The sequence below is a fragment of the Phyllobates terribilis genome, unplaced genomic scaffold (genome assembly GCF_046119375.1).
Source record: "Phyllobates terribilis strain yellow unplaced genomic scaffold, ASM4611937v1 Scaffold_57__1_contigs__length_8443340, whole genome shotgun sequence".
Classification (NCBI taxonomy): domain Eukaryota; kingdom Metazoa; phylum Chordata; class Amphibia; order Anura; family Dendrobatidae; genus Phyllobates; species Phyllobates terribilis.
In genome coordinates this window covers 6906882-6978970 of record NW_027362817.1, presented here as the reverse complement: position 1 = coordinate 6978970, position 72089 = coordinate 6906882, and positions in this window count along the sequence as shown.

Below are 72089 nucleotides of genomic sequence, written 5' to 3'. Positions count from 1 at the left end.
ACTCCAAATACCACGATCCGCTCTGTAAGTCTGTATGAAATGCTTTCACCGACACTTCCCAAACAGACCAGCAGGCATTTGAAGGAGACTCACTACAGCAGCATTGATTGCAGCTGGGCGAGGCTGGACCTCGTCTAGCACAGAGAGAGAGAGAATTAACTCCCTCACTGCCGAAAACACAAAGCACCAAAAAGTCAGCTGCGAGAAGTCAGGCTGTGTAATCGTGACGATCTTCGTGGCGACACACCCGTGACAGCTGACTGCCTGCATGGCACAGGGATGGTGCTCCATTCCTATGCTGTGCAGGCGATCAGAATAAAAAAAGTGAATGTCCCAGAGTGGGACAAAGTAAAAAAGTGTAAAAACTCTCAGAAAGAGAAAAAAAAATAAAAAAAAAATTGTAAAAATATTTAAAAAAAAATAATCCACCAAAAATAAAAATATAATGTACCCATCAATAAATATTATTATGAAAAAAAGCAAACAAACAATAAAAGTACACATATTTGGTATCACCGCATCCGGAACGTCCTGACCTATAAAACTGTTGCACTAGTTAACCCCTTCAGTGAACACGGTAAAATAAATAATTAAAAAACGAATCAAAAAACAATGCTTTATCATCATACCGCCAAACAAAAAATGTAATAACACGCGATCAAAAAGACAAATATAAATAAAAATGGTACTGCTGAAAACTTCATCTTGTCCCGCAAAAAACAAGCTGCCATACAACTAAATCATCCGAAAAATCAAAAAGTTATAGCTCTCAGAATAAAGCAATGTTAAAAAATAATTTTTTCTACAAAATTGCTTTTATTATGTAAAAGCGCCAAAACATAGAAAAACGATATAAATGTAAATGTACTGACCCAAAGAATAAAGCTGCCTTATCAATTTTACCACACGTGGAACAGAATAAAAAAAAAAAAAAAAAAACAATTCCTGAATTGTTGGTTTTTGTTTATTCTGCCTCCCAAAAATTGGAATAGAAAGCGATCAAAAAATGTCACATGCCTGAAATTGGCACCAATAAAAACGTCAACTCATCCCGCAAAAAACACGCCATCACATGACTCTGTCTGCCAAAATATGAAAAAATTATAGCTCTCAAAATATGGCGATGCAAAAACTAGATTTTACAAAAAATGCGTCTTTTAGTGTGTGACAGCTGTCAATCATAAAAACCCCATATGATTCTGGTATCACTGTAATCGTACTGACCCGAAGAATAAAGTAATCTCATCACTTATACCGCATGAGGAACGGCGTCAAAAATAAACTCTCGGGTTAGGGTTGTGCTAGGGTTAGGGTTGTGCTAGGGTTAGGGTTGGGCTAGGGTTAGGGCTGGGCTAGGGTTAGGGCTGGGATTTTTTTCAAAAGTAAGAAAAAAAGATGACGATATGGCGACTAGTGTTGAGCGCAAGTGCTCGCTACTTGAGTTTGCATCGGGTGCTCTGGTATGCATTGAGTATCGTGGGTATTTGAGTGACATGCTCGAGTCTCCGCCCCATATGCTTCGCGGCCAAAAAAACTTTGCGGGGATTGCCTGCCATGCACGAGCGATCCCCGCATGTTTTTTTTTTTGGTGTCTAATAACCGTGAAACATGCAGGGCAGGGACTCGAGCATGTCACTCGAGAACACGCAGTACATGGTGCATATCTGAGTACGCGATGCAAACTCAAGTAGCAAGCACTTGCGCTCAAGACTAATGACAACTTATTCAATATGATGACCTAATGTTATCAAATTCTGTGGGTTCAAAATATTCACTATACCCCTTGATAAAAACCTTGAGGGGTCTAGTTTCCAAAATGGGGTCACTTGTGGGGGGTTTGCACTGCTTAGGCACACAGGGGCTCTCCAAACACGACATGGTGTCCGCTAACAAATTGAATGGAAAATCGGCTCAAATTGTTAGCGGACACCATGTTGCGTTTGGAGAGCCCCTGTGTGCCTAAACATTGGAGCTCCCCCACAAGTGACCCAATTTTGGAAACTAGACCCCCCAAGGCACCTATATAGATGCATAGTGAGCACTTGGAACCCCCAGGTGCTTCACAAATTGATTCGTAAAAATGAAAAAGTGGAAAAAAAATACTTTTTTAATTTTTACAAATCAATTGCCTTGGGGGGTCTAGTTTCCAAAATGGAGTCACTTATGGGGGAGATCTAATGTTTAGGCACACAGGGGCTCTCCAAACGCGACATGGTTCCAATATGTTAGCGGATACCATGTCACGTTTGGAGAGCCCCTGTGTGCCTAAACATTGGAGCTCCCCCACAAGTGACCGCATTTTGGAAACTAGACCCCCAAAGGCACCTATCTAGATGCATAGTGAGACTTGGAACCCCCAGGTGCTTCACAAATTGATTCGTAAAAATGAAAAAGTGGGAAAAAAAGCCACTTTTTTATTTTTACGGATTAATTTGTTTAGCACCTGGCGGTTCCAAGTGCTCACTTTGCATCTAGATAGGTGCCTTGGGGGGGTCTAGTTTCCAAAATGGGGTCACTTGTGGGGGAGCTCCAATGTTAAGGCACATAGGGGCTCTCCAAACGCAACATGGTGTCCGCTAACAATTTGAGCCGATTTTCCATTCAATTGTTAGCGGACACCAGATCGCTTTTGGAGAGCCCCTGTGTGCCTAAACATTGGAGCTCCCCCACAAGTGACCACATTTTGGAAACTAGGCCCCCAAAGGCACCTATCTAGATGCATAGTGAGCACTTGGAACCCCCAGGTGCTTCACAAATTGATTCGTAAAAATGAAAAACTGGAAAAAAAATACTTTTTCATTTTTACGGATTAATTTGTGAAGCACCTGGGGGTTCAAAATGCTCACCATCCATCTAGATAAGTTCCCAGGGGGGTCTAGTTTCCAAAATGGGGTCACTTATGGGGGGTTTCCACTGTTTAGGCACATCAGGGGCTTTCCAAACGCAAAATGGCGTCCGCTAATTATTCAAGCAAATTTTACAATCGAAAATTCAAATGGCGCTCCTTCCCTTCCGAGCCCTGCCGTGCGCCCAAACAGTGGTTTTTCCCCACATATGGGGTATCTGCGTGCCCAGGGGAAATTGCACAACTAATTTTGGGGTCCATTTTTTCCTGTTACCCCTGCGAAAATAAAAAAAAAATTTGGTCTAAATAACATTTTTGTGAAAAAAGTTAAATGTTCATTTTTTTCTTCCACATTCCAAAATTTCCTGTGAAGCACCTGAAGGGTTAATAAAGTTCTTGAATGTGGTTTTGAGCACCTTGAGGGGTTCAGTTTTAAGAATGGTGTCACTTTTGGGTATTTTCTGTCATAAAGACCTCTCAAAGTGACTTCAAATGTGATGTGGTCCCAAGAAAAATGGCTTTGTAAATTTTGTTGGAAAAATGAGAAATCGCTGGTCAACTTTTAACCCTTATAGCCCCATAACAAAAAAAATGTTGGTTCCAAAATTGTGCTGATGTAAAGTAAACATGTGGGAAATGTTATGTATTAACTATTTTGTGTGACATATCTCTCTGATTTAAGGGCATAAAAATTCAAATTTTGAAAATTGCAAAATTTTCAAAATTTTCGTCAAATTTCCATTTTTTTCACAAATAAACGCAAGTGATATCGAAGAAATTTTACCACAATCATGAAGAACAATATGTCTTGAAAAAACATTCTCAGAATCAGGGGGATCCGTTGAAGCATTCCAGAGTAAATACCTCATAAAGTGACAGTGGTCAGAATTGTAAAAATTGGCCTAGTCATTAACGTGCAAACCACCTTGGGTTGTAAAGGGGTTAAATTCTTAGTGGAGTTTTTCCTAAACATGGTCAGCCACTGTACTTACTGCATACCCTATAACTGTATAGCAGGCTCTTTCCTTTCTAATGGAAATTTGTCGTTACTGTGGCCCTGCTCTATGTGTCTTTAAATTCTTAGTGGGGTTTTTCCTAAAATTGGTCAGCCTTTGGACTTAGTGCATACCCTATAATTGTATAGCAGACTCTCTCCTTTCTAATGGGAATTTGTCGTTACTGTGTCCCTGCTCTATGTGTCTTTAAATTCTTAGTGAGGTTTTTCCTAAAATTGGTCAGCCGTTGGACTCACTGCATACCCTATAACTGTATAGCAGACTCTCTCCTTTCTAATGGGAATTTGTCGTTATTGTGGCCCTGCTCGATGTGTCTTTAAATTCTTAGTGGGGTTTTCTCTAAAAGTGGTAACTCGTTTGACTTACTGCATACCCTATAACTGTATAGCTGACCCTCTCATTTTTAATGGGAACATGTCGTACTTGTTACGGTGGCCCTGCTCTATTTGTCTTTAAATTCTTAGTAAAGTTTTTCCTAAATTTGGTCATCCTTTGGATTCACTGTATAACCTATAACTGCATAGCAAACTTTCTCCTTTCTAATGGGAATTTAGTCGTTACTGTGGCCCTGCTCTATGTGTCTTTAAATTCTTAGTGGGGTTTTTCCTAAAATTGGTCAGCCGTTGGACTCACTGCATACCCTATAACTGTATAGCAGACTCTTTCCTTTCTAATGGGAATTTGTCGTTACTGTGGCCCTGCTCTGTGTGTCTTTTAATTCTTAGTGGGGTTTTTCCTAAAATTGGTCAGCCGTTGGATTCACTGCATACCCTATATCTGTATAGTAGACCCTATCTTTTCTAATGGGAACATGTCGCACTTGTTACTGTGGCCCTGCTCTAAGTGTCTTTAAATTCTTAGTGGAGTTTTTCTTAAATTTGGTCAGCCGTTGGACTCACTGCATATGCTCTAACTGTATAGCAGACCCTCTCCATTCTAATGGGAATATGTCATACTTGTTACTCTGGCCCTGCTCTATGTGTCTTTAAATTCTTAGTGGAGTTTTTCAAAAGTTTGGTCAGCCGTTGGACTCACTGCATACCCTATAACTGTATAGAAGACTCTCTCCTTTCTAATGTGAGCATGTTGTACTTGTTACTGTGGCCCTGCTCTATGTGTCTTTAAATTCTTAATGGGGTTTTTCCTAAAATTGGTCAGCCATTGGACTCACTGCATAGACTAACTGTACAGCAGACTCTCTCCTTTCTAATGGGAATTTGTCGCTACTGTGTCTTTAAATTTTTAGTGGGGTTTTTCCTAAAATTGGTCAGCCGTTGGACTCACTGCATACCCTGTAACTGTATAGCAGACCCTCTCCTTTCTAATGGAACATGTCGTACTTGTTACTGTGACCATTCTCTATGTGTCTTTAAATTCTTAGTGGGTTTTTTCCTAAGATTGGTTATCTGTTGGACTCACTGCATACCCTATAACTCTATAGCAGACTCTCTCCTTTCTAATGGGAATTTGTTGTTACTGTGGCCCTGCTCTATGTGTCTTTAAATATGTAGTGGGTTTTTTCCTAAAATTGGTCATCCATGGGACTCACTGCATACCCTATAACTGTATAGCAGACCCTCTCCTTTCTAATGGGAACATGTCGTACTTGTTACTGTGGCCCTGCTCTATGTGTCTTTAAATTCTTAGTGCGTTTTTTTCCTAAACTTGGTCAGCCATTGGACTCACTGCATGCCCTATAACTGTATAGCAGACTCTTTCATATCTAATGGGAATTTGTCGTTACTGTGGCCCTGCTCTATATGTCTTTAAATTCTTAGTGGGGTTTTTCCTAAAATTGGTCATCCGTTGGACTCACTGCATACCCTATAACTGTTAGAACCCTCTTGTTAGTTTTTGCTACCTTGTGTTTTGCGGTCACATGACCATCTGCCTATATAGTCCAGCTCCGCCCTTCTGACTTTGCTGGACTGCAGTGTTGTTTGACTGTCTCTCTAGCCAGGTGCTTCGGTGTCTATCTCTGTCTAGTTCGCTTGGTCCTCTGGGACCTCTAGTACTTTTTGTCAGTTTGAGTTTTGTGCTCTGCAACAACTTCTGTTTAGGAGGTGTCCAATTTTTGTCCCAGTCCTTAGTTTTTTTAGGGACCCCTCCCTTAACTCTATAGGTATTCGTTCAGACTAGCCGAGGACTAAGGCGGGTCTGTTCACAGGGAACAGGCAGCCCGCTACATCGTAGGGATTCAGCTTACTGTAGGGACAGCTTTCCCCTATATTTCCTTAGTTTATGTTGCAGCTCATAACAGTAAGTCCAGCCAAAAAAAAAAAAACTAAAAGGAAAGAAATTCGGGGATCAGTATGGTTTCCGTCCAGTAGTTGGTTCAACGCCTGCAGGGATTGTCTCTGGAGGTGGCCGAGCTTCAGCAACACGTGAGTAGCTATCCTGGAGCTCATTTTGTCAAACCCAAGGTAGGACTGCCTGATGTTTTTTATGGTAAACAGCAAGATTTTTTTTCCTTTAAAAATGCTTGTTTGTTATATTTTCATTTGAGACCAAGGTCCTATGGGAATGAATCACAGCGCATTGGTTTTATTATGTCACTTTTGCGCAAAGAACCACAGAGTTGGGCCTTTTCTCTCCAACCTAATGATCCGTGTTTAAGTTTTGTTGACAAATTTTTTTCTGCTCTGGGGCTATTATATGACGATCCTGATCGAATCTCATCTGCTGAATCAGAACTTAGACGTTTGAATCAGGGGTCAGATGATGTTGAAAATTATTGCACACACTTTAGGAGATGGGCCTCAGAAGTTAAATGGAATGATTCTGCGCTGAGATGTTTATTTCTTGCTGGTCTGAGTGAAGGGTTAAGGATATGCTAATTGCATTCCCTGCACCTGAGACTCTGCAGGAAGCTATGCAGTTAGCTGTTCCTGTGGACAGGAGACTGAGGTCCAGGGTTAATGATGTAAAAACTCCTGTAACGTCAGGTCCTAGTTCCCAGAAAATCTGCTCTGACAGCGGAGAACCAATGGATGTTGAGGTGATGTCACTCCGCTCTTAGGAAAGAGATCGGAGATTCGCCGAAGGTTTGTGTCTTTATTGTGGTAAAGATGACCATTTGATTAAGTATTGTGAGCGTCGTTTAAGTAAAGAAAAAAAAAGGTCAGTTACGCCCGTATAGCTTGTTTACGCTCTGCAGGAGTGTTTCATTCTGAGAGTACTACTCTGCAGGGAGATTTGATTGAATTTCAGGTATTTGTGGATTGTGGTTCAACACTTAATGTGATTGATAAAGAGTTTTTGGAAAACCTTAAATTGAAATCCAAACCTTTGTCATCACCTATTTCTGTGGTTGCAATTGATAACACTCCTTTGAAATGAATTACTCACAAGACTGCTGCATTTCCTCTCACTATCAATGGAGATCAACAAGAAATTTTGGACTTGGTTGTTTTGGATAATTTGCCCTCTCCAGTTGTTCTAGGATTGCCTTGGTTAAAACTGCACAATCCTTTATTGGACTGGTCTACTAATGTGATTAAGTCTTGGAGTCCGAAGTGCTATGATAAATGTTGTAATGGTCGCATTGCGGCTGTGGAAAAAGGGGAATTACCGGTACGTATTCAAGATTTTTGGAGGGTTTTTTCGGAGGAGGAGTCGCAAGTTTTACCTCCTCATAGGGATTATGATTGCGCCCTTGAGTTTGTTCCGGGTGCTACTCTTCCCAAAAGTCGCTTGTTTAATCTGACTATCCCTGAAAGAAAGGCCTTGGAGGAGTACATACAGACTAGCTTGGCTGCTGGTCACATTAGACCTTCTAAGTCACCTGTGGCAGTTGAACTCTTCTTTGTTAAAAAAAAGGACAGCGGTTTATGTTCATGTCTGGATTTTCGTGAAATTAATAAGATTACCGTACGCAATTCCTACCCATTGCTGTTAATTCCTGACTTGTTTAACCAGTTAGTGGTAGCCAAGTGGTTCTCCAAGATTGATCTCCGGGGGGCATACAATTTGTTATGTGTGAAGGAGGGCGATGAATGGAAAACTGCTTTTAACACTCCGGTAGGTCATTTTGAGAATCTGGTGATGCCTTTTGGTCTTACCAATGCACCTGCATTTTTTCAGAACCTTATTAATGACATCCTGAGACCTATGGTAAGAATGTGGTTGTGTATTTGGATGACATTTTGATTTATTTGCCAGATCTGGAGTCCCATTGGCAGAGTGTACGTGAAGTTTTGCAGTTATTGAGTGATAATTCACTCTTTGCTAAGCTGGAGAAATGTGAGTTCGCTGTGCAGAAAATTAGTTTTTTGGGCTATATTGTCTCCAGCGAGGGCTTTGAGATGGACCCTGTGAAGGTTCAGTCTGTGCAGGAATGGCCTAGAACTATTGGTTTGAAATCTATACAGAGATTTTGGGGTTTTGCCAATTATTACAGGAAATTCATTAAGAATTTTTCTGTAATTGTTAAACCTCAAACCGATCTCACCAGGAAAGGTGCGAATACGGCCCAGTGGACTACTGAGGCCATTGAAGCGTTTAAGTATCTCAAAGAGAGGTTCAGTTCTGCCCCTATCCTTATGCAGCCTGATGAGACCAAGCCTTTTTTGGTCGAGGTCGATGCTTCATCAGTGGGGGTCAGAGCAGTTTTGTCTCAGGAGAACAAGGGTGGAGTACATCCTTATGCCTTCTTTTCGAAAAAAATTTCAGAAACCGAACTGAATTATGATGTTGGAAATTTGGAGTTGCTGGCTATTAAACTTGCGTTTGAACACTGGCGTCGTTTTTTGGAAGGCGCTAGATTTCCTATTCAGGTTTTCACAGATCATAAGAATTTGATCTATCTGGAAGCTGCCAAGCGCTTGAATGCCCGTCAAGCTAGGTGGGTATTTTTTTTTTCTCGGTTTCATTTTTCTGTTACCAATATCCCTGGTACTAAGAATGCTAAAGCCGATGCTTGATCTCTCAGCTTCTATCCTACGGTCGGTGACGAGGAGGAGGAGAGCATTTTGCAGAAAGGAGTTGTGGCGGCTTTGGACTCCGTTTTCGAGAATGGGATTCTGAATGCTCAAGATGATGCTCCATCTAACACTCCCCATGGGAGGTTGTTCGTGCCTAGCGCCTTTAGAAGAGATTTGTTTGTGGAGTGTCATGAGTCTCGGTTGGCAGGTCATCCAGGAGTTTCGGAGACTAAGAGACTTATCAGTCGCAGTTTTTGGTGGCCTGGATGGCAGAAGGAAGTCATCAAGTGGGTGCGTCAGTGTACTGTGTGTGCTAGGTCAAAGCCTTCACATACTCCTGCTGCGGGGTTGCTTTGCCCTCTGGAGGTTCCTAGTGCGCCTTGGACGCATCTCACTATGGATTTTATTACTGATCTTCCTGTGTTCGAGGGTTTTACTGTCATCTGGGTGGTCGTGGACCGTTTTAGTAAGATGTGTCATTTGGTTCCATTCATTAAGTTGCCCTGCGCCAAGACACTCGCTAAGGCGTTTGTTAAGGAGATTGTCAAGCTCCATGGTGTTCCCACGGATATTGTTTCTGATAGAGGACCTCAGTTTGTGGCTCGCTTTTGGCGTGCTTTTTGTGACATGTTAGGAGTCCATTTGTCATTTTAGTCTGGTTATCATCCTGAGTCTAATGGACAGACTGAAAGAAAGAACCAGGATATTGTACAGTTTTTGCTTTGTTTTGTGGACAATCAAGAGGTGTGGTCTGAGTTTCTGCCTCTCGCAGAATTCACTCTTAACAATACTACATCCTCCTCTGGTGGGTGTTCTCCTTTTTTTTGTTGTACTGGGAGACATCCGTCTTTTGGTTCGTTCTCCAAATTGGGGTCGGCGGTGCTGGAGGAGGAGAATTTTTCCAGTGATTTGGAGAGAGTTTGGACTAATGTACGTTGTAACCTGCAAGAGGCTAACAAGAAGTCCAATAAGTATTTTCACAGGAAACGTAAAGAGATTTTGTTTACTGTGTGGTGACATGGTTTGGTTGTCCTCGAAGAACCTGCGGTTGAGGTATCCCTCTAAAAAACTGGGTCCTAAGTTTGTGGGTCCATTTAAAGTGCTTCAGGTTGTTAACCCATCTGCTGTTAGGTTGGATGTCCCTACTTCCTGGAAGATTAATCCTGTGTTTCATGTTTCCTTGTTGAAAAAGGCTGACGTATCTAATACGGACGCCACTGTCACAGTTCCCCCTGTGGTGGAAGACGGCAAATATGAAATTTCTCGCATTTTGAATTCTATATGGCATAGAGGGAAATTACAGTATCTTGTCTCCTGGAAGGGTTTCGGTCCCGAAGACTACTCCTGGGTAAGGACGGATGATGTCTCTGCTCCTAGGCTACTTAAAGCAATCCACAGGAGGTTTCCGGATATGCCTAGGCCTGGAGGATCCAGAGGATCCTCATAAAAGAGGGGGTACTGTTAGAACCCTCCTGTTAGTTTTTGCTATCTTGTGTTTTGCGGTCACGTGACCATCTGCCTATATATTCCAGCTCCGCCCTTCTGGCTTTGCTGGACTGCAGTGTTGTTTGACTGTCTCTCTAGCAAGGAGCTTTGGTGCCTATCTCTGTCTAGTTCGCTTGGTCCTCTGGGACCTCTAGTACTTTTTGTCAGTTTATCTTTTGTGCTCTGCAACAACTTCTGTTTAGGAGGTGTCCCATTTTTGTCCCAGTCCTTTTAGGGACCCCTCCCTTAATTCTAAAGGTCTTCGTTCAGACTAGCCGAGGACTAAGGCGGGTCTGTTCACAAGGAACAGGCAGCCCGCTACATCGTAGGGATTCAGCTTAGTCTTGCTGTAGGAACAACTTTCCCCTATCTTTCCTTAGTTTATGTTGCAGATCATAACAATAACTGTATGGCAGACTCTCTCCTTTCTAATGGGAAGATGTCGCAATTGTTACTGAGGCCCTGCTCTATGTGTCTTTAAATTCTTAGCGGGGTATTTCCTAAAATTGGTCAGCCATTGGAGTCACTGCATACCCTATAACTGTATAGCAGACTCTCAACTTTCTAATGGGAATTTCTCGTTACTGTGGCCCTGCTCTATGTGTCTTTAAATTCTTAGTGGGGTTTATCCTAAAATTGTTCAGCCGTTGGACTCCTTGCATACCCTATAACTGTATAGCACACCCTCTCCATTCTAATGGGAACATGTCGTACTCGTTACTGTGGCCCTGCTCTATGTGTCTTTAAAATCTTAGTGGGGTTTCTCCTAAAATTGGTCAGCCGTTGGACTCACTGCATACCCTATAACTGTATAGCAGACTCTCTCCTTTCTAATAGAAATGTGTCATTACTGTGGCCCTGCTCTATGTGTCTTTAAATTCTTAGTGGTGTTTTACCTAATATTGGTCAGCCATTGGACTCACTGCATACCCTATAACTGTATAGCAGACCCTCTCCTTTCTAATGGGAACATGTTGTACTTGTTACTGTGGCCCTGCTCTATGTGTTTTTAAATACTTAGTAGAGTTTTTCCTAAGTTTGGTAATCCGTTGGACTCACTGCATACCCTATAACTGTATAGCAGACTTTCTCCTTTCTAATGGGAATTTATTTGTTACTGTGGTCCTGCTCTATGTGTCTTTAAATTGTTAGTGGGGTTTTCACTAAAATTTGTCAGCTGTTGGACTCACTGCATAGACTAACTGTACAGCAGACTCTCTCCTTTCTAATGGGAATTTGTCGTTACTGTGGCCCTGCTATATGTGTCTTTAAATTCTTAGTGGGGTATTTCCTAAAATTGGTCAGCCCTTGGACTCACTGCCTACCCTATAACTGTATAGCAGACTCTCTCCTTTCTAATAGAAATTTGTCATTACTGTGGCCCTGCTCTATGAGTCTTCAAATTCTTAGTGGTGTTTTACTTAAAATTGGTCATCCGTTGGACTCACTGCATACTCTATAACTGTATAGCAGACCCTCTCCTTTCCAATGGGAACATGTCGTACTTGTTACTGTGGCCCTGCTCTATGTGTCTTTAAATTGTTAGTGAAGTTTTTCCTAAGTTTGGTCATCCGTTGGACTCACTACGTACCCTATAACTGTATAGCAGACTCTCTCCTTTCTAATGGGAATTTGTCATTACTGTGGCCCTGCTCTGTGTCTTTAAATTCTTAGTGGGGTTTTTCCTAAACTTGGTCAGCCGTTGGACTCACTGTATACCCTATAAATGTAAAGCAGACCCTCTCTTTTCTAATGGGATTATGTCGTACACGTTACTGTGGCCCTGCTCTATGTATCTTTAAATTTTTAGTGGGGTTTTTCCTAAAATTGGTCAGCCGTTGGATTCACTGCATACCCTATAACTGTATAGCAGACCCTCTCCTTTCTAATGGGAACATGTCGTACTTTTTACTGTGGCCATGCTCTATGTGTAGTTAAAATCTTAATGGTGTTTTACCTAAAATTGGTCAGCCGTTGGACTTTCTGCATACCCTATAACTGTATATCAGGCCCTCTCCTATCTAATGGGAACATGTCGTTCTTTTTACTGTGGCCCTGCTCTATGTGTAGTTAAATTCTTACTGGGGTTTTTAATAAAATTGCTTAGCCTTTTGGACACACTGCTTACCCGATAACTGTATAGTAGACCCTTTCCTTTCTAATGGGAATTTGTTGTTACTGTGGCCCTGCTCTATGTGTCTTTAAATTCTTTGTGGGGTTTTTCCTAAAATTGGTCAGCCCTTGGACTCACTGCCTACCCTATAACTGTATAGCAGACTCTCTCCTTTCTAATAGAAATTTGTCATTACTGTGGCCCTGCTCTATGAGTCTTCAAATTCTTAGTGGTGTTTTACTTAAAATTGGTCATCCGTTGGACTCACTGCATACCCTATAACTGTATAGCAGACCCTCTCCTTTCCAATGGGAACATGTCGTACTTGTTACTGTGGTCCTGCTCTATGTGTCTTTAAATATTTAGTGGAGTTTTTCCTAAGTTTGGTAATACGTTGGACTCACTGCATACCCTATAACTGTATAGCAGACCCTCTCCATTCTAATGGGAACACGTCATACTTGTTACTGTGGCCCTGCTCTATGTGTCTTTAAATTCTTAGTGAAGTTTTTACTAAATTTGGTCACCAGTTTGACTCACTGCATAGCCTAAAACTGTATAGCAGACTTGCTCCTTTCAAATGGGAATTTAGTCGTTACTGTGGCCCTGCTCTATATGTCTTTAAATTCTTAGTGGTGTTTTACTTAAAATTGGTCATCCGTTGGACTCACTGCATACCCTATAACTGTATAGCAGACCCTCTCCTTTCCAATGGGAACATGTCGTACTTGTTACTGTGGTCCTGCTCTATGTGTCTTTAAATACTTAGTGGACTTTTTCCTAAGTTTGGTAATCCGTTGGACTCACTGCATACACTATAACTGTATAGCAGACCCTCTCCATTCTAATGGGAACATGTCGTACTTGTTACTGTCGCCCTGCTCTATGTGTTTTTAAATTCTTAGTGCAGTTTTTCCTAAACTTGGTCAGCCATTGGACTCACTGCATACCCTATAAATGTATAGCAGACCCTCTTTTCTAATGGAATTATGTCGTACATAGTGTTGAGCGATACCTTCCGATATCAGGAAATATCGTATCGGATTGGATCGGGCCGATACCCAAAAAGTATCGGATATCGCCGATTCCGATACCGGAAACCAATGCAAGTCAATGGGACACAAATATCGGAATGAAAATAAACCCTTTCTTTCCTTGTAGGTTAATTCTACATGAAGTAAAACAACTAAGAATAATGTAGAATAACATGAAAAGCCGGCAATTCATCAGCGGCATTCACCGGTACCTGACAATTTACAACAGAAAGAATAGAGCTTCACACATAGATTAGATAGATAGAAACATGTCAGTCACATATATATGAAGTACAGTGACAGTGTTGCTTACTGTACTTGTCATTTAGTGTAAAGGATTTATTAAAAAAAATATTAGTGTTTTCGTGCACCGTCTCTTTAAAAAAGCCGGCCGGCAATTCAGCAGCGGTACCCGACAATTTATAGCAGACAGAATAGAGCTTCACACATAGATTAGATAGATAGAAACATGTCAGCCACATATATAAGAAGTACAGTGACAGTGTTGCTTACTGTACTTGTCATTTAGTGTAAAGGATTTATTTAAAAAAATAATAGTGTTTTCATGCACCGTCTCTTTAAAAAAGCCGGCCGGCAATTCAGCATCTGTACCCGACAATTTAGAATAGAAAGAATAGAGAATCACACATAGATTAGATAGATAGAAACATGTCAGTCACATATATATGAAGTACAGTGACAGTGTTGCTTACTGTACTTGTCATTTAGTGTTAAAATAAAGGATTTATTTAAAAAAAAATTGGCGTGGGGTTCCCCTTCATTTTAGGCTCTAGCGGAGGTTAAGCAGACAGCTGGGGCAAATGTTTGAAGCCTGGGAAGGGGGTAATACCCACGGAGCTTCCCAGGCTACTAATATCAGCCCCCAGCTGAATACCTAGCCTTTACTAGCTATTAAAATGGGGGAACCCCCCCAAAAAAATGACGTGGGGTCCCCCCTAATTTAATAGCTAGCAAAGGCTAGGCAGACAGCTGGGGGCTGATATTAATAGCCCAGGAAGGGAGCCATGAATATTGGCCCCCTCCCAGGCTAGAAACACCAGCCGTCAGCCGCCCCAGAAATGGCGCATCCATAGGATGCGCCAATTCTGGCACTTAGCCTCGCTCTTCCACGCTGCCCTGGTGCGGTGGCAGGGGGTAATAGGGTTGGGGTTGATGTCAGCTTATAATGCCAGCTGACATCAAGCCCAGGTTAGTAATGGAGAGGCGTCTATAAGACACCCCCATTACTAACCCCATAGTCAAAGTTAAAAGAAACACAACACCCAGAATAAAGTCCTTTAATTGAAATAAACACACAATTCTTTATTGTTCTAAATTAAACCATACTTACCATCACTCCCATTCCAGCTGAAGCCAACGATCTCCTGCAATAAAAGTAAAATAATAAAGCAACCTCATCCTTACCTTTCCATGGTTCCCACGACAGCTTCAGCTCTGCTACATCGAGATGACAGGCTGGACCGCAGCAGAACGCTGCCATCCAGCCTGTCATCCCGCAGACACTGAGAAGTGCAGGCATGCTTGCGCTCCTCAGTGTCTCTCTGTGACGTCATCCAGATGAGCCGAGTTCATGTCCAATGAACTCAGCTCACCTCATGCACGTCACTGACAGCGTGGGAAAATTCTCACGCTGAAGTGCTGAGTGCAGGAGAATTTTCCCACGCTGTCAGTGACGTACATGAGGTGAGCTGAGTTCATTGGACATGACCTCGGCTCATCTGGATGCCGTCACAGCCAGACACTGAGGAGTGGAAGTATGCCTGCGCTTCTCAGTGTCTGCGGGATGACAGGATGGATGGCAGCGTTCTGCTGCGGTCCAGCCTGTCATCTCGATGTAGCAGAGCTGAAGCTGTCGTGGGAGCCATGGAAAGGTAAGGATGATGTTGCTTTATTATTTTACTTTTATTGCAGGAGATCGTTGGCTTCAGCTGGAATGGGCGTGATGGTAAGTATGGTTTAATTTAGAACAATAAAGAATTGTGTGTTTATTTCAATTAAAGGACTTTTTTCTGGGTGTTGTGCTTTTTTAAATACTTTACTAGAAATTCATGGTGGTCAGGTCTAATATTGGCGTGACCCCATGAATTTCGGGCTTAGGGCCAGCTGATAATGCCAAGCTGGCCTTAACCCCTTTATTACCCAGTGAGCCACCGCACCAGGGCCCTGGATGAGTTGGGTACAGCGCCAGAAGATGGCGCTTCTATGAACGCGCCATTTTCTGGGCGGCTGCGGACTGCAATTTGCAGCGGGGGTGGCCCAGAAAGCTTGGGTCTCCCTGCGCTGCGGATTCCAGCCCCCAGTTGCCTAGTTGTATCTGGCTGGGCACAAAAATAGGGCAAAGCCCCACGCATTTTTTTTTTTAATTATTTCATGAAATTCATGGAATAATTAAGAAAAAAAGGGCTTCCCTATATTGTTGTGTCCAACCAGGTACAAATAGGCAGCTGGTGGTTGGGGGCAGCCCATTCCTGCCTGCTGTACCTGGCTGGACACAAATATAGTGCGAAGCCCCACGTCAATTTTTTTTTAATTATTTCATGAAATAATTTTTTTAAAAAAGGGCTTCCCTATATTGTTGTGTCCGGCCAGGTACAAATAGGCAGCTGGTGGTTGGGGGCAGCCTGTTCCTGCCTGCTGTACCTGGCTGGACACAAATATAGGGCGAAGCCCCACGTCAATTTTTTTTTAAATAAATCCTTTATTTTAACACTAAATGACATTTGAGGAGTTAATAAAGATGCAGTCCCTAAATTATTATTTATTTTTTAATTAATTTTTCCCAAAACTTTTGACGTGGGCTTCGCCATATTTTTGTATGCCAGACAGGTACAGCATCCAGCTTCTATGAACGCGCCATTTTCCGGGGTGGCTGCGGACTGCAATTTTCAGCGGGGGGGGGGGGGGGGGGCAGGAAGCTTGGGCCTCCCTGCGCTGCAGATTCCATCCCCCAGCTGCCTAGTTGTACCTGGCTGGACACAAAAATAGGGAGAAGCTTCACGTATTTTTTTTTTTTAATTATTTCATGAAATTCATGGAATAATTAAGAAAAAAAGGGCTTCCCTATATTGTTGTGTCCGGCTAGGTACAAATAGGCAGCTGGTGGTTGGGGGCAGCCCGTTCCTGCCTGCTGTACCTGGCTGGACACAAATATAGTGCGAAGCCCCACGTCAATTTTTTTTAAATCATTTCAGGAAATTCATGAAATAATTAAAAAAAATTGATGTGGGGCTTCGCCCTATATTTGTGTCCAGTCAGGTACAGCAGGCAGGAACGGGCTGCCCCCAACCACCAGCTGTCTATTTGTACCTAGCCGGACACAACAATATAGGGAAGCCCTTTTTTTCTTAATTATTCCATGAATTTCATGAATTTAAAAAAAAAAAACGTGGAGCTTCGCCCTATTTTTGTGTCCAGCCAGGTACAACTAGGCAGCTGGGGGCTGGAATCTGCAGCGCAGGGAGGCCCAAGCTTTCTGGGCCCCACCCGCTGCAAATTGCAGTCCGCAGCCGCCCCGGAAAATGGCGCGTTCATAGAAGCGCCATCTTCTGGCGCTGTACCCAACTCATCCAGGGCCCTGGTGCGGTGGCTCACTGGGTAATAAAGGGGTTAAGGCCAGCTTGGCATTATCAGCTGGCCCTAAGCCCGAAATTCATGGGGTCACGCCAATATTAGACATGACCACCATGAATTTCTAGTAAAGTATTTAAAAAAAACACAAACACCCAGAAAAAAGTCCTTTAATTGAAATAAACACACAATTCTTTATTGTTCTAAATTAAACCATACTTACCATCACGCCCATTCCAGCTGTAGCCAACGATCTCCTGCAATAAAAGAAAAATAATAAAGCAACCTCATCCTTACCTTTCCATGGCTCCCACGACGGCTCCAGCTCTGCTACATCGAGATGACAGGCTGGACCGCAGCAGAACGCTGCCATCCAGCCTGTCATCCCGCAGACACTGAGAAGCGCAGGCATACTTCCACTCCTCAGTGTCTGGCTGTGACGGCATCCAGATGAGCCGACAATGAACTCGGCTCACCTCATGTACGTCACTGACAGCGTGGGAGAATTCTCCTGCACTCAGCGCTTCAGTGTGAGAATTCTCCCACGCTGTCAGTGACATACATGAGGTGAGGTCATGTCCAATGAACTCGGCGCACCTCATGCACGTCACTGACAGCGTGGGAAAATTCTCACGCTGAAGCGCTGAGTGCAGGAGAATTTTCCCACGCTGTCAGTGACGTGCATGAGGTGAGCTGAGTTCATTGGACATGACCTCGGCTCATCTGGATGCCGTCACAGCGAGACACTGAGGAGCGCAAGCATGCCTGCGCTTCTCAGTGTCTGCGGGATGACAGGCTGGATGGCAGCGTTCTGCTGCGGTCCAGCCTGTCATCTCGATGTAGCAGAGCTGAAGCTGTCCTGGGAACCATGGAAAGGTAAGGATGAGGTTGCTTTATTATTTTACTTTTATTGCAGGAGATCGTTGGCTTCAGCTGGAATGGGCGTGACTGTAAGTATGGTTTAATTTAGAACAATAAAGAATTGTGTCTTTATTTCAATTAAAGGACTTTTTTCTTGGTGTTTGTGTTTTTTTAAATACTTTACTAGAAATTCATGGTGGTCATGTCTAATATTGGCGTGACCCCATGAATTTCGGGCTTAGGGCCAGCTGATAATGCCAAGCTGGCCTTAACCCCTTTATTACCCAGTGAGCCACCGCACCAGGGCCCTGGATGAGTTGGGTACAGCGCCAGAAGATGGCGCTTCTATGAACGCGCCATTTTCCGGGGCGGCTGCGGACTGCAATTTGCAGCGGGTGGGGCCCAGAAAGCTTGGGCCTCCCTGCGCTGCGGATTCCAGCCCCCAGCTGCCTTGTTGTACCCGGCCGGACACAAAAATAGGGCGAAGCCCCACGTATTTTTTTTTTTAATTATTTCATGAAATTCATGGAATAATTAAGAAAAAAAGGGCTTCCCTATATTGTTGTGTCCGGCTAGGTACAAATAGGCAGCTGGTGGTTGGGGGCAGCCCGTTCCTGCCTGCTGTACCTGACTGGACACAAATATAGGGCGAAGCCCCACATAATTTTTTTTTAATTATTTCATGAATTTCCTGAAATAATTAAAAAAAAATTGATGTGGGGCTTTGCGCTATTTTTGGGTCCAGCCAGGTACAGCAGGCAGGAACGGGCTGCCCCCAACCACCAGCTGCCTATTTGTACCTGGTTGGACACAACAATATAGGGAAGCCCTTTTTTTCTTAATTATTCCATGAATTTCATGAAATAATTAAAAAAAAAAAAACGTGGAGCTTCTCCCTATTTTTGTGTCCAGCCAGGTACAACTAGGCAGCTGGGGGATGGAATCTGCAGCGCAGGGAGGCCCAAGCTTTCTGCCCCCCGCTGAAAATTGCAGTCCGCAGCCGCCCCGGAAAATGGCGCGTTCATAGAAGCTGGATGCTGTACCTGGCTGGCATACAAAAATATGGCGAAGCCCACGTCAAAAGTTTTGGGAAAAATTAATTAAAAAATAAATAATAATTTAGGGACTGCATCTTTATTATCTCCTCAAATGTCATTTAGTGTTAAAATAATGGATTTATTTAAAAAAAAAATAGCGTGGGATCCCCCATAATTTTAGTCTCTAGCGGAGGTTAAGGAGACGGCTGGGGCAGATGTTTGAAGCCTGGGAAGGGGGTAAAACCCACGGAGCTTCCCAGGCTACTAATATCAGCCCCCAGCTGAATACCTAGCCTTTACTAGCTATTAAAATGGGGGACCCCCCCCAAAAAAATGACGTGGGGTCCCCCCTATTTTAATAGCTAGCAAAGGCTAGGCAGACAGCTGGGGGCTGATATTAATAGCCCAGGAAGGGTGCCATGAATATTGGCCCCCTCCCAGGCTAGAAACACCAGTCGTCATCCGCCCCAGAAATGGCGCATCCATAGGATGCGCCAACTCTGGCACTTAGCCTCGCTCTTCCACGCTGCCCTGGTGCGGTGGCAGGGGGTAATAGTGGTGGGGTTCATGTCAGCGCCAGCTGCCATGAAGCCCAGGTTAGTAATGATGGGCGTCTATAAGACACCCCCATTACTAACCTACAAAGTGTTAAAAAGAAAAAACACACACTACACCCAGAAAAAAATAATTTATTTGAAATAAAACATACAATTTTATTTAATTCTTAGTTTACTAAAAATAATAGTTACCTGTCCACGTTCCTGCGCTGATCTCCCATGCACAGCTGTCACATCTGGAGATGGTGACAGCTGTGCATGGCTGCTGTAAGCTCACGCTGCCGGGAACACGTCCGCTCCCGGCAGCGGGAGCCACTGACTGAGGTCACCGGAGTGCATTCAGGCAGCGCAGCTCCGGAGACCTCCTTTACGGCACTGCTGTACCGTGGGAATTTCTCACGATACAGCAGGGCCGTAAAGGAGCTAACCGGAGCAGCGCTGCCTGAACTCCGGTGAACCCTTACGGCCCCGTCATTCTAGCGGCGGCAGCGGTTCAGAGCGGTCACATTCTATGTGGCTGCTCTGAACTGGAGATCTTCGTGGGACACTCGTGGACTGCTACGGAGGGGTAAGGATAAGGTTGTGGTTTATTATTTTATATTTTATTACAGGAGATCGATGGCTTCGGGGAATTAGGTGTCTTGGTGAGTATAGGTGTAGTTTTTTATTTTTTACTTTATTTTAGGTGGCGATCGGCGGGGACAGGTAATGTATGAACTAATTTCTTTTAGGTAACCACTGGCCACCAATGACATGTATTTAACATTTATTGGGGACACAGTAGGGCAATTTAAATAGCAGGATCAGTCTGATGGGAACTACTGCTCCCATCGAGCTGATCCTGCTGGCAGGAGTGGACGGGGGACAGACATAGGCCGATGGGAGTAGTAGTGTCACATCGGCCTATGTCTGCCTGCACGCACACACACCGCACACACCCGCACACATCGCACAGACACCCGCACACACACCCCGCACACACACCCGCACACACACCCGCACACACACCCGCACACACACACCCCGCACACACACACCCCGCACACACACACCCCGCACACACACACCCCGCACACACACCCCGCACACACACCCCGCACACACACCCGCACACACCCCGCACAAACATCGCGCACACACCCCGCACACACACCCCGCACACACACTAATCATAACGGGTCTGGGAGGTGAGGCTGACCTGTGCGGCCGTGGGAAAGTTCATGTGAGTTCATGCAGTCAAGCATGAACTCACATGAACCCTCTGAGGGCAACGCGGCGACTTCAAATGAACAGCTGATCGGCATCACCTGATACCTCAGCTGTTCATTTGAAATAACCGGCGGGAAAGCGCAGCACAGAACGGGAAAGCCGGCGGTGAAGTCTTTTCACTGCCGGCTTCCCCGCCCGGGTCCTTCACTCCCCGCTCCTTGGAGCTGCGCTCCCCGCCCGGTCCTAACTTACGATCGGGATGGGAGGTGGCGAGGGGAGCGGAGGATCGGGGTGGGAGGCTGCGGGGAAGCAGTATGGGGCTGTGTGATTGTTTAAAAGCCGGCGGCTTTATACCGCGCGCCGGCTTTTAAACAATCAGGAGAATTCTCCCCCGCTGGGATGGCATTCTGATGACAGGCTGGATCGCGCTGCCATCCAACTTGTCATCCTTCACAGACACTGCAGAGCGCAGGCATTATGGGAACTTCCGATTCCGGTATCCGATATTGTAAAAGTATCGGAATTAAGTATCGGAATTCCGATACCGCGAATATCGGCCGATACCCGATATTACAGTATCGGAATGCTCAACACTAGTCGTACATGTTACTGTGGCCCTGGTCTAAGTGTCTTTAAATTCTTAGTGGCGTTTTTCATAGAATTGGTCATCCGTTGGACTCACTGCATCCCCTATAACTGTATAGCAGACTCTCTCTTTTCTAATGGGAATTTTCGTTACTATGGCCCTGCGTATTTGTCTTTAAATTCTTAGTGGGGTTTTTCCCACTATAGGAGATGCGCTCCTTTATAATTGCAACATTTTTTTTACTGAGACCCTCCTCTATGTCTCTTCAAAAGGGTATTGGGTTGCGTCCAAATTTTTGGCAGCCCTTGCAGTCACTGCATATGCAATAACAGTATAAATAAAACAGGATGAGTCTGATGATGTGTCACACATCATTTTGCCAGATAAGGTTGTAAAATGTTAAAATGACATTTCCAGGTGAATGCATTTGTCTTAAAAAATAACGTAAAAAAAACCAAAGCAATAGTTTCTTTCTTTAGTATAAAAAACAGCATCACCAATTTAACCTCAATGTAATCACATTGTTCAGCTCCTGCACCTCCTCCTCCGTCTCCAAAATGATCACATCAGTCACAAGCTGACAGCGCTGCCTTGGCTAAGCGGCAACAGGCTATGCTGAAGATAACATGCTTAATGATTAGGTGACAAACCACCCAGAGCTGCTGAGTTGTTGAAAGCTGTAAAACTGCAGCCTGATCTGTGGCTCACCGCTGAACATACAGCTAGGCATGGTCATGTGTGACAATGGGCGGAACCTGGTGACGGAGAAATGACAGTCAGAGTTGATACGGTTTACCTCTATGCCAGTCCTTACACCGAGCTAAAGAATATGGCTGTGGTGAAATACAACTCCCACTGAGAAGCTCTTTCAGATTGAAAAACATTGTGCCCACCAGAGGATTTGATTCTGAGGACTCACCTTTCTCCCCCGCTCAAGAGCCCCATAGCAGCTGCAAAGTTAGCGCTATCATGAACTCTCCTTAGGTAGAAGCCAAGGCACACCAGAGGATTCTCTGGTGGGACCGTCTAAGCCTGCCGAGAAGCAGTCCTGGCTAAGAAAAGTGTGGGGGAAGGTTCCCGGACACTCTATGGCTGCTTTTTTAATGTGGATCGGACTTGCTTATGCATGTTATTTCTGAAACCGCATTGCAGATCAGGCCATTGCCCAACTCTGTAGTTTTGAAATTAAATGCGCAAAGAAATATGTGCGTGTGTCAAAGCACCACCGACAAGTGCGAGTTGATGTTGGACGGGCTGCCATGGCTTCTGCAACAGAGCAGATACGGTTTCCCTCTATGCCAGTCCTTTCACCTAGCTAAATACAACTCAGCAAAAAAAGCTGTGGACTGGCTCCGTACCGTCCCTGGCCTCCACGAGCCTAAAAGGCCACATTTCAAGTGAAATCAGCTTTAGAGGACTTCCTGGGAGAAATGACAGCTGGGTAGATATGGTTTCCCAAGTCCTTTCACCAAGCTAAAGATATATACAACTCCGCCAAAAAAGCTGTGGACTGGCTCCGTACCGTCCCTGGCCACATTCACCTGTCCACAAGTTTGTGGTTAGGCGGTCCTTCCCAGTAAGTGCACTGGGGAGGGCACGGGTAATGTTGTGGGGCCCGTGCTTGTGGAAGGCAGAGACGATACCGAGAAAAATAGTAGTGGCTGGGTACCGAGTATGGATACTTAGTCGCTGCCGCCATAAAATTGTGGACAGCTTCCGCCTCCACGAGCCTAAAAGGCCACATTTCAAGTGCAAGCAGCTGTCAAAAATTTGGCAGTATAGTATTGCAGCCTGTGGGAGGGTGGGTGGCTGGCTGCATACTTGTGCTTGCATTCCAAGGAATGGGGTAGGGACAACTGAACGCTGCACTGGGACAAGGACGTGGACGGTGATTGTTGCAAGTCTGCAACGACAGGTGCATGGCAGGAGGCATCTTTGCATACGCCAAGGATCACTTATGATGGGCACACTTTTAGGCAGTGACATGGGAGTCAGAAATGCTTCCAGAGGTCTTCCCCATGCTGTTCCCATGTCTTTTCAGCACTGTATGCATGTGTCTGATGATGTGTCACACACCACATGGCCAGATAAGGTTGTAAAATGTTAAAATGACATTTTCCAGTGAATGCATTTGTCTTGGTTGAAAGCAAAGCAAAAGTGCAAAAACGCATCAAAAACGCTACCTGTGAACATAGCCCAAGGTGTGGAGGAGTATTTTTGTTTTTGGTTATTTATTTTGCCTTATATACAAGTCATTACCCTGGAAAGGATGTTCCTTAACATATTTCACAGGAAAATCCATTTTGGTTTCGTTTTTGTATGTTTAATTGTGAGTCCATAAAAGTGGCGTAATACTCTGACAACATTGTTGACAGCAGTGACCTGGGAGTCAGTAATGCTTCCAGGGGTCTTCCCCATGCTGCCCAGTGGTCAGCGCTCATAGCACTTGAGTAAATCTGCTACACATAGGCGATCTGCTCATCGTCTGTGTGTAGCACAGGCAATCAGAGAAGTGCTGCTTCTAGTCTTCCATAGAGACTATTGAAGCATGCAAAAAGTGTAAAAAAAATGTTTTTACAAATATTGAAAAAATAAAAAAATATAAAAGTTTAAATCACCCCCCTTTCGCCCTATTCAAAATAAAACAATAAAAAAACACACATTATCAGTTCAAAGGTACACTTGAACTGTGAGAGATAGAATCTTAAAAATAAATCCAGAAAATCACATTGCATGATTTATACATAATTCATTTGCATTTTATTGCATAAAACAAGTATTTCATGCAATAGAAAAACAGAACTTAATAGTCACTATCATGCTGGACGACCCATCATCAATGCTCTTACTGAGGGAAGGAGGTTTTTGGCCAAAATCTCACGATACATGACGCCATCCATCATCCCTTCAATACGGTGCAGTTATCCTGTCCCCTTTGCAGAAAAGGACCCCAAAGTATGATGTTTCCCCCACCATGCTTCATGGTTGGGACAATATTCTTGTTGTTGTACTCATCCTTCTTCCTCCAAACACGGCGAACGGAGTTGATACCAAAAAGTTCTATTTTGGTCTCATCTGACCACATGACCTTCTCCGATGCCTCCTCTGGATCATCCAGATGGTCATTGGCGAACTTCAAAAGGGCGTGGAAATGTGCTGGCAGGAGCAGGGTGACATTGCATGCAGGATTTTAATCCATGACGGCATAGTGTGGTACTAAAGAAAATGTTTGAGACTGTGGTCCTACCTCTCTTCAGGTCATTGACCAGGTCCTTCCATATAGTTCTGGGCTGATTCCTGACCTCTCTCAGAATCATCCTTACCCCACGAGGGGAGATAATGCATGGAGCCTCAGACTGAGGAAGATTGACAGTCATATTGTGTTTCTTCCATTTTCTAATAACTGTGCCAACAGTTGCCTGCTCACCAAGCTGCTTGCCTATTGTCTTGTAGCCCATCCCAGCCTTGTGCAGGTCTACAATTTTGTCCCTGGTGTACATAGACATCTCTCTGTTCTTGGCCATTGGCCATGGTGGAGATGTTGGAGTGTGATTGATTTAGTGTGTGCAAAGGTGAGTTTTATACAGGTAATGAGTTCTAACAGGTGCAATTAATACAGGTAATCAGTGCAGAGTAAGAAGGCTTCTTCTAGAAAAACTAACAGGTCTGTGTAAGCCAGAATCCTTGCTGGTTGGTAGGTGATCAAATACTTATTTCATGCAATAAAATGCAATTTAATTATTTAAAAATCATACAATGTGATTTTTTGTTTTTTTATTTTTAGATTCTGTTTCTCACAGTTGAAGTGCACCTGCGATAAAAATTATGGACCTCTCCATTCTTTGTAGGTGGGAAAATTTGTAAAATTGGCAGTGTATCAAATATTTATTTTCCCCACTGTATAACACGCCAAATTGGAAAACATAATGATGTAAGGTACCAAACACCTACAGTGAAACATGGTGGTGGCAATGTTTGTGGCAGCTTTTCTGCATCTGCCATTGTACCTCAGCATAGAATTGAAGGCAATATGAATGCTGCCATGTACAAGGATATACTGGAGAATGTAATGCTCTCACATGGTAAAACCAAAGTAGACAGGGGATGGAAATTCAAGAAAAACAATGATCATAAGTACACATCCAATTTAGTAAAAATTTGGTTAGCGAAGAAAAATGTTTGCCTGTTGCAATGGCCAAGCCAATCACCTGATTTAAACCCTATAGAGCACCTTTGGGATGAGTTAGGTCGACGAGTTGGGGCCCGTACCCATAGCAATAAAGATGAATTGTATGCAGATTTTCAAATGGAATAGAGCTAGATCCCTCAAGATGTCTTTATTACCCTAATAGCTTCAATGCCCCATCGGTGTGGTGCAGTAATTAAAGCAAGAGGTTACAAAATACTAAGTTATGGCATTGTAAAAAATGAATTACTGTCTATGTTGTGACTAGTGTTGAGCGAGCACTAAAATGCTCAGGTGCTCGAAGCTCGGGCCGAGCTCGCCGTGATACTCGGGTGCTCGACCCGAGCAACGAGCCCAATGTTAGTCTATGGGAGACCCGAACATTTTTGCGGCGGCACCCCCGGCAGTCTTTTAAAAGCCTAACAAGTGCCCAAAACGATAGTGACAGTGCTCAAATGACATGGGGACAGCATGGGGATCGCCCCAGGAAGCATTTCTGACCCCCAGGTCACTGCTGTCAACAACGTGGTCAGAGGTATTAAGCCACTTTTACAGGCTGACGATAAAACGTTCAAAAACGAAAGTGAAACTTTTTTCCTGTGAAATATGTTAAGGAACATCCTTTCCAGGGAAAAGACTTGTGTATAAGTTAAAATAAATGACCAAAAACAAAAACACTCCTCCACACCTTCGGCTATGTTCACAAGTAGCATTTTTTATGCGTTTTTGCACTTTTGTATTGCGTTCAACTATGACAAATGCATTCACCGTGAAATGTCATTTTAACATTTTACAACCTTATCTGGCCATGTGCTGTGTGACACATGCATAAAGTGCTGAAAAGACAAGGGAAAAGCATGGGGAAGACCCCTGGAAGCATCTCTGATTCCCAGGTCACTGTCTAAAAGTGTGCCCATCATAAGTGATCCTTACCGCATCAGAAGATGCAGACTTGCAACTATCCCCATGCAAGTTCTAGTCCCAGGGCAGTGTTCAATTGTACCTCCCCCATTCCTTGCAATACAAGCTCAAGTATGCAGCCTGCCACCCACCCACCCCCAGGCTGCAATACCATACTGCTTGCTTGCACTTTAAATTGGGCCTTTTAGGCATGTGGAGGTGGAATCTGGACACCACGTCATGGATGTGTTGGCGGCCTGGAATCCATACTCAGACCCCAGCCGCCTGGTGGCCGGGTGTCCCCGCTTGCTCCCCAGCCTCCAGGGGGTGGCCGGGTGGCCATACTCGGTCCCCAGCCACCCCTATTTGTCCCGGTAACCTTTCCCACACTTTTCTTAGCCTGGCCTGCTTTAGGGCAGCATTGGCCGAGCCCACCGGACTATCAGACTCCTCCGGTGGGCCCTGGCTTCTCCATCAGGGGAGTTGAGAGTGCCAAGGTGAGGAGCATGATAAGGATGATAGAAGTTAGCATCTGCTTTGTTTTGTTGTAATGCAAGCGCATGTATGTAGTAGCGGCTAGGCCTGAGGTGGTCAGTGTTTTGGCGCATATCCTATCTCCTCCGAGGATTGCTGGATGTTTTCCTGCTACTATACAAGTTCTATGACTCCCGTTAAAACAAAGCTTCAGGTGATAAATGATGGATGAGGTAGTGGCAAAGGAGAAAGAGCAGGAGGAACAGGGACCATTCACATCAATATCAGGCCAGTCAGCCAGATATGTCTTGTAGGATATGTTTCTGTAACAAAACCAGCGGTTCGGCTACACAGTTATAGGGCATACGGTGAGTGCAATGCCTACCAAAAATTTCGAGCCACTCCAATGCCCCTTGGAAATGACATGGAGGTCAGAGGGTGTTAACTAAACCTTTTTTTCCATTTATAGCAACTGGGTGGCCTAAGCAGTGAATGGAAGGCTTTCCAAAAATTATGAGGAACTGTAATGCCCCTTACAAGAGCCATGTGTGGCACCCCAGGGGTCTGGTCACCACAGTAATAGAGATATTACGTCGGAGAGCAAGTGGGTGGTTTCCTGGTCAGGATCCCTTAAACATGCAACATCCTCCTGCCCCAATCCTGGGAGGGGAGAATTCTGCCCTTATAAACTGGATCTGGGGTGGGGTTGAGTGAGTCAGAGAACAGTCAGAGTCAGAGTGAGAGCAAGGGAAAGTAACAGCAAGGAGCTCTGTAGGAGCTATGAGCTAAAGACCAGGGGCTGGAAGCTGAGCAGAGCTCGCCCTGGCAGAAGACAATAGGAACCGGACACAGGAGTCCGAAGCTGTGAGGACTTATATATCCAGCAGCAGAAACCAGCCGGCAGGGGATTTCAGGTCCTTTGGCCATAGAAGCCCGGAGGCTCAGTCACAAGCAAGGGACCAGCACCGCCGTCGTGGAGCGGAGGCTAACAGAAGGCCCCAAGTCACCAGCCATACGGGTGAGCACTATAAGGTACACTCAAGGACGTGGACTACTTCTACCCGCTTACAGCAAGGTAGCCAGGAAGAGTGCAGACAGACGGGGAGGCCTACAACTCCACCTGGCCAGGGGAACTCCTGCTTGCTCACAGACTGACCAGGCCTCTTATGCTAGCCAGTACTCCCGGGAGGGTTCTACCTTATAATCATCAGTAAAGACGCTGAACTGCACTGCAAAGAATCTGAGTCATTTCTGCTGCGCTCGTGCACCATCACCCCCATCATCCACACTCACTGCCCTGAGGCTATACTCCTCCCGAGGGGAGTTATCCCATTCTATGCTGCGCACACAACACAAGCCTCAGCGGTCTGCCTCGCAGCGCTGGTACTGCCTGACCGCAATCCACGGGTGGCACAGTCGGACAATTAACCTCAAAACCTAAGAAAGACTGCCACTGGTTTGACCAGCCTGAGCCACGAGACCGGGTCACCGCCACGGAGACTACAGACCCCAGAGACCCGGCACCGGGTATCCCACACACGTGTACACTCGGCGCGTCACATGTAGAGATGAGCGTTGTTCTACTCGAACTGTTCGCCAATCTCAAATTCGAGCTGTTTTGGGCGGTGTTCGAGCCGTTCGGCGAACACGAACAATTTGAGAAAAATTCGGCTGTTCGAGGTTATGTTCGATAACTGTTCGTGCACCAAAATCATAACTGGATTTTTTCTCAGTAATGATGAAAATTAATGTTAATACACAGTTTGAGTGTACAGCGGGGTGGGGGGAGGGGCAGGGGATGGATCTCTGCAGGAACAATGAAGATCTCCATTTTTTTTTTCTCTTTCCCGCATTTACAGTGGGGAGGTGCAATCTGTCAGCCTATCAGCAGCGCACACACGGAGCGAAGTGCTTTTTTTCACACAAGCAAGGGCATGTGTCATTGGCAGTGTATGTCACATGTCCTTGCCCTATAAGACCAAGCCATTTTCCCCGTCGCCACCATTTTCTCACTGCTGCAGCTGCATGTTAGACGGCACCGCTGTTGCTGTGTGCGCTATACCTTGTTAATTTCAAGCCAATTTTCGCACAAATCTACAGATAGCTTGGGAGTAGGGAATAGTTGTGATTGCAGTCCTTTTAAGGACTAGGTTACAGCATTTCCTACGACTTTTATCAGGCAGGTCTGTGCTCTTAAATAGATAGATTGTGGGAGTAAAGACTAATTGTAATTGGAGTCCTTTTCAGGACTAGGTTACATCAGTTCCTATCAGTTTTTGCCAGGCAGGTCTGTGCCAGTGCTGTGCAAGTTTTTTTCACAGCATTTGGCTGAATCTAGCAAAGCTAATCCTTTTTGGCCTATTGCAGAGTGTGTTAGTCAGTGGAGTAGCCTATCTGTGTTGCAAGATATACCACCTGTGTATAGAATACCAATTTTTTTACTGCACCTAGTGAAGTAAAATCTTTTGGGCATAGCATCATTCTATTAGTCCATCTATACTGACCTCCATCAGGTTGCAAATTGAATATAATTTTTTTCTGCATCTAGCTCTGAAAAAATATTGGGCTTCTAGCTGTGTGTGGGACTTGTTGTATTAGTCCATCTATACTGACCTCCATCAGGTTGCAAACTGCATATATTTTTTTCTTCATCTACCTCTGAAGAAATATTGGGCTTCTAGCTGTGTGTGGGACTTGTTCTATTAATCCATCTATACAGACCTCCATCAGGTTGCAAACTGAATATATTTTTTTCTGCATCTACCTCTGAAAAAATATTGGGCTTCTAGCTGTGTGTGGGACTTGTTGTATTAGTCCATCTATACTGACCTCCATCAGGTTGCAAACTGAATATATTTTTTTCTGCATCTACCTCTGAAAAAATATTGGGCTTCTAGCTGTGTGTGGGACTTGTTCTATTAATCCATCTATACAGACCTCCATCAGGTTGCAAACTGAATATATTTTTTTCTGCATCTACCTCTGAAAAATATTGGGCTTCTAGCTGTGTGTGGGACTTGTTGTATTAGTCCATCTATACTGACCTCCATCAGTTTGCAAACTGAATATATTTTTTTCTGCATCTACCTCTGAAAAAATATTGGGCTTCTAGCTGTGTGTGGGACTTGTTCTATTAATCCATCTATACAGACCTCCATCAGGTTGCAAACTGAATATATTTTTTTCTGCATCTACCTCTGAAAAAATATTGGGCTTCTAGCTGTGTGTGGGACTTGTTGTATTAGTCCATCTAAACAGACCTCCATCAGGTTGCAAACTGAATATATTTTTTTCTGCATCTACCTCTGAAAAAATATTGGGCTTCTAGCTGTGTGTGGGACTTGTTGTATTAGTCCATCTATACTGACCTCCATCAGGTTGCAAACTGAATATATTTTTTTCTGCATCTACCTCTGAAAAAATATTGGGCTTCTAGCTGTGTGTGGGACTTGTTCTATTAATCCATCTATACAGACCTCCATCAGGTTGCAAACTGAATATATTTTTTTCTGCATCTACCTCTGAAAAAATATGTGGCCTTCTAGCAGTGTGTGGGACTTTCTCTATTAGTCCATCTATACTGACCTCCATCAGGTTGCAAACTGAATATAATTTTTTTCTGCATCTAGCTCTGAAAAAATATTTGGCCTTCTAGGAGTGTGTGGGACTTTCTCTATTAGTCCATCTATACTGACCTCCATCAGGTTGCAAATTGAATATAATTTTTTTCTGCATCTAACCCAGCCAATAGTTTTGGCCTAATACCACAGTTTGGCCACTCAGCTCTGCTCGGTTCCCATCCATTGTTTTTTTGTGCAAACAACTCCAGAGTTGTTAATTAGTTAACCACCAAAATGAGTGGAAAAAGGCCTGCTGCTGGTGGAAAGGGGAATAGGCGTGTTGGGAAGGGGAAAAAAGGTTGTGTCCGTGGGGTAGGTGTTAAAGCAACAGTAACATCTGCAGAAGAAAGACCATCTTCCAGCCAACCTAAAATGTCTACTTCTTTTAGCGGACAATGTGATAAGATCCCTTTCTTACGGCCACGCCAATCGCTACAAATTCCAGATGAGGCACAAAAACAGCAGGTGCTTCAACGGATATCAAGTGCTCCTTTAAGTGGGCTCTCCTCCACATCAACTTCAACATCACAAATACTCCAGTCCTCAAAGGTGTCACCCCAATCGCACTTGCTTCCTCACAGCTCCCAAATCTCCAGCTGCCCGTCTGAGTATGAGTTAGAACAGATGGTTGAGTCTGCAGAGCTGTTTACTCATACTATATCCTGGGAATCAGAGGTCGACTCCAGCGCTTCTGTGAATCCAGACGAGGAAATGATCTGCACTTATGCCCAGAATCTTTATGAGTCGGATCCAGGACCAGACGCAGAAGGTTCTGACCATAATGTAGACCCTCATTCCCAAACTGTAACTCCTGTTGGTGGAGACAATGAGGAAGACGATGATAAGACTCAAATACCTGATTGGAGCGACAACTTTAGTTTTTTGTCAGGGCAGGAACAGGTTGGCTCTGAGGACGACGGGTGTGATAACGCACAGGATGATGATGATGAGGTTGGAGATCCCACTTACTGTCAACCCACAGTCAGCCAAGAGATGAGGTCAGCAGAGGAGGTGGAGGAAGATGCTAGTGACGACGAGGTCAGGTTGCGCCTTCCTGGACAGAGACGTAGTACTGGAAGCACGTCAACAACTGCATCCTCAAACACAACTCTGCCTCTCACCACAAGTCGTGGTGGCTCTTCAGGTCGCATGGGTGCTAAGCCTTGCATAGCCTGGGCATTTTTTCAGATCGATAAAGATGACCCAACTCGTGTTATCTGTAACATTTGTCAGCAAAAGCTAAGTAGAGGCCAAAAAATACATAGTTTGAGTACTTCATGCATGAACCGGCACATGGACATGAAGCATAAGTTGCAGTGGGAAGCTCAGTGTGCTACAATGCGGCCTAGCCGGCCGGGCCAACCACCGTCTGCCATATCTTGTGCATCCGCGGCCTCTTCATCCTCTGTGACTGGGGGGACAGCAGTCACACCTGTTTTGGGGCGCAGACCTGCCACCTCTTTACCCGCAACAGCCAGCGTGATTGGCAGGTCATCATTTTCTTTGGAGGTGGTAACACCAGCTGGTGTTGAGCGCTGTCCGACATCGATAGCACCACCTTTGGATCAAGGCAACCTAACATGTCCGCCTGCATCTTCCTCACAGACCGGCAGTTTGCCGGGGACACCCTTATCAACCCCGTCTAAGCACAATAGCCAGCCCTCGGTCCCTCAGATGTGGACAAGTAAAAGACCATTTCCTCCTAGCCATGAGAAAGCTAAGAGGTTCTATTTCACCATCTGCAAGCTCTTGGCTACAGAAATGCTGCCTTTCCGCCTGGTGGACACAGAGGATTTTCGAGACCTTATGTCCGTCGCAGTGCCCATGTACCAGATGCCCAGTCAGCACTACTTCTCAAAGAAAGGTGTGCCTGCGCTCCACCAGCATGTCGCACACAACATCACCGCTTCTTTGAGAAACTCTATGTGTGACAGGGTGCATTTCACAACAGACACTTGGACGAGTAGGCATGGACAGGGGCGTTACATGTCGCTGACTGGGCACTGGGTAACTATGGTGACAGCAGGACAAGGGGCTTCTCCCCATGTCTTGCCGTCCCCACGAGTTGTGCGTCAATCCTCTTTATGTCAAAGTTCCTCCACTGCTTCTGCCTCCTCAACCTCCTCTCGGTCTTCCACCTGCACCCAAAGCCTGTCTGGTCATGCCACAAGCTTTCTAACTGCCCAGAAGGGATCCTGCACACCTCCTTACTATGCTGGCAGTAGGGCTCAACGTCATCAGGCGGTTTTTACATTGAAATGTCTGGGAAATGTGAGTCACACAGCTGAGGAGTTGTGGTCAGCTCTGGAGAACCAATTTCATGAATGGTTGTCTCCACTGGACCTGAAACCAGGGAAGGCCGTGTGCGACAATGCTGCAAACCTGGGTGCGGCCCTTCGCCGGGGCAATGTCACACACGTGCCTTGTATGGCTCACGTGTTGAACCTGGTTGTCCAGCAATATTTAGCCCACTATCCCAGACTAGATGGCCTTCTGCAGAGGGCACGGTCGCTGTGTGCTCACTTCCGCCGTTCGCATCCCGCAGCTCAGCGACTTACATCTCTACAGAAGTCGTTGGGCCTGCCACTTCACCGGCTAAAATGCGATGTGCCTACTCGGTGGAATTCAACTCTGCACATGTTGCAGCGACTGTGGCAGCACCGACAAGCCCTGGTGCAATACGTTCTGACATATAGCCTGGGCCAACGAGATCCAGAGGTGGGGCAAATCACGCTAGAGGAGTGGTCTCAGATCAGGGACCTATGCACCCTTCTGCACAGTTTTGAAATGGCGACGAAGATGTTTAGTGCTGACGATGCCATTATCAGCATGACTATTCCGGTGATTTACATGCTGGAGCACATGTTAAACAGAATTCGGAGTCAGGTGGTGGCACAAGAGGAGGTGGAGGAAGTAGAGGAGGAGGAGTTGTATGCGGAAGGGCTAACATCTGCAAGGTCCAGACGGTCGGCAGCACCAAGGCGGCAGGCATGTGACGGTGGGGGAGATGGTTTTACCAGGGTGCATGGTAGCAGCCAAACTAGTGAGGAAGGTGCAGGAGCCCAGGAAGAAGTGGAGGACGAACTGATGGAAGACTCATCAGATGAGGGAGACCTTGATCACATTTCTGTTGTGCGAGGTTGGGGGGAGAGGACAGAGGAAGGAAGCATGATTGTTACCTCGCCACCAACACAACAGGGACTTGGTGCTCCTGGATGCGCAACACACATGAGTGCCTTCTTGCTGCACTACCTGCAACATGACCCTCGAATTGTGAGAATTAGAAATAATCCTGACTACTGGGTTGCCACACTGTTAGATCCCCGGTACAAAAGTAAATTTGCAGAAATTATTCCTGCCATAGAAAGGGATGCACGCATCCAGGAGTATCAGCAGAGACTGTTGCAGAATCTTACATGTGCTTTTCCACAAAATACCAGTGGTGCACGTAGTGAATCTCACAGTTCCAACTTGCCAACCGTGGGACCGTCAAGTGTTCAGCACTCAAACCGTAACAGAACCACAGTATCTGCTGGTAACATCAATTTTGCGGAATCATTTCACCACTTTTTTAGCCCATCCTTTGCAAGGCCACAGGAGACAAGAAGTCTGACACATAGTCAACGCCTAGAGACGATGGTACAGGAGTATCTCCAAGTAAACATTGAAGCCATGACTGTGTCACTGGACCCTTGCTCTTTTTGGGCTTCCAATCTGGATAAATGGCCGGAGCTAGCCACTTACGCCTTGGAGATCTTGTCATGCCCCGCAGCCAGCGTTCTGTCTGAACGTGTGTTCAGCGCTGCTGGTGGTGTGCTGACAGATAAGCGCACGCGGCTCTCCACTGATAATGTAGACAGACTCACGTTCATAAAGATGAACAAATCATGGATCCGAAACGACTTTTCTACCCCTGTGTCATCCTGGGGAGAGTAAAAGCTTGATGATTGGTTAAAATCACCCTACCAACCGTTTTAAGCTTTCAAATTACTAATCATGTTTATCTGTATCTTGGCTGGAAAATAATTTGGGCTTTGTAGCAGTGTGCAGCACTGATTCTATTAGGCCATCTATAATAAGCTCCACCAGATTTAAAATTACTAATCATGTTTTTCTGTATCTTGACTGGAAAATAATTTGGGCTTTGTAGCAGTGTGCAGCACTGATCCTATTAGGCCATCTATACTAAAGCTTCACCAGATTTAAAATTAATAATAATTTTTAGCTGCATCTAGCCCGGAAAATAATTTTGGGGCTCCGAGATGCGCAAGACACATAAGTGCCTTCTTGCTGCACTACCTGCAGCATGACCCTCATATTGTCAGAATTCGAAGTAATCATGACTACTGGGTTGCCACACTCTTAGATCCCCCAAACTTTTCGATCAACCTTTTCATTTTAATAAAGACCAAAAAAATGGTCATTTTTGAAATTATAAGCATTAACAGGTTGTTAGAAACTGAAATCAAACAGTTTTCAACTCAAAACTTTATTCTAGGTGATGTTACATTTTCACATAGGACCCCTTGTTCGAAAGGAGCTTCTGAACTCTCTCGTCCATTGAATTTGTCAGGTTTTGGATGGTTTCTGCTTCAATTGTTTTGCATGAGGACAGAATACCCTCCCAGAGCTGTTGCTTAGATGTGAACTGCCTCCCGCCATCATAGACACTCCTTTTAATGATGCTCCAAAGGTTCTGAATGGGGTAGAGGTCAGGGGAGCATGGGGGTCACACCATAAGTTTGTCCCCTTTTATGCCCATATCAGCCAGAGATGCAGATGTTTTATGTGCAGCATGAGATGGTGCATTATCATGCAAAATAATGATCTTGCTGTGATATACACGGTTCTTCTTCTTGAACCATGGCAGGAAGTGCTGTTTGAGAAAATCCACATACATTATGGAGTTCATCTTTAGCACCTACAGGGATCCTAAAGGGGCCGACAATCTCTCTCCCCATGATTCCAGCCCAAAACATTACTCCACCTCCTCCTTGTTGGCGCTGTAGCCGTGTTTGCATGGGGTGTCCATCAACCAGCCATCCTCCACTCCATCCATCTGGACCATCGAGCGCTGCACGGCACTCATCCGTGAACAAAACAGTTTTGAAATCAGTCTTCATGTAATGTTTGGCCCACTGGAGCCGTTTCTGCTTGTGTGAAGAGGATAGACGAGGTCGACAGGATGGCGTATGCACAGCTGCAAACCTCTGAAGGACCCTGCATCTTGTTGTTCGGGGGACGTTGGAGGCACCAGCAGCTTCAAAAACTTGTCTGCTGCTATGACAAGGCTTTTTTGCCGCTGCTCTTTCAACCTGACGTAATTGCCTGTAGGAAAGAGTCCTCAATTTGCCCTTATCAGCACGCACACGTGTGTACTGTGAATCAGCTACATACTTCTTGATTGCCAAGACACTTCATCCTGATCATCGCACAATGTTGATTGTAGTCATGCCTTGACCTAAACACTCCACAATTTGTTGCTTCTCAGCAGCCGACACATCCTTTTTCTTTCCCATTTTGGCAGAAAATGTAGGCTGCTTAATAATGTGAGAGAGCCTTCTTAAGTAGTCTTGCCTTTCATTGGACACACCTGCCAAACTAATTAGCACAGGTGTCTGCAATTGCTTACAGTGATATAAAGAGCCCTGACACACATCACCATCAATGAGTTTAACTGACAAACAAACAAATTCTTCCCTTATCACTCCTAAACACTTTTTGCATAATAATTTGGAACACAGTGTACATGTGCTTTTCCACAAAACACCAGTGGTTCACGTAGTGAATCTTACAGTTCTAACTTGCCAACCGTGGTCTGTATGGAATTGTTCAATAAAGGGCCCAAAATTAAGATAACATAGATGGGAGAGGTCTCTATGAATAGGAATTCCTAAGTATTTGATACCCTGTGAGGGCCAGGCAAAGGGAAAGTTGGACTGGATGGAATCCTATATGGATTTGGGGAGGGAGACATGGAGGGCCTCAGACTTCGCTGCATTGATTTTTTAAATTTGACCATGTAACAAAGTGATCTATTTCAGCCATAACAGCATGGATGGATATATGTGATTGAGTGATATATACTACGACATCATCAGCAAATAGAGAGCACTTGTACTCGGTGCCTCCCACCTCAATCCACCTAATATTGGGGTTATGGCGAATTGATGAGAGCAGGTGCTCCGTCACTAGGATGTATAAGAGAGGGGACAGAGAACATCCCTGCCTTGTCCCATTGGTGATTGTGAAAGGTGATGAAAAAGTTCTGACGCGCCCCCTGGGCCTTGGGACACCCAGAGCCGGACCCTTTTTGGTGGATGCTGGTGGTTGTAGTCTCCGTGGCGGCGACCCGGTTCCATGGCTCAGGGCGGTCAAACCAGTGGCGGAACTATTTATGTGGTTTTGATGTTTAAATGTCCGACTACGCCACCCGTGGATTGCGGTCAGAGTGAACCGCCGCTCCAGGGCAGACCGCTGAGGCTGGTGTTGTGGGTGCAGCAGAGCATAGCATAACTCCCCACGGGAGGAGTATAGCCTCAGGGCAGTGTATGCGGAGGATGGGGGTGACGGTGCAGGGCAGCAGCAGTAACGACATGGAGTCAGTGATGCAGTCCAGGGCCTTTACTCACAGTTCTTATTATCCAGACCACGTCTGCAGGTAACGGCTGCCCACGTCGTACTGTGCTCACCAGGTGAGGGGCTCAGACAACTCCCAGATAACTTTGGAGCGCTTCACAGGACCCCCTTTGTGTGTCCTTTGTCTGGCCTTTCTTACCAACCCTTCTGTCCGGCTGCCTCGGGCCTCCTCTTGGTAAACTTGGCGCCAGTTTCCCGGACCCTATTTGGTGCCTTCCTAGCGGGTGTAGCAAGGGGCTGCGCCACATAAAATGTCACAGCCTCCTGTTTCTAGCTGAGGGTCGTTTCCTGCCTCCACTAGTTTCGGGGACCGGTCTCCCCCTTTGGCCTGACCCCTCCACGCAGGTGGATTCGGGCGTGCGGTGGCGACTCGCCCGTCCGCACCCCTGGGATCCCTTCGTTAGTCGTTCCTGGAGCCATCTCCGCTCCTCTTCCTTCCTTCTCCCTCTTCCAGGCCTGGGCCTCTGTTACTAGACCCGCCTCCGGAGCAGAGCTCATGCAGAGCCCCTGCTCCCTGCCACTTCTGCTCAGACTTCTCTGCACTGAACTAAGATGGTGCCCACCTTTTATACTCCCTTCTCAATGCACCCAGGAACTGCTTCCTCCCTGCTCCTGCACTACAGGGTTCCCCTTCCTCAGTGTTCCCTCCCCCCACTCCAGCCAGGGACAGGGACTGTCGTGCCCATCTCAGGGGCATATTGGTTGCCCTGCCCCACGGCAATGTGGTGTAATGCATGCAGGTGTCGGGTCCTGATCCACACTACATCCTTACCTGAGAGTGAGATATCACACCTCTGGGTGAGGTGCAATACCTCTGTAGCAACCGAGCCCTCAGGGTGCTACAGTTCCATTTATCTGCAGCCTAGGTGGCGTATTACAATACAGGGCCGTGATTTTGGCTATAAAAGGGTCCCCTAGACCCCTACCCCAAGCTTTTTAAGAGAATCATATATGGCGTGCCAGGAGACTCTATGGAATGCTTTCTCAGCATCCAAAGAGAGTATCTAATTACAAATTTTTAACTGCATCTAGCCCAGGAAATACTTTGTGCCTAGTAGCAGTGTCTGCTAGTCAGCGGATTATCCCGGCTGTTAAGCAAGCTACACCACCTGTAGTTTGGACACTTAATTTTTTCAAAGGAAATGATTCGGGACCACGGGATACTCAGTGAAGAGCATCAGGAGGCACCCCAAGGCATAGGGGCTGGGACTGGCAGTAGGATGCCTTGCGGTGGACAGCCGAGCTCGATCCTTATAAAAGCTTTTTAACTGCAGCAGCTTTAGTGGACGCTACTGGAGCTTGAATTACGCGGCTGCTGGCATGAGACTTGCCCTCCAATAGATCCTTGTAAATGGATTTAAAGTGTATTCATTCAAATTAGAGAGACAATTTAAATTAAAAAGCTTAGAGCTGCCTCCACCACAGGGGGGCTCGCTCGACCCACCAGCGGACAGGCACCAGTATTGGGAGAGGGGGGCTGGCCGTCAGGGTTCACCGCAGCTCTGGCACAAACCCGGCGACGCGGAGGTGGCACGGGCAGGAGCGGACTGAACGTGTCGGCTTCTCACTTTTTGGATTTTAGAAGGGCATGACATGCTTATATCTGTGTCTCCCCCTCCTTTTACTCCTCCACCTCTTCTCTTTTCGCATGACTATATGTACTTGTCACTTTTCCATGTGTTAATTGTGTCTTCTGAGCAGTTTGTCAGCTTTTGGACACCTTTGAAGGTGTTTTCTATGTGTTTCTATGTGTTTTTGTTTGCCTGCCATTGGTTTTAACGGTGTTCGAAGGTGTTCGACGAACAGTTTGACGAACAGTTCGGCGAACACACGGGTGTTCGACGAACCGAACCGAACTCGAACACTACGGGGGTGGCTCAACACTAGTACCGAGCAGTGTCGAGCATGTTCGCTCAACACTAATTTTAGCCATTGAAAAACATCCTGTTACTCATATGCCAGAAATGGTTGAAGGTATTGGCTGAACGAAAACAGATAGCAGCTCACCCTCTTTGAATCTTCTTTAGCATGCTAAAAGGAGCAGGTAAAAGCAAAAAATTTCAGAATTCCACCTTTCAAAGCAGAGAAATGACTGTTTGTGCAATGACATTATTCATTGATTTTAGCCATTGAAAAACGTCCTGTTACTCATATACCAGAAATGGATGAAGGTATTGGCTTAACGCAAACAGACAGCAGCTCAAACTCTTTGAATCTTCTTTAGCATGCTAAAAAAAGCAGAAAAAAAAATTCAGAATTCCACGTTTATAAGCAGAGAAATGACTGTTTGTGCAATGACATTATTCATTGATTTTAGTCATTGAAAACCATCCTGTTACTCATATATCAGAAATGGTTGAAGGTATTGGCTGAACACAAATAGTTAGCAGCTCACCCTCTTTGAATCTACTTTAGCATGCAAAAAGCAGCAGGAAAAAGCAATAAATTTCAGAATTCCACCTTTCAAAGCAGAGAAATTACTTTTTGAGGAATGACATTATTCATTGATTTTAGCCACTGAATACCGTCCTGTTACTCATATACCAGAAATGGCTGAAGGTATTTGCTGAACGCAAACAGATAGCAGCTCACTCTCTTTGAATCTTCTTTAGCATGCTAAAAGGAGCAGGTAAAAGCAAAAAATTCAGAATTCCACCTTTCCAAGCAATAAAATGACGGTTTCTGCAATGACATTATTCATTGATTTTAGCCATTGAAAACCGTCCTGTTACTCATATACCAGAAATGGTTGAAGGTATTGGCTGAACGCAAACAGATAGCAGCTCACCCTCTTTGAATCTTCTTTAGCATGCTAAAAGGAGCAGGAGAAAGCAAAACATTTCAGAATTCCACCTTTCAAAGCAGAGAAATGACTGAGCAATGACATTATTCATTGATTTTAGCAATTGAAAACCGTCCTGTTACCTATATACCAGAAATGGCTGAAGGTATTGGCTGAACACAAACAGATAGCAGCTCACCCTCTTTGAATCTTCTTTAGCATGCTAAAAGGAGCAGGAAATAGCAAAACATTTCAGAATTCCACCTTTCCAAGCAGAGAAATGACTATGTGTGTAATGACATTATTCATTCATTTTAGCCATTGAATACCATCCTGTTACTGAAATACCAGAAATGGTTGAAGGTATTGGCTGAATGCAAACAGATAGCAGCTCACCCTCTTTGAATCTTCTTTAGCATACTAAAAGGAGCAGGAAAAAGCAAAAAATTTCAGAATTCCCCCTTTCCAAGAGGATTAATTACTGCTTCTGCAATACCATTATTCATTGATTTAAACCATTGAAAACCATCCTGTTACTCATATACCAGAAATGGTTGAAGGTATTGGCTGAACGCAAACAGATAGCAGCTCAAACTCTTTGAATATTCTTTAGCATGGTAAAAGGAGCAGGAAAAAGCAAAAAATTACAGTATTCCACCTTACCAAGGGGAGAAATAACTGTTTGTGCAATGACATTTTTCATTGATTTTAGCCATTGAAAAACGTCCTGTTACTCATATACCAGAAATGGTTGAAGGTATTGGCTGAACTCAAACAGATAGCAGCTCACCCTCTTTGAATCTTCTTTAGCATGCTAAAAGGTGCAGGAAAAAGCAAAAAAATTCAGAATTCCACCTTTCCAAGCAGAGAAATGACTGTTTGTGCAATGACATTATTCATTGATTTTAGACATTGAAAACCATCCTGTTACTCATATACCAGAAATGGTTGAAGGTATTGGCTGAACGCAAACATATAGCAGCTCAAACTCTTTGAATATTCTTTAGCATGGTAAAAGGAGCAGGAAAAAGCAAAAAATTACAGAATTCCACCTTACCAAGGAGAGAAATAACTGTTTGTGCAATGACATTTTTCATTGATTTTAGCCATTGAAAAACGTCCTGTTACTCATATACCAGAAATGGTTGAAGGTATTGGCTGAACGCAAACAGGTAGCAGCTCACCCTCTTTGAATCTTCTTTAGCATGCTAAAAGGAGCAGGAAAAAGAAAAACATTTCAGAATTCCTCCTTTCCAAGCAGAGAATTGACTGTTTGTGCAATGACAATATTCAATCAATTTAGCCATTGAAAACCGTCCTGTTACTCATACACCAGAAATGAATGAAGGTATTGACTTAAAGCAAACAGATAGCAGCTCACCCTCTTTGAATCTTCTTTAGCATGCTAAAAGGTGCAGGAAAAAGCAAAAAAATTCAGAATTCCACCTTTCCAAGCAGAGAAATGACTGTTTGTGCAATGACATTATTCATTGATTTTAGACATTGAAAACCGGCCTGTTACTCATATACCAGAAATGGTTGAAAGTATTGGCTGAATGCAAACAGATAGCAGCTCACCCTCTTTGAATCTTCTTTAGCATGCTAAAAGGAGCAGGAAATAGCAAAAAAATTCAGAATTCCACCTCTCCCAGCAGAGAAATGAATTTTTGAGCAATGACATTATTCATTGATTTTAGCCATTGAAAAACATCCTGTTGCTCAAATGCCAGAAATGGTTGAAGGTATCGGCTGAACGCAAACAGGTAGCAGCTCACCCTCTTTGAATCTTCTTTAGCATGCTAAAAGGACCAGGTAAAAGCAAAAAATTTCAGAATTCCACCTTTCCATCAGAGAAATGACTGTTTGTGCAATGACATTATTCATTGATTTTAGCCATTGAAAACCGTCCTGTTACTCTTATACCAGAAATGGTTGAAGTTATTGGCTGAACGCAAACAGATAGCAGCCCACCATCTTTGAATCTTCTTTAGTAGGCTAAAAGGAGAAGGAAAAAGCAAAAAATTTCAGAATTCCACTTTTACAAGCAGACAAATGACTGTTTGTTCAATGTTATTATTCATTGATTTTGGCCATTGAAAACAGTCCTGTTTCTCATATACCAGAAATGGTTGAAGGTATTGGCTGAACGCAAACAGATAGCAGCTCACCCTCTTTGAATATTCTTTAGCATGCTAAAAGGAGCAGGAGAAAGCAAAGAATTTCAGAATTACACCTTTCAAAGCAGAGAAATGACTGAGCAATGACATTATTCATTGATTTTAGCCATTGAAAACCGGCCTGTCACTCATATAGCAGAAATGGTTAAAGGCATTAGCAGAAAGCAAACAGATAGCAGCTCACCCTCTTTGAATCTTCTTTAGCATGCTAAAAAGAGCAGGAAAAAGCAAAAAATTTCAGAATTCCACCTTTCAAAGCAGAGAAATTACTGTTTCTTCAATCACATTATTCATTTATTTTAGACATTGAAAAACGTCCTGTTACTCATATACCAGAGAAGGTTGAAGGTATTGGCTGAATGCAAACCGATAGCAGCCCGCAATCTTTGAATCTTCTTTAGCATGCTAAAAGGAGCAGGAAAAAGCAAAAATTTTCAGAATTCCCCCTTTCCAAGCAGATAAATTACTGTTTGTGCAATGACATTATTCATTGATTTTAGCCATTGAAAACAGTCCTGTTGCTCATATACCAGAAATGGTTGAAGGTATTGGCTGAACTCAAACAGATAGCAGGTAACCCTCTTTGAATCTTCTCTAGCATGCTAAAATGTGCAGGAAAAAGCAAAAAATTTCAGAATTCCACCTTTCCAAGCAGAGAAATGACTGTGCAATGACATTATTCATTGATTTTAGACATTGAAAACCATCCTGTTACTCATATACCAGAAAAGGTTGAAGGTATTGGCTGAATGCAAATGGATAGCAGCTCACCCTCTTTGAATCTTCTTTAGCATGCTAAAAGGAGCAGGAAAAAGCAAAAAATTTCACAATTCCCCCTTTCCAAGTAGAGAAATGACTGAGCAATGACATTATTCACTGATTTTAGCCATTGAAAAATGTCCAGTTACTCATATACCAGAAATAACTGAAGGTATTGGCTGAACGCAAACAGGGAGCAGCTCAGCCTCTTTGAATCATCTTTAGCATGCTAAAAAAAGCAGAAATTTTTTTTTCAGAATTCCACCTTTCCAAGCAGAGAAATGACTGTTTGTGCAATGACATTATTCACTGATTTTAGCCATTGAATACCATCCTGTTACTCATATACCAGAAATGGTTAAAGGTATTGGCTGAATGCAAACAGATAGCAGCTCACCCTCTTTGAATCTTCTTTAGCATACTAAAAGGACCAGGAAAAAGCAAATAATTTCATAATTCCCCCTTTCCAAGCAGATAAATTACTGTTTCTGCAATCACATTACTCATTGATTTTAGCTATTGAAAACCATCCTGTTACTCATATACCAGAAATGGTTTCAGGTATTGGCTGAAGGCAAACAGATAGTAGCTCACCCTCTTTGAATATTCTTTAGCATGCTAAAAGGAGCAGGAAAAAGCGAAAAATTTCAGAATTCCACCTTATCAAGGAGAGAAATAACTGTTTGTGCAATGACATTATTCATTGATTTTAGCTATTGAAAACTATCCTGTTACTCATATACCAGAAATGGTTGATCGTATTGGCTGAACTGAAACAGATAGCAGCTAACCCTCTTTGAATCTTCTTTAGCATGATAAAAGGAGCAGAAAAAAAACAAAAAATATTTCAGAATTCCACCTTTCCAAGCAGAGAAATGACTGTTTGTGCAATGACATTATTCATTGATTTTAGCCATTGAAAACCATCCTGTTACTTATATACCAGAAATGGTTGAAGGTCTTGGCTGAACACAAACAGATAGCAGCTCATACTCTTTGAATCTTCTTTAGCATGCTAAAGGGGGCAGGAAAAAGCAAAACAATTCAGAATTCCACCTTTCCAAGCAGAGAAATGACTGTTTGCGTAATGACATTATTCATTCATTTTAGGCATTGAATACCGTCCTGTTACTCATATACCAGAAATGGTTGAAGGTATTGGCTGAATGCAAACAGATAGCAGCTCACCCTCTTTGAATCTTCTTTAGCATACTAAAAGGAGCAGGAAAAAGCAAAACATTTCAGAATTCCCCCTTTCCAAGAGGATAAATTACTGCTTCTGCAATAACATTATTCAATGATTTAAGCCATTGAAAACCGTCCTGTTACTCATATACCAGAAATGGTTGAAGGTATTGGCTGAACGCAAACAGATAGCAGCTCAAACACTTTGAGTATTCTTTAGCATGGTAAAAGGAGCAGGAAAAAGCAAAAAAATTTAGAATTCCACCTTTCCAAGCAGAGAAATTACTGTTTGTGCAATGACATTATTCATTGATTTTAGACATTGAAAACCGTCCTGTTACTCATATACCAGAAATGGTTGAAGGTATTGGCTGAATGCAAACAGATAGCAGCTCGCCCTCTTTGAATCTTCTTTAGCATGCTAAAAGGAGCAGGAAAAAGCAAAACATTTCAGAATTCCTCCTTTCCAAGCAGAGAATTGACTGTTTGTGCAATGACAATATTCATTCAATTTAGCCATTGAAAACCGTCCTGTTACTCATATACCAGAAATGGATGAAGGTATTGACTTAAAGCAAACAGATAGCAGCTCACCCTCTTTGAAACTTCTTTAGCATGCTAAAAGGTGCAGGAAAAAGCAAAAAAATTCAGAATTCCACCTTTCCAAGCAGAGAAATGCCTGTTTGTGCAATGACATTATTCATTGATTTTAGACATTGAAAACCGGCCTGTTACTCATATACCAGAAATAGTTGAAGGTATTGGCTGAATGCAAACAGATAGCAGCTCACCCTCTTTGAATCTTCTTTAGCATGCTAAAAGGAGCAGGAAATAGCAAAAAAATTCAGAATTCCACCTCTCCCAGCAGAGAAATGAATTTTTGAGCAATGACATTATTCATTGATTTTAGCCATTGAAAAACATCCTGTTACTCAGATACCAGAAATGGTTGAAGGTATCGGCTGAACGCAAACAGGTAGCAGCTCACCCTCTTTGAATCTTCTTTAGCATGCTAAAAGTAGCAGGTAAAAGCAAAAAATTTCAGAATTCCACCTTTCCATCAGAGAAATGACTGTTTGTGCAATGACATTATTCATTGATTTTAGCCATTGAAAACAGTCCTGTTACTCATATACCAGAAATGGTTGAAGGTATTGGCTGAACGCAAACAGATAGCAGCTCACCCTCTTTGAATATTCTTTAGCATGCTAAAAGGAGCAGGAGAAAGCAAAAAATTTCAGAATTACACCTTTCAAAGCAGAGAAATGACTGAGCAATGACATTATTCATTGATTTTAGCCATTGAAAACCGTCCTGTCACTCATATACCAGAAATGGTTAAAGGCATTGGCTGAACGCAAACAGATAGCAGCTCTCCCTCTTTGAATCTTCTTTAGCATGCTAAAAAGAGCAGGAAAAAGCAAAAAATTTCAGAATTCCACCTTTCAAAGCAGAGAAATTACTGTTTCTCCAATCACATTATTCATTTATTTTAGACATTGAAAAACGTCCTGTTACTCATGTAACAGAAAAGGTTGAAGGTATTGGCTGAATGAAAACAGATAGCAGCCCGCAATCTTTGAATCTTCTTTAGCATACTAAAAGGAGCAGGAAAAAGCAAAAATTTTCAGAATTCCCCCTTTCCAAGCAGAGAAATTACTGTTTGTGCAATGACATTATTCATTGATTTCAGCCATTGAAAACCATCCTGTTACTCATATACCAGAAATGGTTGTAAGGCATTGGCTGAACGCAAGCAGATAGCAGCTCACCCTCTTTGAATCTTCTTTAGCATGCTAAAAAGAGCAGGAAAAAGCAAAAAATTTCAGAATTCCACCTTTCAAAGCAGAGAAATGACTGTTTGTGCAATGGCAATATGCATTCATTTTAGCCATTGAAAGCTGTCCTGTTACTCATATACCAGAAATGAATGAAAGTACTGGCAGAAAGCAAACAGATTGCAGCTCACGCTCTCTGAATCTTCTTTATCATGCTAAAAGGAGCAGGAAAAAGCAAAACATTTCAGAATTCCACCTTTCCAAGCATAGAATTGACTGTATGTGCAATGTCATTACTTATTCATTTTAGCCATTGAAAACCGTCCTGTTACTCATATACCAGAAATGGTTGAAGGTATTGGCTGAACGCAAACAGATAGCAGCTCAGCCTCTTTGAATCGTCTTTAGCATGCTAAAAGGAGCAGAAAAAATTTAAAAAAAATTCAGAATTCCACCTTTCCAAGCAGAGAAATGACTGTTTATGCAATGACATTATTCATTGATTTTAGCCATTGAAAACCGTCCTGTTACTCATATACCAGAAATGGTTGAAGGTATTGGCTGAACGCAAACAGATAGCAGCTCACCCTCTTTGAATCTTCTTTAGCATGCTAAAAAGAGCAGGAAAAAGCAAAACATTTCAGAATTCCACCTTTCAAAGCAGAGAAATGACTGTTTGTGCAATGGCAATATGCATTCATTTTAGCCATTGAAAGCTGTCCTGTTACTCATATACCAGAAATGAATGAAAGTACTGGCAGAAAGCAAACAGATTGCAGCTCACGCTCTCTGAATCTTCTTTATCATGCTAAAAGGAGAAGGAAAAAGCAAAACATTTCAGAATTCCACCTTTCCAAGCAGAGAATTGACTGTATGTGCAATGTCATTACTTATTCATTTTAGCCATTGAAAACCGTCCTGTTACTCATATACCAGAAATAGTTGAAGGTATTGGCTGAATGCAAACAGATAGCAGCTCAGCCTCTTTGAATCTTCTTTAGCATGCTAAAAAGAGCAGGAAAACGCAAAACATTTCAGAATTCCACCTTTCCAAGCGGAAAAATGACTGTTTGTGTAATGACATTGTTTATTCATTTTAGCCATTCAAAACCGTCCTGTTACTCATATACCAGAAATGGTTGAAGGTATTGGCTGAACGCAAACAGATAGCAGCTCATCCTCTTTGAATCTTCTTTAGCATGCTAAAAAGAGCAGGAAAAAGCAAAACATTTCAGAATTCCACCTTTCAAAGCAGAGAAATGACTGTTTGTGCAATGGCAATATGCATTCATTTTAGCCATTGAAAGCTGTCCTGTTACTCATATACCAGAAATGAATGAAAGTACTGGCAGAAAGCAAACAGATTGCAGCTCACGCTCTCTGAATCTTCTTTATCATGCTAAAAGGAGAAGGAAAAAGCAAAACATTTCAGAATTCCACCTTTCCAAGCAGAGAATTGACTGTATGTGCAATGTCATTACTTATTCATTTTAGCCATTGAAAACCGTCCTGTTACTCATATACCAGAAATGGTTGAAGGTATTGGCTGAACGCAAACAGATAGCTGCTCAGCCTCTTTGAATCTTCTTTAGCATGCTAAAAAGAGCAGGAAAAAGCAAAACATTTCAGAATTCCACCTTTCCAAGCGGAAAAATGACTGTTTGTGTAATGACATTGTTCATTCATTTTAGCCATTGAAAACCGTCCTGTTACTCATATACCAGAAATGGTTGAAGGTATTGGCTGAATGCAAACAGATAGCAGCTCACCCTCTTTGAATCTTCTTTAGCATGATAAAAAGAGCAGGAAAAAGCAAAACATTTCAGAATTCCACCTTTCCAAGCGGAAAAATGACTGTTTGTGTAATGACATTGTTCATTCATTTTAGCCATTGAATACCGTCCTGTTACACATATACCAGAAATGGTTAAAGGTATTGGCTGAACTCAAACAGATAGCAGCTCACCCTCTTTGAATCTTCTTTAGCATGCTAAAAGGAGCAGGAAAAAGCGAAAAATTTCAGAATTCCACCTTATCAAGGAGAGAAATAACTGTTTGTGCAATGACATTATTCATTGATTTTAGCTATTGAAAACTGTCCTATTACTCATATACCAGAAATGGTTGATCGTATTGGCTGAACTGAAACACATAGCAGCTAACCCTCTTTGAATCTTCTTTAGCATGATAAAAGGAGCAGAAAAAAAACAAAAATTATTTCAGAATTCCACCTTTCCAAGCAGAGAAATGACTGTTTGTGCAATGACATTATTCATTGATTTTAGCCATTGAAAACCATCCTGTTACTGATATACCAGAAATGGTTGAAGGTATTGGCTGAACACAAACAGATAGCAGCTCATACTCTTTGAATCTTCTTTAGCATGCTAAAAGGAGCAGGAAAAAGCAAAACAATTCAGAATTCCACCTTTCCAAGCAGAGAAATGACTGTTTGTGTAATGACATTATTCATTCATTTTAGGCATTGAATACTGTCCTGTTACTCATATACCAGAAATGGTTGAAGGTATTGGCTGAATGCAAACAGATAGCAGCTCACCCTCTTTGAATATTCTTTAGCATACTAAAAGGAACAGGAAAAAGCAAAAAATTTCAGAATTCCCCCTTTCCAAGAGGATAAATTAATGCTTCTGCAATAACATTATTCATTGATTTAAGCCATTGAAAACCGTCCTGTTACTCATATATCAGAAATGGTTGAAGGTATTGGCTGAACGCAAACAGATAGCAGCTCAAACTCTTTGAGTATTCTTTAGCATGGTAAAAGGAGCAGGAAAAAGCAAAAAATGACAGAATTCCACCTTACCATGGAGAGAAATAACTGTTTGTGCAATGACATTTTTCATTGATTTTAGCCATTGAAAAACTTCCTGTTACTCATATACCAGAAATGGTTGAAGGTTTTGGCTGAACTCAAACAGATAGCAGCTCACCCTCTTTGAATCTTCTTTAGCATGCTGAAAGGTGCAGGAAAAAGCAAAAAAATTCAGAATTCCACCTTTCCAAGCAGAGAAATGACTGTTTGTGCAATGACATTATTCATTGATTTTAGACATTGAAAACCGTCCTGTTACTCATATACCAGAAATGGTTGAAGGTATTAGCTGAATGCAAACAGATAGCAGCTCACCCTCTTTGAATCTTCTTTAGCATGCTGAAAGGTGCAGGAAAAAGCAAAAAAATTCAGAATTCCACCTTTCCAAGCAGAGAAATGACTGTTTGTGCAATGACATTATTCATTGATTTTAGACATTGAAAACCGTCCTGTTACTCATATACCAGAAATGGTTGAAGGTATTGACTGAATGCAAACAGATAGCAGCTCACCCTCTTTGAATCTTCTTTAGCATGCTAAAAGGAGCAGGAAATAGCAAAAAAATTCAGAATTCCACCTCTCCCAGCAGAGAAATGAATTTTTGAGCAATGACATTATTCATTGATTTTAGCCATTGAAAAACATCCTGTTACTCAGATACCAGAAATGGTTGAAGGTATCGGCTGAACGCAAACAGGTAGCAGCTCACCCTCTTTGAATCTTCTTTAGCATGCTAAAAGTAGCAGGTAAAAGCAAAAAATTTCAGAATTCCACCTTTCCATCAGAGAAATGACTGTTTGTGCAATGACATTATTCATTGATTTTAGCCATTGAAAACCGACCTGTTACTCTTATACCAGAAATGGTTGAAGTTATTGGCTGAACGCAAACAGATAGCAGCCCACCATCTTTGAATCTTCTTTAGTATGCTAAAAGGAGAAGGAAAAAGCAAAAAATTTCAGAATTCCACTTTTACAAGCAGACAAATGACTGTTTGTTCAATGTTATTGTTCATTGATTTTAGCCATTGAAAACAGTCCTGTTACTCATATACCAGAAATGGTTGAAGGTATTGGCTGAACGCAAACAGATAGCAGCTCACCCTCTTTGAATATTCTTTAGCATGCTAAAAGGAGCAGGAGAAAGGAAAATATATCAGAATTACACCTTTCAAAGCAGAGAAATGACTGAGCAATGACATTATTCATTGATTTTAGCCATTGAAAACCGTCCTGTCACTCATATACCAGAAATGGTTAAAGGCATTGGCTGAACGCAAACAGATAGCAGCTCACCCTCTTTGAATCTTCTTTAGCATGCTAAAAAGAGCAGGAAAAAGCAAAAAATTTCAGAATTCCACCTTTCAAAGCAGAGAAATTACTGTTTCTTCAATCACATTATTTATTTATTTTAGACATTGAAAAACGTCCTGTTACTCATGTAACAGAAAAGGTTGAAGGTATTGGCTGAATGAAAACAGATAGCAGCCCGCAATCTTTGAATCTTCTTTAGCATACTAAAAGGAGCAGGAAAAAGCAAAAATTTTCAGAATTCCCCCTTTCCAAGCAGAGAAATTACTGTTTGTGCAATGACATTATTCATTGATTTCAGCCATTGAAAACCATCCTGTTACTCATATACCAGAAATGGTTGAAGGTATTGGCTGAACGCAAGCAGATAGCAGCTCACCCTCTTTGAATCTTCTTTAGCATGCTAAAAAGAGCAGGAAAAAGCAAAAAATTTCAGAATTCCACCTTTCAAAGCAGAGAAATGACTGTTTGTGCAATGGCAATATGCATTCATTTTAGCCATTGAAAGCTGTCCTGTTACTCATATACCAGAAATGAATGAAAGTACTGGCAGAAAGCAAACAGATTGCAGCTCACGCTCTCTGAATCTTCTTTATCATGCTAAAAGGAGCAGGAAAAAGCAAAACATTTCAGAATTCCACCTTTCCAAGCAGAGAATTGACTGTATGTGCAATGTCATTACTTATTCATTTTAGCCATTGAAAACCGTCCTGTTACTCATATACCAGAAATGGTTGAAGGTATTGGCTGAACGCAAACAGATAGCAGCTCAGCCTCTTTGAATCGTCTTTAGCATGCTAAAAGGAGCAGAAAAAATTTAAAAAAAATTCAGAATTCCACCTTTCCAAGCAGAGAAATGACTGTTTATGCAATGACATTATTCATTGATTTTAGCCATTGAAAACCGTCCTGTTACTCATATACCAGAAATGGTTGAAGGTATTGGCTGAACGCAAACAGATAGCAGCTCACCCTCTTTGAATCTTCTTTAGCATGCTAAAAAGAGCAGGAAAAAGCAAAACATTTCAGAATTCCACCTTTCAAAGCAGAGAAATGACTGTTTGTGCAATGGCAATATGCATTCATTTTAGCCATTGAAAGCTGTCCTGTTACTCATATACCAGAAATGAATGAAAGTACTGGCAGAAAGCAAACAGATTGCAGCTCACGCTCTCTGAATCTTCTTTATCATGCTAAAAGGAGAAGGAAAAAGCAAAACATTTCAGAATTCCACCTTTCCAAGCAGAGAATTGACTGTATGTGCAATGTCATTACTTATTCATTTTAGCCATTGAAAACCGTCCTGTTACTCATATACCAGAAATAGTTGAAGGTATTGGCTGAACGCAAACAGATAGCAGCTCAGCCTCTTTGAATCTTCTTTAGCATGCTAAAAAGAGCAGGAAAACGCAAAACATTTCAGAATTCCACCTTTCCAAGCGGAAAAATGACTGTTTGTGTAATGACATTGTTTATTCATTTTAGCCATTGAAAACCGTCCTGTTACTCATATACCAGAAATGGTTGAAGGTATTGGCTGAACGCAAACAGATAGCAGCTCATCCTCTTTGAATCTTCTTTAGCATGCTAAAAAGAGCAGGAAAAAGCAAAACATTTCAGAATTCCACCTTTCAAAGCAGAGAAATGACTGTTTGTGCAATGGCAATATGCATTCATTTTAGCCATTGAAAGCTGTCCTGTTACTCATATACCAGAAATGAATGAAAGTACTGGCAGAAAGCAAACAGATTGCAGCTCACGCTCTCTGAATCTTCTTTATCATGCTAAAAGGAGAAGGAAAAAGCAAAACATTTCAGAATTCCACCTTTCCAAGCAGAGAATTGACTGTATGTGCAATGTCATTACTTATTCATTTTAGCCATTGAAAACCGTCCTGTTACTCATATACCAGAAATGGTTGAAGGTATTGGCTGAACGCAAACAGATAGCAGCTCAGCCTCTTTGAATCTTCTTTAGCATGCTAAAAAGAGCAGGAAAAAGCAAAACATGTCAGAATTCCACCTTTCCAAGCGGAAAAATGACTGTTTGTGTAATGACATTGTTCATTCATTTTAGCCATTGAAAACCGTCCTGTTACTCATATACCAGAAATGGTTGAAGGTATTGGCTGAATGCAAACAGATAGCAGCTCACCCTCTTTGAATCTTCTTTAGCATGCTAAAAAGAGCAGGAAAAAGCAAAACATTTCAGAATTCCACCTTTCCAAGCGGAAAAATGACTGTTTGTGTAATGACATTGTTCATTCATTTTAGCCATTGAATACCGTCCTGTTACTCATATACCAGAAATGGTTAAAGGTATTGGCTGAACGCAAACAGATAGCAGCTCACCCTCTTTGAATCTTCTTTAGCATGCTAAAAGGAGCAGGAAAAAGCGAAAAATTTCAGAATTCCACCTTATCAAGGAGAGAAATAACTGTTTGTGCAATGACATTATTCATTGATTTTAGCTATTGAAAACTGTCCTATTACTCATATACCAGAAATGGTTGATCGTATTGGCTGAACTGAAACACATAGCAGCTAACCCTCTTTGAATCTTCTTTAGCATGATAAAAGGAGCAGAAAAAAAACAAAAATTATTTCAGAATTTCACCTTTCCAAGCAGAGAAATGACTGTTTGTGCAATGACATTATTCATTGATTTTAGCCATTGAAAACCATCCTGTTACTGATATACCAGAAATGGTTGAAGGTATTGGCTGAACACAAACAGATAGCAGCTCATACTCTTTGAATCTTCTTTAGCATGCTAAAAGGAGCAGGAAAAAGCAAAACAATTCAGAATTCCACCTTTCCAAGCAGAGAAATTACTGTTTGTGTAATGACATTATTCATTCATTTTAGGCATTGAATACCGTCCTGTTACTCATATACCAGAAATGGTTGAAGGTATTGGCTGAATGCAAACAGATAGCAGCTCACCCTCTTTGAATATTCTTTAGCATACTAAAAGGAACAGGAAAAAGCAAAAAATTTCAGAATTCCCCCTTTCCAAGAGGATAAATTAATGCTTCTGCAATAACATTATTCATTGATTTAAGCCATTGAAAACCGTCCTGTTACTCATATATCAGAAATGGTTGAAGGTATTGGCTGAACGCAAACAGATAGCAGCTCAAACTCTTTGAGTATTCTTTAGCATGGTAAAAGGAGCAGGAAAAAGCAAAAAATGACAGAATTCCACCTTACCATGGAGAGAAATAACTGTTTGTGCAATGACATTTTTCATTGATTTTAGCCATTGAAAAACTTCCTGTTACTCATATACCAGAAATGGTTGAAGGTTTTGGCTGAACTCAAACAGATAGCAGCTCACCCTCTTTGAATCTTCTTTAGCATGCTGAAAGGTGCAGGAAAAAGCAAAAAAATTCAGAATTCCACCTTTCCAAGCAGAGAAATGACTGTTTGTGCAATGACATTATTCATTGATTTTAGACATTGAAAACCGTCCTGTTACTCATATACCAGAAATGGTTGAAGGTATTAGCTGAATGCAAACAGATAGCAGCTCACCCTCTTTGAATCTTCTTTAGCATGCTGAAAGGTGCAGGAAAAAGCAAAAAAATTCAGAATTCCACCTTTCCAAGCAGAGAAATGACTGTTTGTGCAATGACATTATTCATTGATTTTAGACATTGAAAACCGTCCTGTTACTCATATACCAGAAATGGTTGAAGGTATTGACTGAATGCAAACAGATAGCAGCTCACCCTCTTTGAATCTTCTTTAGCATGCTAAAAGGAGCAGGAAATAGCAAAAAAATTCAGAATTCCACGTCTCCCAGCAGAGAAATGAATTTTTGAGCAATGACATTATTCATTGATTTTAGCCATTGAAAAACATCCTGTTACTCAGATACCAGAAATGGTTGAAGGTATCGGCTGAACGCAAACAGGTAGCAGCTCACCCTCTTTGAATCTTCTTTAGCATGCTAAAAGTAGCAGGTAAAAGCAAAAAATTTCAGAATTCCACCTTTCCATCAGAGAAATGACTGTTTGTGCAATGACATTATTCATTGATTTTAGCCATTGAAAACCGACCTGTTACTCTTATACCAGAAATGGTTGAAGTTATTGGCTGAACGCAAACAGATAGCAGCCCACCATCTTTGAATCTTCTTTAGTATGCTAAAAGGAGAAGGAAAAAGCAAAAAATTTCAGAATTCCACTTTTACAAGCAGACAAATGACTGTTTGTTCAATGTTATTGTTCATTGATTTTAGCCATTGAAAACAGTCCTGTTACTCATATACCAGAAATGGTTGAAGGTATTGGCTGAACGCAAACAGATAGCAGCTCACCCTCTTTGAATATTCTTTAGCATGCTAAAAGGAGCAGGAGAAAGGAAAATATTTCAGAATTACACCTTTCAAAGCAGAGAAATGACTGAGCAATGACATTATTCATTGATTTTAGCCATTGAAAACCGTCCTGTCACTCATATACCAGAAATGGTTAAAGGCATTGGCTGAACGCAAACAGATAGCAGCTCACCCTCTTTGAATCTTCTTTAGCATGCTAAAAAGAGCAGGAAAAAGCAAAAAATTTCAGAATTCCACCTTTCAAAGCAGAGAAATTACTGTTTCTTCAATCACATTATTCATTTATTTTAGACATTGAAAAACGTCCTGTTACTCATGTAACAGAAAAGGTTGAAGGTATTGGCTGAATGAAAACAGATAGCAGCCCGCAATCTTTGAATCTTCTTTAGCATACTAAAAGGAGCAGGAAAAAGCAAAAATTTTCAGAATTCCCCCTTTCCAAGCAGAGAAATTACTGTTTGTGCAATGACATTATTCATTGATTTCAGCCATTGAAAACCATCCTGTTACTCATATACCAGAAACGGTTGAAGGTATTGGCTGAACGCAAGCAGATAGCAGCTCACCCTCTTTGAATCTTCTTTAGCATGCTAAAAAGAGCAGGAAAAAGCAAAAAATTTCAGAATTCCACCTTTCAAAGCAGAGAAATGACTGTTTGTGCAATGGCAATATGCATTCATTTTAGCCATTGAAAGCTGTCCTGTTACTCATATACCAGAAATGAATGAAAGTACTGGCAGAAAGCAAACAGATTGCAGCTCACGCTCTCTGAATCTTCTTTATCATGCTAAAAGGAGCAGGAAAAAGCAAAACATTTCAGAATTCCACCTTTCCAAGCAGAGAATTGACTGTATGTGCAATGTCATTACTTATTCATTTTAGCCATTGAAAACCGTCCTGTTACTCATATACCAGAAATGGTTGAAGGTATTGGCTGAACGCAAACAGATAGCAGCTCAGCCTCTTTGAATCGTCTTTAGCATGCTAAAAGGAGCAGAAAAAATTTAAAAAAAATTCAGAATTCCACCTTTCCAAGCAGAGAAATGACTGTTTATGCAATGACATTATTCATTGATTTTAGCCATTGAAAACCGTCCTGTTACTCATATACCAGAAATGGTTGAAGGTATTGGCTGAACGCAAACAGATAGCAGCTCACCCTCTTTGAATCTTCTTTAGCATGCTAAAAAGAGCAGGAAAAAGCAAAACATTTCAGAATTCCACCTTTCAAAGCAGAGAAATGACTGTTTGTGCAATGGCAATATGCATTCATTTTAGCCATTGAAAGCTGTCCTGTTACTCATATACCAGAAATGAATGAAAGTACTGGCAGAAAGCAAACAGATTGCAGCTCACGCTCTCTGAATCTTCTTTATCATGCTAAAAGGAGAAGGAAAAAGCAAAACATTTCAGAATTCCACCTTTCCAAGCAGAGAATTGACTGTATGTGCAATGTCATTACTTATTCATTTTAGCCATTGAAAACCGTCCTGTTACTCATATACCAGAAATAGTTGAAGGTATTGGCTGAACGCAAACAGATAGCAGCTCAGCCTCTTTGAATCTTCTTTAGCATGCTAAAAAGAGCAGGAAAACGCAAAACATTTCAGAATTCCACCTTTCCAAGCGGAAAAATGACTGTTTGTGTAATGACATTGTTTATTCATTTTAGCCATTGAAAACCGTCCTGTTACTCATATACCAGAAATGGTTGAAGGTATTGGCTGAACGCAAACAGATAGCAGCTCATCCTCTTTGAATCTTCTTTAGCATGCTAAAAAGAGCAGGAAAAAGCAAAACATTTCAGAATTCCACCTTTCAAAGCAGAGAAATGACTGTTTGTGCAATGGCAATATGCATTCATTTTAGCCATTGAAAGCTGTCCTGTTACTCATATACCAGAAATGAATGAAAGTACTGGCAGAAAGCAAACAGATTGCAGCTCACGCTCTCTGAATCTTCTTTATCATGCTAAAAGGAGAAGGAAAAAGCAAAACATTTCAGAATTCCACCTTTCCAAGCAGAGAATTGACTGTATGTGCAATGTCATTACTTATTCATTTTAGCCATTGAAAACCGTCCTGTTACTCATATACCAGAAATGGTTGAAGGTATTGGCTGAACGCAAACAGATAGCAGCTTAGCCTCTTTGAATCTTCTTTAGCATGCTAAAAAGAGCAGGAAAAAGCAAAACATTTCAGAATTCCACCTTTCCAAGCGGAAAAATGACTGTTTGTGTAATGACATTGTTCATTCATTTTAGCCATTGAAAACCGTCCTGTTACTCATATACCAGAAATGGTTGAAGGTATTGGCTGAATGCAAACAGATAGCAGCTCACCCTCTTTGAATCTTCTTTAGCATGCTAAAAAGAGCAGGAAAAAGCAAAACATTTCAGAATTCCACCTTTCCAAGCGGAAAAATGACTGTTTGTGTAATGACATTGTTCATTCATTTTAGCCATTGAATACCGTCCTGTTACTCATATACCAGAAATGGTTAAAGGTATTGGCTGAACGCAAACAGATAGCAGCTCACCCTCTTTGAATCTTCTTTAGCATGCTAAAAGGAGCAGGAAAAAGCGAAAAATTTCAGAATTCCACCTTATCAAGGAGAGAAATAACTGTTTGTGCAATGACATTATTCATTGATTTTAGCTCTTGAAAACTGTCCTATTACTCATATACCAGAAATGGTTGATCGTATTGGCTGAACTGAAACACATAGCAGCTAACCCTCTTTGAATCTTCTTTAGCATGATAAAAGGAGCAGAAAAAAAACAAAAATTATTTCAGAATTTCACCTTTCCAAGCAGAGAAATGACTGTTTGTGCAATGACATTATTCATTGATTTTAGCCATTGAAAACCATCCTGTTACTGATATACCAGAAATGGTTGAAGGTATTGGCTGAACACAAACAGATAGCAGCTCATACTCTTTGAATCTTCTTTAGCATGCTAAAAGGAGCAGGAAAAAGCAAAACAATTCAGAATTCCACCTTTCCAAGCAGAGAAATTACTGTTTGTGTAATGACATTATTCATTCATTTTAGGCATTGAATACCGTCCTGTTACTCATATACCAGAAATGGTTGAAGGTATTGGCTGAATGCAAACAGATAGCAGCTCACCCTCTTTGAATATTCTTTAGCATACTAAAAGGAACAGGAAAAAGCAAAAAATTTCAGAATTCCCCCTTTCCAAGAGGATAAATTAATGCTTCTGCAATAACATTATTCATTGATTTAAGCCATTGAAAACCGTCCTGTTACTCATATATCAGAAATGGTTGAAGGTATTGGCTGAACGCAAACAGATAGCAGCTCAAACTCTTTGAGTATTCTTTAGCATGGTAAAAGGAGCAGGAAAAAGCAAAAAATGACAGAATTCCACCTTACCATGGAGAGAAATAACTGTTTGTGCAATGACATTTTTCATTGATTTTAGCCATTGAAAAACTTCCTGTTACTCATATACCAGAAATGGTTGAAGGTTTTGGCTGAACTCAAACAGATAGCAGCTCACCCTCTTTGAATCTTCTTTAGCATGCTGAAAGGTGCAGGAAAAAGCAAAAAAATTCAGAATTCCACCTTTCCAAGCAGAGAAATGACTGTTTGTGCAATGACATTATTCATTGATTTTAGACATTGAAAACCGTCCTGTTACTCATATACCAGAAATGGTTGAAGGTATTAGCTGAATGCAAACAGATAGCAGCTCACCCTCTTTGAATCTTCTTTAGCATGCTGAAAGGTGCAGGAAAAAGCAAAAAAATTCAGAATTCCACCTTTCCAAGCAGAGAAATGACTGTTTGTGCAATGACATTATTCATTGATTTTAGACATTGAAAACCGTCCTGTTACTCATATACCAGAAATGGTTGAAGGTATTGACTGAATGCAAACAGATAGCAGCTCACCCTCTTTGAATCTTCTTTAGCATGCTAAAAGGAGCAGGAAATAGCAAAAAAATTCAGAATTCCACCTCTCCCAGCAGAGAAATGAATTTTTGAGCAATGACATTATTCATTGATTTTAGCCATTGAAAAACATCCTGTTACTCAGATACCAGAAATGGTTGAAGGTATTGGCTGAACGCAAACAGGTAGCAGCTCACCCTCTTTGAATCTTCTTTAGCATGCTAAAAGTAGCAGGTAAAAGCAAAAAATTTCAGAATTCCACCTTTCCATCAGAGAAATGACTGTTTGTGCAATGACATTATTCATTGATTTTAGCCATTGAAAACCGACCTGTTACTCTTATACCAGAAATGGTTGAAGTTATTGGCTGAACGCAAACAGATAGCAGCCCACCATCTTTGAATCTTCTTTAGTATGCTAAAAGGAGAAGGAAAAAGCAAAAAATTTCAGAATTCCACTTTTACAAGCAGACAAATGACTGTTTGTTCAATGTTATTGTTCATTGATTTTAGCCATTGAAAACAGTCCTGTTACTCATATACCAGAAATGGTTGAAGGTATTGGCTGAACGCAAACAGATAGCAGCTCACCCTCTTTGAATATTCTTTAGCATGCTAAAAGGAGCAGGAAAAAGCAAAAAATTTCAGAATTCCACCTTTCAAAGCAGAGAAATGACTGAGCAATGACATTATTCATTGATTTTAGCCATTGAAAACCGTCCTGTCACTCATATACCAGAAATGGTTAAAGGCATTGGCTGAACGCAAACAGATAGCAGCTCACCCTCTTTGAATCTTCTTTAGCATGCTAAAAAGAGCAGGAAAAAGCAAAAAATTTCAGAATTCCACCTTTCAAAGCAGAGAAATTACTGTTTCTTCAATCACATTATTCATTTATTTTAGACATTGAAAAACGTCCTGTTACTCATGTAACAGAAAAGGTTGAAGGTATTGGCTGAATGCAAACAGATAGCAGCCCGCAATCTTTGAATATTCTTTAGCATACTAAAAGGAGCAGGAAAAAGCAAAAATTTTCAGAATTCCCCCTTTCCAAGCAGAGAAATTACTGTTTGTGCAATGACATTATTCATTGATTTCAGACATTGAAAACCATCCTGTTACTCATATACCAGAAATGGTTGTAAGGCATTGGCTGAACGCAAGCAGATAGCAGCTCACCCTCTTTGAATCTTCTTTAGCATGCTAAAAAGAGCAGGAAAAAGCAAAAAATTTCAGAATTCCACCTTTCAAAGCAGAGAAATGACTGTTTGTGCAATGGCAATATGCATTCATTTTAGCCATTGAAAGCTGTCCTGTTACTCATATACCAGAAATGAATGAAAGTACTGGCAGAAAGCAAGCAGATTGCAGCTCACTCTCTCTGAATCTTCTTTATCATGGTAAAAGGAGCAGGAAAAAGCAAAACATTTCAGAATTCCACCTTTCCAAGCAGAGAATTGACTGTATGTGCAATGTCATTACTTATTCATTTTAGCCATTGAAAACCGTCCTGTTACTCATATACCAGAAATGGTTGAAGGTATTGGCTGAACGCAAACAGATAGCAGCTCAGCCTCTTTGAATCTTCTTTAGCATGCTAAAAAGAGCAGGAAAAAGCAAAACATTTCAGAATTCCACCTTTCCAAGCGGAAAAATGACTGTTTGTGTAATGACATTGTTCATTCATTTTAGCCATTGAAAACCGTCCTGTTACTCATATACCAGAAATGGTTGAAGGTATTGGCTGAAAGCAAACAGATAGCAGCTCACCCTCTTTGAATCTTCTTTAGCATGCTAAAAAGAGCAGGAAAAAGCAAAACATTTCAGAATTCCACCTTTCCAAGCGGAAAAATGACTGTTTGTGTAATGACATTGTTCATTCATTTTAGCCATTGAATACCGTCCTGTTACTCATATATAGTGTTGAGCCACCCCCGTAGTGTTCGGGTTCGGTTCGGTTCGTCGAACACCGGGATGTTCGAGGAACTGTTCGTCGAACTGTTCGTCGAACACCTTAGAACACCGTCGAACACCGTTAAAACCAATGGCAGGCAAACAAAAACACATAGAAACACATAGAAAACACCTGCAAAGGTGTCCAAAAGCTGACAAACTGCTCAGAAGACACTCTCTTTAAAAAAGCCGGCCGGCAAATTCAGCAGCGGCATACACCGGTACCCGACAATTTAGACAAGAAGGAATAGAGCATCACACATAGATTAGATAGATAGAAACATGTCAGTCACATATATATGAAGTACAGTGACAGTGTTGGTTACTGCACTTGTCATTTAGTGTAAAGGATTTATTAAAAAAAATATTAGTGTTTTCATGCACCGTCTCTTTAAAAAGCCGGCCGGCAATTCAGCATCTGTACCCGACAATTTAGAACAGAAAGAATAGAGCTTCACACATAGATTAGATAGATAGAAACATGTCAGTCACATATATAATAAGTACAGTGATAGTGTTGCTTACTGTACTTGTCATTTAGTGTAAAGGATTTATTTAAAAAAATAATAGTGTTTTCATGCACTGTCTCTTTAAAAAAGCCGGCCGGCAATTCAGCAGCGGTACCCGACAATTTAGAACAGAAAGATAGAGCATCACACATAGATTAGATAGATAGAAACATGTCAGTCACATATATATGAAGTACAGTGATAGTGTTGGTTACTGTACTTGTCATTTAGTATTAAAATAAAGGATTTATTATTAAAAAAATTGGCGTGGGGTTCCCCTTAATTTTAGGCTCTAGCGGAGGTTAAGCAGACGGCTGGGGCAGATGTTTGAAGCCTGGGAAGGGGGTAATACCCACGGAGCTTCCCAGGCTACTAATATCAGCCCCCAGCTGAATACATAGCCTTTACTAGCTATTAAAATGGGGGACCCCCCCAAAAAAATGACGTGGGGTCCCCCCTAATTTAATAGCTAGCAAAGGCTAGGCAGACAGCTGGGGGCTGATATTAATAGCCCAGGAAGGGAGCCATGAATATTGGCCCCCTCCCAGGCTAGAAACACCAGCCGTCAGCCGCCCCAGAAATGGCGCATTCATAGGATGCGCCAATTCTGGCACTTAGCCTCGCTCTTCCACGCTGCCCTGGTGCGGTGGCAGGGGGTAATAGGGTTGGGGTTGATGTCAGCTTATAATGCCAGCTGACATCAAGCCCAGGTTAGTAATGGAGAGGCGTCTATAAGACACCCCCATTACTAACCCCATAGTCAAAGTTAAAAAAAACACAACACCGAGAAAAAAGTCCTTTAATTGAAATAAACACACAATTCTTTATTGTTCTAAATTAAACCATACTTACCATCACGCCCATTCCAGCTGAAGCCAACGATCTCCTGAAATAAAAGAAAAATAATAAAGCAACATTATCCTTACCTTTCCATGGTTCCCATGACAGCTTCAGCTCTGCTACATCGAGATGACAGGCTGGACCGCAGCAGAACGCTGCCATCCAGCCTGTCATCCCGCAGACACTGTGAAGCGCAGGCTTGCTTGCGCTCCACAGTGTCTCTCTGTGAGGGCATCCAGATGAGCCGAGTTAATGTCCAATGAACTCGGCTCACCTCATGCACGTCACTGACAGCGTGGGAAAATTCTCCTGCACTCAGCGCTTCAGCGTGGGAGAATTCTCACACTGAAGCGCTGAGTGCAGGAGAATTCTCCCACGCTGTCAGTGACGTGCAGGAGGTGAGCTGAGTTCATTGGACATGAGCTCACCTTATGCACGTCACTGACAGCGTGGGAAAATTCTCCTGCACTCAGCGCTTCAGCGTGGGAGAATTCTCACGCTGAAGCGCTGAGTGCAGGAGAATTCTCCCACGCTGTCAGTGACGTGCAGGAGGTGAGCTGAGTTCATTGGACATGAGCTCACCTTATGCACGTCACTGACAGCGTGGGAGAATTCTCCTGCACTCACCGCTGCAGCGTGAGAATTTTCCCACGCTGTCAGTGACGTGCATGAGGTGAGCCGAGTTCATTGGACATGAACTCGGCTCATCTGGATGTCGTCACAGAGAGACGCTGAGCAGCGCAAGCAAGCCTGCGCTTCTCAGTGTCTGCGGGATGAGAGGCTGGATGGCAGCGTTCTGCTGCGGTCCAGCCTGTCATCTCGATGTAGCAGAGCTGAAGCTGTCGTGGGAACCATGGAAAGGTAAGGATGAGGTTGCTTTATTATTTTTCTTTTATTGCAGGAGATCGTTGGCTTCAGCTGGAATGGGCGTGACGGTAAGTATGGTTTAATTTAGAACAATAAAGGATTGTGTCTTTATTTCAATTAAAGGACTTTATTCTGGGTGTTTGTGTTTTTTTTAACTTTGACTATGAGGTTAGTAATGGGGGTGTCTTATAGACGCCTCTCCATTACTAACCTGGGCTTGATGTCAGCTGGCATTATAAGCTGACATCAACCCCAACCCTATTACCCCCTGCCACCGCACCAGGGCAGCGTGGAAGAGCGAGGCTAAGTGCCAGAATTGGCGCATCCTATGAATGCGCCATTTCTGGGGCGGCTGACGGCTGGTGTTTCTAGCCTGGGAGGGGGCCAATATTCATGGCTCCCTTCCTGGGCTATTAATATCAGCCCCCAGCTGTCTGCCTAGCCTTTGCTAGCTATTAAATTAGGGGGGACCCCACGTCATTTTTTTTGGGGGGTCCCCCATTTTAATAGCTAGTAAAGGCTATGTATTCAGCTGGGGGCTGATATTAGTAGCCTGGGAAGCTCCGTGGGTATTACCCCCTTCCCAGGCTTCAAACATCTGCCCCAGCTGTCTGCTTAACCTCCGCTAGAGCCTAAAATTAAGGGGAACCCCACGCCAATTTTTTTAATAATAAATCCTTTATTTTAATACTAAATGACAAGTACAGTAACCAACACTATCACTGTACTTCATATATATGTGACTGACATGTTTCTATCTATCTAATCTATGTGTGAAGCTCTATTCTGTCTGTTATAAATTGTCGGGTACCGCTGCTGAATTGCCGGCCGGCTTTTTTAAAGAGACGGTGCATGAAAACACTATTATTTTTTTTGATAAATCCTTTACGCTAAATGACAAGTACAGTAAGCAACACTGTCACTGTACTTCGTATATATGTGGCTGACATGTTTCTATCTATCTAATCTATGTGTGAAGCTCTATTCTGTCTGTTATAAATTGTCGGGTACCGCTGCTGAATTGCCGGCCGGCTTTTTTAAAGAGACGGTGCATGAAAACACTATTATTTTTTTTGATAAATCCTTTACGCTAAATGACAAGTACAGTAAGCAGCACATTCACTGTACTTCGTATATATGTGGCTGACATGTTTATATCTATCTAATCTATGTGTGAAGCTCTATTCTTTCGGTTCTAAATTGTCGGGTACCGGTGTATGCCGCTGCTGAATTGCCGGCTTTTCATGTTTCACTGTTGGCACTGTTCCCATCGATTTGGGCAATCACTGTAATGCCACAACCACCATGGCTGTGGCATTACAGTGAGTGGCAGACAATCCCTGCATGATTGGTGCTCTAAATAGCGCCAGACATGCAGGACACGCTTTTGGTGCACGAACAGTTATCGAACATAACCTCGAACAGCCGAATTTTTTGCAAATCGTTCGGGTTCGTGGAACAACTCGAACACCGCCCAAAACAGCTCGAATTTGAGATTGGCGAACAGTTCTAGTCGAACACCGCTCATCTCTACTCATATACCAGAAATGGTTAAAGTTATTGGCTGAACGCAAACAGATAGCAGCTCACCCTCTTTGAATCTTCTTTAGCATGATAAAAGGAGCAGAAAAAAAACAAAAAATATTTCAGAATTCCACCTTTCCAAGCAGAGAAATGACTGTTTGTGCAATGACATTATTCATTGATTTTAGCCATTGAAAACCATCCTGTTACTGATATACCAGAAATGGTTGAAGGTATTGGCTGAACACAAACAGATAGTAGCTCATACTCTTTGAATCTTCTTTAGCATGCTAAAAGGAGCAGGAAAAAGCAAAACAATTCAGAATTCCACCTTTCCAAGCAGAGAAATGACTGTTTGTGTAATGACATTATTCATTCATTTTAGGCATTGAATACCGTCCTGTTACTCATATACCAGAAATGGCTGAAGGTATTGGCTGAATGCAAACAGATAGCAGCTCACCCTCTTTGAATATTCTTTAGTATACTAAAAGGAGCAGGAAAAAGCAAAAAATTTCAGAATTCCCCCTTTCCAAGAGGATAAATTAATGCTTCTGCAATAACATTATTCATTGATTTAAGCCATTGAAAACCGTCCTGTTACTCATATACCAGAAATGGTTGAAGGTATTGGCTGAACGCAAACAGATAGCAGCTCAAACTCTTTGAGTATTCTTTAGCATGGTAAAAGGAGCAGGAAAAAGCAAAAAATGACAGAATTCCACCTTACCATGGAGAGAATTAACTGTTTGTGCAATGACGTTTTTCATTGATTTTAGCCATTGAAAAACGTCCTGTTACTCATATACCAGAAATGGTTGAAGTTTTTGGCTGAACTCAAACAGATAGCAGCTCACCCTCTTTGAATCTTCTTTAGCATGCTGAAAGGTGCAGGAAAAAGCAAAAAAATTCAGAATTCCACCTTTCCAAGCAGAGAAATGACTGTTTGTGCAATGACATTATTCATTGATTTTAGACATTGAAAACCGTCCTGTTACTCATATACCAGAAATAACTGAAGGTATTGGCTGAACGCAAACAGATAGCAGCTCAGCCTCTTTGAATCGTCTTTAGCATGCTAAAAAAAGCAGAAAAAAAAATTTCAGAATTCCACCTTTCCAAGCAGAGAAATTACTGTTTGTGCAATGACATTATTCATTGATTTTAGCCATTGAAAACTGTCCTGTTACTTATATACCAGAAATGGTTGAAGGTATTGGCTGAACACAAACAGATAGCAGCTCACCCTCTTTGAAATTCTTTAGCATACTAAAAGGAGCAGCAAAAAGCAAAAAACTTTAGAATTCCCTCTTTCCAAGCAGATAAATTACTGTTTGTGCAAAGACATTATCCATTGATTTTAGCCATTGAAAACAGTCCTGTTGCTCATATACCCGAAATGGTTGAAGGTATTGGCTGAACGCAAGCAGATAGCAGTTCACCCTCTTTGAATATTCTTTAGCATGCAAAAAGGAGCAGGAAAAAGCAAAAAATTTCAGAATTCCACCTTACCAAGGAGAGAAAAAACTGTTTGTGCAATGACATTATTCATTGATTTTAGCGATTGAAAACCGTCCTGTTACTCTTAAACCAGAAATGGTTGAAGGTATTGGCTGAACTCAAACAGATAGCAGCTCACCCTCTTTGAATCTTCTCTAGCATGCTATAATGTGCAGGAAAAAGCAAAAAATTTCAGAATTCCACCTTTACAAGCAGAGAAATGACTGTTAGTGCAATGACATTATTCATTGATTTTAGATATTGAAAACCGTCCTGTTACTCATATACCAGAAATGGTTGAAGGTATTGGCTGAATGCAAATGGATAGCAGCTCACCCTCTTTGAATCTTCTTTAGCATGCTAAAAGGAGCAGGAAAAAGCAAAACATTTCAGAATTCCACCTTTCCAAGCAGAGAATTGACTGCTTGTGCAATGACAATATTCATTAATTTTAGCCATTGAAAACCGTCCTGTTACTCATATACCAGAAATGGATGAAGGTATTGGCTTAATGCAAACAGATAGCAGCTCAAACTCTTTGAATCTTCTTTAGCATGCTAAAAGGAGCAGGAAAAAACAAAAAAATTCAGAATTCCACCTTTATAAGCAGAGAAATGACTGTTTGTGCAATGACATTATTCATTGATTTTAGCCATTGAAAAACATCCTGTTGCTCATATACCAGAAATGGTTGAAGGTATTGGCTGATCACAAACAGACAGAAACTCACCCTCTTTGAATCTTCTTTAGCACGCTAAAAGGAGCAGGAGCAAAATATCAGAATTCCAAAGTTCCAAGTGGAGAAATGAATGTTTGTGCAATGACATTATTTACTGATTTTAGCCATAGAAAATCGTCCTGTTACTCATATACCAGAAATGGTTGAAGGTATTGGCTGAACACTAAGAGGTAGCAGCCCACCCTCTTTGAATCTTCTTTATCATAATAAAAGGAGCAGGAAAAAGCAAAACATTTCAGAATTCTACCTTTCAAAGCAGAGAAATGACTATTTGTGCAGTAACATTATTCAATGATTTTAGCCATTGAAAACCGTCCTTTTACTCATATACCAAAATGGGTTGAAGGTACTGGCTGAACGCAAACAGATAGCAGCTCACCCTCTTTGAATCTTCTTTAGCATGATAAAAGGAGCAGGAAAAAGCATAAAAAATCAGAATTCCACCTTTCCAAGCAGAGAAATGACTGTTTGTGCAATGACATTATTCATTGATTTTAGACATTGAAAACCGTCCTGTTACTCATATACCAGAAATGGTTGAAGGTATGGGCTGAATGCTAATAGATAGCAGCTCACCCTCTTTGAATCTTCTTTAGCATGCTAAAAGGAGCAGGAAAAAGCAAAACATTTCAGAATTCCACCTTTCCAAGCAGAGAATTGACTGTTTGTTCAATGACAATATTCAGTCATTTTAGCAATTGAAAACCGCCCTGTTACTCATATACCAAAAATGAATGAAGGTATTGGCAGAACGCAAGCAGATAGCAGCTCACCCTTTTTGAATCTTCTTTAGCATGCTAAAAGGAGCAGGAAAAAGCAAAAAAATTCAGAAGTCCACCATTCAAAGCAGAGAAAACACTGTTTGAGCAATGATATTATTCATTGATTTTAGCCATTGAAAAACATCCTGTTACTCATATACCAGAAAAGGTTGAATTTATCGGCTGAACGCAAACACATAGCATCTCACCCTCTTTGAATCTTTTTTAGCATGCTTAAAGGAGCAGGTAAAAGCAAAAAATTTCAGAATTCCACCTTTTCAAGCAGAGAAATGATTGTTTGTGCATTTACATTATTCATTGATTTTAGCCATTGGAAACCGTCCTCTTACTGTTATACCAGAAATGGTTGAAGGTATTGGCTGAACGCAAAGAGATTGCATCTCACCCTCTTTGAATCTATTTTAGCATGCTAAAAGGAGCAGGAGAAATCAAAAAATTTCAGAATTCCACCTTTCCAAGCAGGGAAATGACTGTTTGTGCAATGACATTATTCATTGATTTTAGCCATTGAAAAATGTGCTATTACTCATATACCAGAAATGGTTGAAGGTATTGGCTGAACGCAAACAGATAGCAGCTAACCCTCTTTGAATCTTCTCTAGCATGCTAAAAGGAGCAGGAAAAAGCAAAACATTTCAGAATTCCACCTTTCAAAGCAGAGAAATTACTAAGCAATGACATTATTACATGATTTTAGCCGTTGAAAAATATCCTGTTACTAATATACCAGAAATGGTTGAAGGTTTTGACTGAACACAAAGAAATAGCAGCCCACCCTCTTTGAATCGTCTTTTGCATGCTAAAGGGAGCAGAAAAAAGCAAAAAATTTCAGAATTCCACCTTTCAAAGCAGAGAAATGACTGTTTGTGCAATGACATTATTCATTGATTTTAGCCATTGAAAAGAGTCCTGTTACTCATGTACCAGAATTGGTTGAAGGTACTGGCTGAACGCAAACAGGTAGCAGCTCACCCTCTTTGAATCTTCTTTCGCATGCTAAAAGAAGCAGGAAATAAGAAAAAAAATTAGAATTCCACCTCTCCCAGCAGAGAAATGACTGAGCAATGACATTATTCACTAATTTTAGCCATTGAAAAATATCCTGTTACTCATATACCAGAAATGGTTGAAGGTATTGGCTGAACGCAAACAGATAGCAGCTCACCCTCTTTGAACCTTCTTTAGCATGCCAAAAGGAGCAGGAATAAGCAAAAAAAAATCAGAATTCCACCTTTCAAAGCAGAGAAATGACTGTTTGTGCAATGACATTATTCATTGATTTTAGCCATTGAAAACAGTCCTGTTACTCTTTTAACCGAATTGGTTGAAGGTACTGGCTGAAAACAAACAGATAGCAGCTCACCCTCTTTGATTCTTCTATAGCACGCTAAAAGGAGCAGGAAAAAGCAAGAATTGTCAGAACTCCACCTTTCCCAGCAGAGAAATGACTGAGCAATGACATTATTCACTGATTTTAGCCATTGAAAAACGTCCTGTTACTCATATACCAGAAATGGTTGAAGGTATTGGCTGAACGCAAACAGATAGCAGCCCACCCTCATTGCATTGTCTTTTACATGCTAAAAGGAGCAGAAAAACGCAAAAAAATTCAGAATTCCACCTTTCAAAGCACAGAAATGACTGTTTGTGCAATGACATTATTCATTGATTTTAGCCATTGAAAAGAGTCCTGTTACTCATATACCAGAAATGGTTGAAGGTATTGGCTGAATGCAAAGAGATAGCAGCTCACCCTCTTTGAATCTTCTCTAGCATGTTAAAATGTGCAGGAAAAAGCAAACATTTCAGAATTCCACCTTTCCAAGCAGAGAATTGTCTGTGCAATGACAATATTCAATCATTTTAGCCATTGAAAACCATCCTGTTACTCATATACCAGAAATGGATGAAGGTATTGGCTTAACGCAAACAGATAGCAGCTCATACTCTTTGAATCTTCTTTAGCATGCTAAAAGGAGTAGGAAGAAACAAAAAAATTCAGAATTCCACCATTATAAGCAGAGAAATGACTGTTTGTGCAATGAAATTATTCATTGATTTTAGCCATTGATAACCATCCTGTTACTCATATACCAGAAATGGTTGAAGGTATTGTCTGAACGCAAACAGATAGCAGCTCACCCTCTTTGAATCTACTTTAGCATGCTAAAAGGAGCAGGAAAAAGCAAAAAAATTCAGAATTCCACCTTTCAAAGCAGAGAAAACACTTTTTGAGCAATGATATTATTCATTGATTTTAGCCATTGAAAAACATCCTGTTACTCATATACCAGAAAAGGTTGAAGGTATCGGCTGAACGCAAACAGATAGCATCTCACCCTCTTTGAATCTTTTTTAGCATGCTTAAAGGAGCAGGTAAAAGCAAAAAATTTCAGAATTCCACCTTTCCAAGCAGAGAAATGATTGTTTGTGCATTTACATTATTCATTGATTTTAGCCATTGAAAACCGTCCTCTTACTGTTATATCAGAAATGGTTGAAGGTATTGGCTGAACGCAAAGAGATTGCATCTCACCCTCTTTGAATCTATTTTAGCATGCTAAAAGGAGCAGGAGAAAGCAAAAAATTTCAGAATTCCACCTTTCCAAGCAGGGAAATGACTGTTTGTGCAATGACATTATTCATTGATTTTAGCCATTGAAAAATGTGCTATTACTCATATACCAGAAATGGTTGAAGATATTGGCTGAACGCAAACATATAGCAGCTAACCCTCTTTGAATCTTCTCTAGCATGCTAAAAGGAGCAGGAGAAATCAAAAAATTTCAGAATTCCACCTTTCAAAGCAGAGAAATGACTGAGCAATGACATTATTATATGATTTTAGCCGTTGAAAAATGTCCTGTTACTCATATACCAGAAATGGTTGAAGGTTTTGACTGAACACAAAGAAATAGCAGCCCACCCTCTTTGAATCGTCTTTTGCATGCTAAAGGGAGCAGAAAAAAGCAAAAAATTTCAGAATTCCACCTTTCAAAGCAGAGAAATGACTGTTTGTGCAATGACATTATTCATTGATTTTAGCCATTGAAAAGAGTCCTGTTACTCATGTACCAGAATTGGTTGAAGGTACTGGCTGAACGCAAACAGATAGCAGCTCACCCTCTTTGAATCTTCTTTCGCATGCTAAAAGAAGCAGGAAATAAGAAAAAAAATCAGAATTCCACCTCTCCCAGCAGAGAAATGACTGAGCAATGACATTATTCACAAATTTTAGCCATTGAAAAATATCCTGTTACTCATATACCAGAAATGGTTGAAGGTATTGGCTGAACGCAAACAGATAGCAGCTCACCATCTTTGAACCTTCTTTAGCATGCCAAAAGGAGAAAGAAAAAGCAAAAAAATTCAGAATTCCACCTTTCAAAGCAGAGAAATGACTGTTTGTGCAATGACATTATTCATTGATTTTAGCCATTGAAAACAGTCCTTTTAATCATTTACCAGAATTGGTTGAAGGTACTGGCTGAACACAAACAGATAGCAGCTCACCCTCTTTGATTCATCTTTAGCATGCTAAAAGGAGCAGGAAAAAGCAAAAAAATTCAGAACTCGACCTTTACCAGCAGAGAAATGACTGAGCAATGACATTTTTCACTGATTTTAGCCATTGAAAAACGTCCTGTTACTCATATACAAGAAAAGGTTGAAGGTATTGGCTGAACGCAAACAGATAGCTGCCCACCCTCCTTGAATCATATTTTGCGTGCTAAAAGGAGCAGAAAAAAGCAAAAAATTTCAGAATTCCACCTTTCAAAGCAGAGAAATGACTGTTTGTGCAATGACATTATTCATTGATTTTAGCCATTGAAAAGAGTCCTGCTACTCATGTACCAGAATTGGTTGAAGGTACTGGCTGAATGCAAACAGATAGCAGCTCACCCTCTTTGAATCTTCTTTACCATGCTAAAAGGAGCAGGAAAAAGCAAAAAAAATCAGAATTCCACATCTCCCAGCAGAGAAATGACTGAGCAATGACATTATTCACTAATTTTAGCCATTGAAAAATATCCTGTTACTCATATACCAGAAATGGTTGAAGGTATTGGCTGAACGCAAACAGATAGCAGCTCACCCTCTTTGAACCTTCTTTAGCATGCCAAAAGGAGCAGGAATAAGCAAAAAAAATCAGAATTCCACCTTTCAAAGCAGAGAAATGTCTGTTTGTGCAATGACATTATTCATTGATTTTAGCCATTGAAAACAGTCCTGTTACTCTTTTACCCGAATTGGTTGAAGGTACTGGCTGAAAGCAAACAGATAGCAGCTCACCCTCTTTGATTCTTCTATATCATGCTAAAAGGAGCAGGAAAAAGCAAAAATTGTCAGAACTCCACCTTTCCCAGCACAGAAATGACTGAGCAATGATATTATTCACTGATTTTAGCCATTGAAAAACGTCCTGTTACTCATATACCAGAAATGGTTGAAGGTATTGGCTGAACGCAAACAGATAGCAGCCCACCCTCATTGAATTGTCTTTTACATGCTAAAAGGAGGAGAAAAACGCAAAAATATTCAGAATTCCACCTTTCAAAGCAGAGAAGTGACTGTGCAATGACATTATTCATTGATTTTAGCCATTGAAAAGAGTCCTGTTACTCATATACCAGAAATGGTTGAAGGTATTTATCTGAATGCAAACAGATAGCAGCTCACCCTCTTTGAATGTTCTTTAGCATACTAAAAGGAGCAGGAAAAAGCAAAAAAATGTCAGAATTCCCCCTTTCCAAGCAGATAAATTACTGTTTGTGCAATGACATTATTCATTGATTTTAACCATTGAAAACCGTACTGTTACTCATACACCAGAAATGGTTGAAGGTATTGGCTGAATGCAAACAGATAGCAGCTCACCCTCTTTGAATATTCTTTAGCATGCTAAAAGGAACAGGAAAAAGCAAAAAAATTCAGAATTCATCCTTACCAAGGAGAGAAAAAACTGTTTGTGCAATGACATTATTCATTGATTTTAGCCATTGAAAACCGTCCTGTTACTCATATACCAGAAATGGTTGAAGTTTTTGGCTGAAGTCAAAGAGATAGCAGCTAACCCTCTTTGAATCTTCTCTAGCATGTTAAAATGTGCAGGAAAAAGCAAAAAATTTTTTATAATTCCACCTTTCCAAGCAGACAAATGATTGTTTGTGCATTTACATTATTCATTGATTTTAGCCATTGAAAACCGTCCT